Here is a 72,089-nt window from a genome sequence, read left to right as displayed (position 1 = left end):
GACAAAATTTATAAATCAACTTTTTAGCAGTTATGGAGCCTGCAGCGACTACGAACAAAATGGTAGGGGTAACTTAGCTGTTTTGTGGGATGCTGGCTGGCCAGGTGGTGAAGTCCCATCGTAGTTGTTGTATAATTCCGTACAGGCGGACTACGATGGACACTGCAGCTCAATCGAATGAAAAAAAAAAATACTGCTACTACTATTACTACTACTACTACTACTAGATTAAAGCAGGATGTATCTATTGCCAGACGCCCTAATCCCGTAAGGAGTGGCCACAAAAATCGCCTCCATGTCACCCTGTCCCGCACCATTTCGCTGCCTTCCCAGCTCACTATCCCCCCTCTCACATACCTCTCCACTCCATCCCACCATCTCATCCTAGGCCTCCCCCTCCCCGCCTTACTGATATACACTCGTCAGTCTCTCGCCCTCCATCCTATCCATATGGCCAAACCATCTCAAAAGTATTTCTAACGCTTTCTATCATCCACATCCACACAACACTCCTTCAATAATGATATCTAACAGCCCTGTGACCTTGCCCGTATTCGCGTCGGTTAACGGAGCTCCCTTACACATTTTGTTAAACGACTTGTGTTTATTACAGCTTAGCCACGTGCTAAATAAATTCATTATCGCCAAAACTCTGCATAAATAACGTACAAGAGTATCCTAACCATTCACATATACCGCAAAGGAAGGTGTGTTAGTAAACAAAAACATGCAACACAAAGATAAGCAAAAATAATACATATCCTAAAATCTGAAACAAATTCAACCAATTAAAAAAAAAAAATGGTTCAAGTCCTACTACCATTACTAATACCAATACGAATACAGTTACTAAAACCAATACTAGGTTACTAATACCAATACTAGGTTACTAATACCAATACCAATACTATTACAAGTACCAATACCAATACTATCACAACTACCAATACCAATACAGTTACCGTTATTAAACTGAGTAAAAAGAGAGATCAGGGTGTTAATATAGGGATAGGGATAATTTCTGCTACCGTCCTCTCTCAGCCGCTGCTCCTGACTGACTGACGTGGCATAGTTGGAATGTGAAACCTTACTGCACAATTCCCTGATGGTTCATATTTTCGAGACCTCAGGATGCTTCGAAGCACCTCTCCCGTGGCGATTTATCCTACGTATCACTTATTATTCCCTTGTATTTACTTATATCAGTAGGAACATGGTTTATAACAAACAGGGAAATATGAATGTACACTCAGTTCCCAGATTTTTACAGCTCAGGAGGGTTGAAGCTTATTCTACCTATCCCCCCTTCTTATACCCTTATATTTAATCATATCAATAGGGACATGGTTTGCACTATAACATACAAGGAAATATTAATGAACTAAATATAGAAATAAACCAGGAAGACATTGTGCTAGCGAGTCGCCAGATCCGAACAAAGTACCGATCAAACAATTTCGAACATGTAATTTATTTCATCACGAAGGACAAGGAGTGAGGAGACCATAAGTTTTCCATACATCTTACTTGCTAAAGGGAATTGATCATATTTTATTTTTTAACGAGGATAATGCCAGAGATTCGAAATTTGGATATTCCATTCGTGATTTTTCGACGAAACTTTTCCTGATCAAAGGTTCGAACTGCAAAACCTCCTCCCTCCCTACCTCTCTCTCTCTCTCTCTCTCTCTCTGATCAAAAGAAATCGTTGAATTCAAAGCTTCAAGCAAATCGGAAGCATAAAAAATCGGATTGGTAGATAGACAGATAGATAAATAGACAGTTGATTGCATATAGAAAAGTTCATTATTACTCATAATTATAGATACAGATAGATACTGACAGACAGATAGATAGATTGATAGACAGATAGATATACAGACATCTAGGTCGACTGACTGACTGATAGACTGAGAGATAGAGAGATAGACAGATAGACAGCATTTAGAAAAGTTCATTTTTAAAGTACTGATAATTATACAGATTGATGTACTGACAAACAGACAGACAGATAGATAAATAGATAGATAGATAAATATAGATAATTAGTTTATAGCATTTAGAAAAGTTCTTTTTTAAAGCACTGATAATTATACGGAAGATGTACTGACAGACAGACAGACAGACAGATAGATAGATAGATAGACAGACAGATAGATAATCAGATAGTTTACGGCATTTAGAAAAGTTCATTATTGAAGTACTGATAATTATACAGATATATGTACTGACAGAGAGAGAGAGAGAGAGAGAGAGAGAGAGAGAGAGAGAGAGTTTATAGCATTTAGAAAAGTTCATTTTTAAAGTACTGATAATTATACACAGATGTACTAACAGACAGGCAGACAGACAGACAGATAGATAGAAAGATAGACAGACACATGGATATAGCAAGAATAAACCTACGCCATCGTACTGAAAGGGTTAACTCCCGGAATCCTTTATGGTATTAGGCATTTTATTATTTTGCTCCCTAACACAACTTCCTAAGCGATTTATTTCACTTAGTACTCCTTATTTTTTTCTTCGCTGTCTCCACCTTATTTTGTCAGCATTGGCGATAATTTTCGAACTGGACAGGGTTCGAGTATGCACCCTAACACTTTCTCCTGAGCGATTTATTTTACTTAGTACACCTTATTTGTTTCCTTGCTGTCTCCACTTTTATTTACTTATTTATTTTTATTTATTTTTATTTTTTTTTAGCTTTGGAGATAATTTTCGAACTGCAGGGGGTTCGATTTTGCTGCCTAACACTTCTTCCTAAGCTATTAATTTTAATTAGTACACCTTGCCATCCACTTTTATGTCACTTAAATCCCTCCAATATCACCACACTTTGCATTAACAACGTACAAATTATATTACCAGCCGTATCCAGGAATAAATCGGTACTGAAGGGGTGTTAGGGTGTTTCCTTAACCGACGAAAAATATGCCTAAGCCTGAAATCCAAGACCCATTTCAGTTCAGCTGATGGCCAAGTGTTGTAAAACCAAGGAGACTCATTGCTACCTCATAATTAAGATTCTCTGACTGAAGGGTTGAGTTGAATAAAATAGTATGGAGACAGCAAACATAACATAATAATAATAATAATAATAATAATAATAATAATAATAATAATAATAACAACAAAAATAATTCATCCATCCATCCACCCCATCATCCAATCCTATGTTGCCCCATGAGAAGCGTAGGAGCCCGGGGCTAGGCAAGTTGATCCTGACATTGAAGATGAGAGTGATCAGCCTCATTCATCCCTTAGTGGCATTACGTGAGCAATAAACCCGGCCACCCCTTGGATATAAACTTACACAGGCTCAATCCGCGCCTTAATTACCCACTAAACCACCAGTCGCCATAATTTGGTTATATGGTTACCACCCAGCATAGGAAATGGTTTCCTGGCTGTACAGGATACCATTTGGCTTGACATTGTACTGAATATAATTAAAATCTGGCGGTGACATTCGGTGTACTGTAGAGTCACCCATGGGCAGAAGGAAGAAAGAATGAAGGAAAGAAAGACAGAAGACGGAGTGTAAAGTCACCCGTAGGCAGCGGGAAGTGGAAAGAATGAAGGAAAGACAGAAGAGGAAGGAAGGACGAGAGGAAAGGGCAGACACCCAAAGCAGCACTACATCGAGTGAGTGGATGGTGTGCGCCCCCACCTACCACCAAGTTAGGAATATAATAATAATAATAATAATAATAATAAATAATAATAATAATAATAATAATAATAATAATATAATCATCATGGGTCGTGTTAATAAATTCTCCTCTTCAGCTGTGTAAAAAAAAAACTTGTATAAACAGTTGTCTTCACTAATACAGGTAACAAAAACTTTACAGCCGTATGAGAGAGAGAGAGAGAGAGAGAGAGAGAGAGACTGGTTAACGAGAGTGGTATGTTTGGCATGCTGAGGAGGTATTGGCTGGAGTTGTACAGTGTTAAATGATTGGCCAGATGTAAGAAGCTATCTGATTGGCTGGGGGGATGGTTGTGTGGCGAGCTGTCATTGGCTGGTGAGGTCAGGCCGAGGTGAGGTAGGACAGAGAAATAGTCCAGCCTGTTAGAAATCAGCTAGACATCATGGTGAGTAGATCAAGTCTCCTCATTGGTGTTTTTTTTTTTTTTTTTTTTTTTTTTTTTTTTACGCATAAATTTTTTAGTGTTCTTAAAATTATTCGTGGTTTTTAATTAACTTCTTTATGGAACAGATGAAATGAGTTTGGCGAGAAGAAATTGACGCGATGAAGAGGATGGACTAGATCGTCAGATAAGAGGCCAAACTGTTCCGGGGCAGTACTGAGGATTTGGTGAAACTGTGATCCAGCACCTATCAACATATCTGACGGAAACTTCTTAGAAACCATGCACAGGAAGTTAAATGTTCAAAGTAATAATATAGTAGAGCACTTGATACTATAAACTGCTTAACGATATTTTATGTACGCTGAACTGTAGTTAATAAGGCATCTTTTAATGTGCTTGGCACTCAAAAACTGTAGAATTGAAAGTTATTATATACTAAAATGAGGAATGTAATGGTTTACATAGTCTTCAAATTAAATCTGACCTTGTTTAATTTTTTTAGTTTCATTAGATTACTACACATGGCATTATGTAACTCATTGACAGCTATTGTCCTAAAATCTCGAGATTTATAAAATACGCAAATGGTTTAAATTTGGCTGATTTCTGATGTAGTTCATATAAAAATTGTTTGGAACAAAATTAGTCCAATGGGAAAGTAGACTAACAAAGTGCAAAGCATGATAGTTGAATCTAAGAAGCTTGTTACTATGTGACGGTAAGTATTTGCTGCATTTTCTTTGTCGCTTAATAATTTAAAAAAATGCAAATACTTTAATTTAAAAACAAATCATTCTGTACAAGGCAGTGTGGGGGCGAATTTAACACTAGAATGAGAATGCTTTTAAGTAAACTTTAACCCACGCAACTACCAATAACCCTAATGGACGCCAAAGGTATTATAAAACTGATCCTTTACTACTGCAAATTAAGGATTAATTATGTTTGATAAGTGAACAAAGGGTAGGAAAGTATTTCTTCAGTGTAATGGTCAGCACAGTGTCAGACATCTCGTCCCAACAGGCTGAAGTCATACATGTCGTCTCACAGGCTGAAGTTATACATGTCATACACCTATTCGGTTAAAATCACCACTTGCTAACAAGACTGTCAATATGCAAAACGTGGTAAGAATATTGAATACAAAGCTCACTGGCGTTGTATGTTGTGGTGGTGGGGGGGTTGTCTGTCTGTGGGGGGGGTGTCTGTTTGTGGGGGGGGGGGTTGTCTGTGTGGAAGGTTACTAATTTAAGTTCACTAAATACTGTTCATACGGTTTTGTACTCCATAGAACAGCATTTTCAATTTCGGACACCAGCCGATTCCCCTTACCGCTCTCCCAACAACTCTACACTAATATTCTTCTAGTGTCTTCGATCATACGGATTGCAAAAATAGCGTTTAAGACATTCGTGGTGTCCTATGAAGAAACATATAAAGAAATGATGCTTTGTAACCAACTTAGCTGACAAGTATATGCGCCCATGGACCCTGGGGGCGTTATATATGGACTACCCTCACTTCCAAATCTAAGAGGAAACAAGGTCAAGAAACTGGCAGCTGGTCCCATTTTACCCCTTAAAGATGTGGGGGTCCGAGGGTAGGCTACCGTTCTCCAGTATATTCCAAGGTAATGGCCAGAATCCTTCCCCTGATGGCATTACATAAGAGAAGCTCCAGTCACATACTATGTACTTCACGAGCAAAGCCCTATATCACTCTTCACTTGAGCGTCCTGACGGTTTTTCACACTGGCTATAACCAGAGCGATGCCTAATGCGAAGCCTCATATCTTACTTCAATGAGTTCCCCTAACTGTTTTCCCACGCACAGTACACCACTATAGCAAAGCCCCATATGATGCTTCAATGTAGATCCCTATGACTTTACTCAAGTTGCTTCTAGAGTCTGTCCTGCTAAGCCTCACATGGTTCTGAATCTAGAGTCTGTGCTTTAGTTTATTCCTGATGCTACCAAACTATTTCACTGTTTAGGAAATGCATTGTGCTAAAAGGGATTTATTACGGCTGTGTGTAACCCAACCAGTTAAGTCGATGCTAAAGCTGTAGCAAAACCCCATATGATGTTTCGCTGTAGATCCCTATGATTTCACTCAAGTTGCTTCTAAAAGTCTCGGTCCTGCTAAGCCTCACATGGTGATGAATCTAGTATTTCTGTACTTTAGTTTATTCCTGATACTACCAAACTCTTTTACCTTCTCTAGGAAATGCATCGTGCTAAAAGGGATTTATTAAGGCTATATGTAACCCATCCAGTTAAGTCTATACTAAAGAATATCGGAGAGATAGCAAATAAACGAAACGACCCCAGACCTCATTTTTATCTTGTACTGTATACCATTATCGCTATCCACTCCCTTGATGATGTACTGCCTTCAGATAACACTGCACTGAATGCCAAACCGTGGTAGCTTGTAGGATAACTTGACCTATCGTACTTGAAGATTTGAAGTACTGTTAAATTTATCTAGTATTTATACGTTTGAATACTGCGGAGGGAGAACATAGTTCTTTATTAAATTTTTATATATACAGCACAGTGAATGGTATTACACGTCACCTAACAGATGGTACAATCTCAAACATTATGCGGACTACCCGTTTGTTGTTCAAGTCTTTCAATCTCATAAAGCATGTCAGTCAGTTCTGTTAGGCTGGTTGAACAGACATGTGACAGTGTCACTCGATATGTGGTCTGTCACTCAGTTATGAGATGTCAAAAAGGTATGCAACTATGTCTCAACAAATATGTGAAAAGGTGTATTACACTATATTCCTCACAGTCTTTTCTTTAATACTTCGTTCATTATCCTTGCATTTCAAATGCAGATTAAAACAGCATAAAATACACTAGTATAATTCTGCCTGAGATGTTCGTAAATACAAACTGTAAAAATGAATGAAGTAGAGTTTTTATTAAGAGACCCGCAGTCGAGAGAGAAAAATAAAAATGCTGAAGTAAAAAATATATTCAGATTATGTTGAACATGTGCAGAAACCGCCTTGTTGCTGAATTTCTTGTTATCTATCTATTTCTCTATCTATCTACAGCCAGATGCCTTAATCCCTTAATCCCGTAAGTGGTGGCCACAGACAAATCGCGTCCATGTCGCCCTGTCCCTTAGCATTTTAGCTACCCGCCCCCCAAATTATACCCCCTCTCTCATTACTCTCTCCATTCCATCTCTCCCTCCACTTTACTCAAATACACTCTCCTCGTTCGTTCCTCACTCTCCATCCTCTCCACATGCTAAAACCTTAAATTACAACTTCAACCAAATATTGCTCAATTAAACATTGGTGGTAGGTGGTGGCGACCATCATCCACTCACTTGATGCAGTGCTGCCTACTTCTTCCTTATCCTTTATCATTCTTTTTCTGTGCCTGCCCTCCTCTTTTCCTATATCTCCCATCTTTCCTGTCACTTCTTATTGCTCTTCTTTTCTTTACAGGTGGCTTTACATTGAGTGACAAGCCAAATGGTTTCTTGTAAGCCAAGAAACAATTTACAACGCTGGGTGGTAACCATATAACCAACCCATACGTGCTCCCTACGTGTCAACAAGTGGGTTTGTGGAGGGTTAGTGCCCCTCCCCATAAAACCAATAACTCAAAGTCAAATGGCCACCCTTAAGGAATTATGGCGTCTGGCAATAGATAGATAGAAACATCCATCCATCCATTGCCAGACGCCATGTATCCCAAACAGGGTGGTCAAGGGCTTAGAGTTAATTGTTTTACAGGGAGGGGCACTAATCCTCCACCAACCCCACTTGACACGTAGGGATGCCAACAGCATCTGGTGTTCCCAGGCGGTCACCCATCCAAGTACTAACCAGACCCAACGTTATGATATATCTGGTTATTCTGTAGCCCAGGAAACTTGCGAAGTTGGGTGGTAACCATAAAACTCATTGAAGCCTGGTGGTCTATTGGGTTAGGCAGTCCAACAGGATGGGCTCAGTAAGGGTTTACATCTGAAGGGTCAATGGGGTTTACTTCACTCATACTGCGTTCACGGCGAGGGAGGATGGTCACCCTCACCTTAGATGTCGGCACTGAGCTGATGTCGGCACTGAGTTGATGTCGGCACTGAGTTGTATAGCCCCGGAGTTCAGTGCTCCTGATGGGACAAAAAAAAAAAATAAATAAATAAATAAATAAAAATAAATAAATAAATAAATAAATCAGTGGATCAAAATTTATTCTTGCTAGCTCCACACAGCCTTGTTCACCTCAGCAAAGTCCCTGTCAGAAGAGACCGGTGAAGGATATATCTACATCCTCCATCTGAATAATACCTGTCTATATACATCGACCAAATTTTAAAGAAAAAATCCAAAGACGAGAGAGAGAGAGAGAGAGAGAGAGAGAGAGAGAGAGAGAGAGAGAGAAGAGACTTTGGTGGTTGTGATGGAGTGAAATGCTGGTTGGTGGTGACGAAGTGTGGTGGTGTGGCGGTGGTGATGGGGTGAGGGAGCATTTAGTGATGTGTGGTGTAGTGATGGTGGTGGTGATGAGGGAGTGTGGCGGTGATGGTGGAGTGTTTAGTGAAAGTGACGTGTGGTATAGAGGTGGTGGTGGTGAGGGGATGTGGCGGTGGTGATGGACAGTTTAATAATGCTGTTATTACTGTTGCTGTTGTGGTGGTAGTGGTGGTTCTCATGGGGGGAGTAGGAGGTTGTGCAACTCTGAAACACACTAGTTTATCAAGCATTAGCACTGATACTTCCATTTTCTGATATTGCCCTATGGAGAAGAAGAGGAAGAAAACGTAAATATTCAGGTGGTATGAAGCGAAGCTTGGACCTGGATGGAAGGACACAGGTCAAGAGTGAGAGCAGTGGAAATGAGTTATATGAGAGGAGCATGTAGAATTACATGGAAAGACACTGACAAATAAGAAAGTGAAGGAGCGTTGTGATGTGGATGATAGAAAGTGTTGCGGGAAATACACAGAGCTAATCTGGCCTGGCCATGTGATGAGGATGGAGGGTGAGAAATTAACAAGAAGAGTGTACGTGAGTGATGTAAAGGGGGAGGGAGGGAGAGGAAGACCAAGGATATGCTGGAGGGATGGAGTGGAGAGGTATACGAGAGCGGGTGTAAGTTGGGAGGAGAGCAGCGAACTGGCATGGGCCAGGCGACACGAAGGCGATTATCTGTAGCCGCCCCTTGCGAGATTAAGGCATCTGGCTATATGCAGATAGAAGAATTTAAGATCCAAGAAGTTCATAAACTAAGACAGGGACGTTTTTAGCCATATCTCCTTCCTCACCTAGTTGCTTAAATATTTCGGACAGATTAAGTATATTCCTATTTAATCATGCTATCTCTGGATGGGTCAGGAGGGATTTATCGAACTATACGAGTCAGACACAGCATTCGTTAACCACATGTAATATATCGGAAAATGAATAAATCGGTTGAAAATAGCACGACTAAACTAATGAAATACGACATGGTATTCTCAATATATTAATCCATCCGCAGCGAAGAGTTAGTTACACTGAATGTACTTGTTTGTAGTCAGCCAAAATGATGAGAAAATTCCATAACTACCAAGCCAATGGGTTAAACAGTCTTTTACACGCCTTGTGTGTAATTCACAGGGTCGGTCAGGATCACTTGATGGTCGTGATCGTCAGCTTTTACCCTCCCGGAAGGGAGCTGAGAGCTCATATAGTCCGATCTAAGGGCAAGGCTGTGACCTTCACACACGCACACACCCGTCCCCTTGCTCCAGGGGGACAGTAACCACCCACTTCGTCTGTGAAACTTTTCGTAACCTGAACGAGGCGCGAACTCCCGTCCACCAGTTGGCAAGCGGGAACGTTACCACTGCACCAGCGAGCGGTGTGGTGTGTGCGTGTGCGTGTGTGTGTGTGTGCTTGCGTATGAGTGCGTGCGCGCGCGTTTGCAAGCGCGCTGTAGAGTTTTGGGAAGCACCCTGAGATAGTTTGGCCATAAAGAGGTAACTGAGAATGAGAGACGGACAAGAAAAGTGTGAGTAATGAGGAAGGGGAAAGGAAAGGGGTAGACCGAGGATGAGAGAGAGGGCTGGGGTGTAGAGGTAAAAGAGTGAGGACGGTGTGTCTGTGTGTGTGTGTGAAACAGGGCTTCCTGATAGCAGAGGACAGGGTGACATGAAGGCGATTTGTTTGTGGCAACTCGCTTCGGGATTAAGGTGTCTGGCTATAGACAGACACCTAGGCAGAGAGAGAGAGAGAGAGAGAGAGAGAGAGAGAGCGTGGCACTTATGAACCTGACACTAGAACACTGCAGTGCCTCCATGAGAGACTCTGGAAGGGATGAAACTGAATGCTACGCCGGGATGACTATAATGCCGGAAAGAAGAATTTTTCCTTTTGATTTCTTCCTTGAGGTGTCGCCCGAACCAAATTCCAGGGCATGTCCAGTCCCTTTCCGCCACCTATATACATCAACAAATATATTCTTGGAAATCTGATTGAGGCCAAAAAGATAAGTTTGGATAGGCTGGATTTTTGTGAGACTAGCTGACCAGCAACGGGGAAGTATGGTAGGTAAATTCGCAGTGTGGGTGGCGGTTGATAAGAAATGAAACTTGAGCCATAGGGAGTGGGAAGAAAGGCGGAAGGAAGAGGGCTTCAATGCAGGCGAAGATTATCTGTCAAGACGTGATGCTGACGCCACCTTGATCATTTTACCCCCCTGAAAGCTTCTTGACAGTATTATGCGATTAGAAAATCTAAAAGGGATCCAGAGTAACTTACCCCAGAGATGAGGGAATGGTTGTGTGGGTGTGTGGGTGTACATGTAAACTCCCTCTCCAAAGTTGAACAAACTACAATAAAATCAAATGTACTGTATGTCTCTCTCTCTCTCTCTCTCTCTCTCTCTCACACACACACACACACACACACACACACACACACACACACGCCAACCTACCCACTCTCACTCAGCCACCCATCCACTCTCTCACCCATCCACTCACCCTCTCAAACACCCACCCATCCACCCACTCTCTCACTCTCCCACCCACCCACTCATTCACACACTCTGGGTAACATGAATCTGAATTTTACAGTTACCTCACTCACCTTGCACATTTCTGAGATGTCTGGGAGTGGCTGGTTGAAGTTGCCAATTTTCTGGGGTCCACTTTGTCCATATCCAATTGAACCTACGGCCATAATCACTGAAAATGTACTCTTCGCTATAGAGCTGTAATACTCATCATCAAAATTATCATCATCAGTACTGCCACCATCATCATCAAACTCATCATCATCATCATCATCATCATAACAACAATCACCATCACCCTCCTCCTCCTCCTCCTGATCATTATCATTATCATCACCACCACCATCATCATCATCATCGTCACAACAATTACCATCCTCCTCCTCCTCCTCCTCATGATCATCATCATCACTACCACCACTCAAGCCCCATATGTAGTAGGTATATATAAACAAAGATACTACAATCCATCACAGTAAATAAAAAATTATATACCAGCATATATTTTTATGCATCTTTATATCAGCGTAGAGTGCCAAGGCTAGGCTTACCTCAGGCCAGCACATTTAAGAATAGATGACCATGATCCTGCCCCTAGCGACATTAAAAAATATATATATATGCCTTATTTATTTTCACCTTGTATGTACCTGTGACCTGATCTGACTAGTAACCAAGGAGACTCGTGCCCCATTTACTCAAAGATCTCTCTCCTTTCAGCCAGGTGTAGTCACATTAGAAGGTCTCGAGTCAGACGCCCTACCACTGAGCCACTCTGATCCCAAATATACATTTATATACAGTATATAAATATTTATATTTATATAAATACATATACAGTTATCCCTTTAAGACCCGGACGCCCAAGACCCGGACACCCCAAGTCCCAGACATTTTGAGCTTAGGTCAAAAAAAAAAAGATGTGTTCATCCCCACTCTAACTTTGTCGCGCGGTGACGAACAGCTGTGTTTTGGCGTGTAGTTCAGGTGACGTCTGCCCCTACATCCTCCCCACTTCCCACCTACCTACCGTCGTGATTGCACACTCGTCGCCATGGCTGCCCACGTGCTCGCTTTTGTGGTGGACAGTGAATAAACTGCAATACCTCGCCACTAGACCACATGGGAATTTACAATGCTGTGTAGTGTTAAGAAATTAGAATTCAGAGTGCAAAGGATTAAGTGCAGAGTGCAACACTGGCGTGTTGCAACTGGTATGGCGCAAGTAAGAATAGAATGTGCAGTGTTAAACAATTATAATTCACAGTGCAAAGGATTAAGTGCAGTACAACACTGGATTGCTGTACGTGCCTGATGTGCTCCTTCACCACTGTCAGAGCCACAGACGAGGCGGATTAATCTTCGCGACGGTTACGGACGTGTCGTAAGTACCCTGTACACTGCTAAATATTTTCCATACTCACTTCTAATTTCTCGTTCTCTGGTTCCTTTTCATTTATTTTATGGATTCTGTCCCTTATTGTGTGAATAGGGTCTTAAATAGATGCTGTGCATGTCCGGTAGAGAGTTATTTAGGTGGTTTTCAAAGTTAGGTTGGGTTGGGATCTATAAGTACCTGTCCTGGGGCATTTTTTCCAAGTCCCGGACAAAACCAAGTCCCGGACATGCCTTTGGCTCTATTACATTGGATCTTGGAGGGATTACTGTATACCGGTGATTATTTATATAAATATATATTTTTATCAATACTGTACAGTATATAAATATTCTTTGTTCAGTTTTGAAGGCTCCAACATGTGTGCATGCGTCGGCCTTGGTCACCTAATACCAGCTCTCCATGTTGCTCGATCTCTGACAGCTTCCCGAGTCAGTCCCTTATCCCTGATATATATATATATATATATATATATATATATATATATATATATATATATATATATATATATATATATATACAGTACTCTCACATCCAAGACGGTAATATTGTCGCCCGAGGGTCCCGTCTTGGACCAACACAAGACCATATGGAAAAACTTAACATTGTCACAAAATCCTCAAAAAGTGTCCGCAGAAACATCAACCGAGACCTATTTTGGCACCAAAGCAAATTTCCTCACCTTGAAAGTGTGTGCTTCTGAGCTTGTTATCTCCAGTTTAGTAGCTCAGTTAACTCCAGCTTAGTAGCCTGAGGTAGATGGCGGCATTTCAAGGGGTTAACAGTTTCCTAGGCATGGTTACATAAGGAGAGACAATGACCTTGGAGGAAACGCTGAATGCAACACACGGTAAGTGTGTCCATGATGCTCTAATGAGGGAGACAATTTAGACAAAAGCATGCCCCGTATGCTCATCACGTGACGAGATGCCAATATTTTATTGGATAGCATCGCAATCACGTCACTCTCCCGGGCGTGGGAACCACGTTGGACCAGGTAAGACAATCATAGCTGTATTCTCCTCGGATTTGGGCCGTTATGAACCGTTTGTTCCGTTTTGGACGTGTGCAACCGTATAACAGCAATATATCGAATTATTATTTATGGTCTCAGTCTTGGACGCGAAACATCTTGGGCAAAAGCATCTTGGACGCAAGAGTACTATGTAAATATATCTATATATATATATATATATATATATATATATATATATATATATATATATATTTATACAGTACAGTATATCTATCTATCTATCTATCTATTGCCGGACGCCTCAATCCCGTTTGGGGTGGCCACAAACAAATCGCCTCCAAGTCGCCCTGTCCCCCGCCATTTCACTGAACTGCTCCCAACTCACACCCCCCTCTCTCATATACCTCTCCACCCCATCCCTCCATCTCATCCTCGGCCTCCCCCTCCCTCTTCCCCCCTCCACCTCACTCGCATACACTTTCTTCGTCAGTCTTTCACCCTCCATCCTCTCCACATGGCCAAACCACCTCAGTGTGTTCCTCATATATATATATATATATATATATATAAATAATTAAGGTGCTCTAATCAGATTAAGCTTGTGTAGGTTTATGTCTAAGGGGTGGTTGGGGTTTATTGCTCATGTAATGCCACTCAGAGATGAGTGAGGCTGGTCACCCTCATCTCAAATGTCAGGACCAACTTGCCTAGCCCCGGGTTCCTACGCTCCTCTATAGAGCGACATAGGATCGGATGATGGATGGACAAAAATAAAAATAAAAAAATAATTTGGTTTTACACCAGGTATCCCCGAAAGGCTAAGGTTGCCCCTGGGTAGAGGACTTTTGGACTGGAGTGTGTAGCATTTTATGACCAGATGCCCTTCCTGATGTCTACCAATGACCCTTGGGTGGATTCGATCCTCCAACCCTTCGGTCAGAGCGGAACGCTCTAACCCACTGAGCCACGGCTGCTACAGATGGATTATATATCTGTACTCTAAATATATATATATATATATATATATATATATATATATATATATATATATACAGAGAGAGAGAGAGAGAGGAAGTCCAAGACGGATCCACTCGCAGCTCCACACTGGATGGCCAGGTTTCAGTCAATAATGAGACTTTGGCAAAAGCTTTGCCATTGCACTTGACATCTGAAAGGCTTTTGATCGTCTGGCATAAATCATTCCATGTGAGTAGCAGCCGTGGCTCAGTGGGTTAGAGCACTCCGCTCTGGCCAAAGGGTCAGAGGTACGAGTCCACCCAAGAGTCATTGGCAGACGCCAGGATGGGCATCCGATCATAAAGTGCTACATGCTCCAAATCAAAGTCCTCTCGCCAGGGGCAACATCTTAGCCCTTACTGAAAAAGGGGACATGGTGTAAAACTCAAAAAATATACTGTATACTGTATAAATATATATATATATATATATATATATATATATATATATATATGTATATATATATATATAATCCCTCCACTATCCGACGTAATAGAGCCAAAGGCATGTCCAGTGTCATATGCACGGAGTGACTTTGTGCTGGAAGTTACCGTTCCCTTCTCTATTAAGCCAAAATTAACCTAACTTTATCCTAGATCAACCTAAACTAAACTAATCTTAATTCACGAAATGACTCATTTCACAATCTGCCTGTAACATACATATACAGTATATCATTATTTATATATATCCATATATTGACCTATAGTTACCAACAGGTTGATAAGACATCCAACTATCTTCCGGATACAGCACGTGTATTTCGTACAATGTTGTTGATAAATGGCACAAAATTTGAGATAACATGTGGATACTTTCAAAATAGAAGCTAAACGGCCACTCGGCGCATGTGCACTGCGAGGAACGGCAACTTTTGGTATGTCACTCCATGCATACGACACAGGAAAGTGGTCCCATCCGAATAGTGGACCCCTGCCTCCTGGACTTGTATTTATGGACTCTAACCTAGCCTAACTCAGAGAAACACCTACATAACTCCCTACTGGACATGGATAGCACCTATTTAAGACCCTATTCACAACAATAGGGAACATAAAAAGATTGAAATATATGCAAAGGAACCAGAGAATGAGGTTTTAGAGGTGAGTATACACAATATTAAACAATCTGGGTACCTACAACAAGTCCATGGCTCCTGGACTAGTACTTATGGACCCTAACCTAGCCTAACTCAGAAAAACACCTCCCTACTGGACATGCATAGCACCTAAGACCCTATTCACACCAATATGCGACATAAAAGAGTGAAATGAGATTTTAGAGGTAAGTATGGAAAATACAGTACAATATGAAACATTCTGGGTACTTACAACAAGTCCCTGGCCATCTCGATGCATAACCTGCCTCCTCTCAGACTGTGACAGTAAAAAGGTGTACCTGATGCACCTGCAGTACATGAAGTCTTGCACTGAACTTAAGTCATTTGCACTCAGAATTCTATTTTCTTAACACTGCGCACTCTAGTCTTGCTTGCGCTCCATTGTACCTTAATGAAATCACTGTTGCACTCGGCACTAAAGTCTTTGCACTCAGAATTCCATTTTCTTAACACTGTGCACTGTTCTTTTCACTGCACAACACTGTGAATTCCCGTGTGGTCTAGTGGCGAGTTCTTGCTGTTTATTCACTGTCAGAGTCTGAGAGTAAATGATGCAGGTGGCCTAGGGGCACATTGCTGGGACGTGGTGATGGACCACCCACTGCAGATGACTCTGAAGAGAGGCGTAAACTCATGTCCAGTGGCGACTCCATCGTGCCTGATGTGCTGGGCTGTGGCTCGGAGAATGAGGGTCTGTCTTGGGAAGGCAATGGTGTGGAGCCAGGGCTGGGCACAGCGGGGATCATGGGTCTGAAAAAGCTGTCAATGGTTGATTGATGCAAGGAACGACGATTTTGACGATTGACGATGCGCTGCCTGAAAGTGCGCACTTCCTCTGCAAGTCTCAAGGGCCCCATCTCCCTGTCGCAGTCCGGGTGTTCCAGGTAGTTGAGAACGAACTCTACATGTTCCCAAGAGTGCGCTCAGCTTAGGGATGGCTGGAGTAGTGGCACGCTGAGAGGAGTCTGCATCATCGTCGCTGTCCTCATCGGAATCAAGCTGGGTACCTATACCTGCAACTGAAGATACAATTTCGATATCAGACATGGTCTGACACCCAGGATCACCCTTGTTGTCATCCAACCACTCATGCACTTCGTCCACATCAACATCATCGCCATGCGCACGGAGACATGCATGGAAGTCATCCACGTCGAAACCTACAAAATCATGCACCACATCCGTTCCAAGAAGCAGACGAGACCAACCACTTTCTAGAGTCTCGACAGGGACTTCCTTCCATGCACCGGCCTAGTTACAGATTGCAGACTTGGTGTTGTAGAGGCAAAGATTTTCCAAAGTCCGCTGGCCTGGCGTGTCCCGTCCCTCCCTGTGCTCATCCTCGTCCTCGAGAACAACCATCACCTCGTCCAGAAATTTCCTTTGGTACAGCCTCTTCACTGTCACGATCACTCCTTGGTCCACTGGTTGGATGAGAGCAGTCATATTAGGTGGCAAAAACATGCACCTAATGCAGCCATTCACAACCACCAACTTTTTGTCGGACGGGTGCGCAGGTGTATTGTCCAAGAGAAGGAGGGCCTTTCCCTGGTCGTGCGAGAATCCCAATTTCTCTGTCTGGTAATGGACGACCTCCTTGATGAAATGGCGATGGAACCAGTCTTTGAAGATCTTGGCTGTGAACCAAGCCTTCACAAAATGGTACCAAACGACAGGAAGGACATCCATCACCCCACGAAGACACCGAGGCTGCTTTGCACAGCCAACAATAATGGACTTGGGCCGGTGCATGCCATTAGCATTGGCACAACACAAATCAGATATCCATTGCTTGGAGAGCTTGCGGCCAGGTGCACGCTTCTCCGTCTCCTCGGCAAGAGTGTTTGTTGGCAAGGAGCGTTAGAATAAACCAGTTTCGTCAGCGTTGTAGACTTGACCGAGAGTGAGGCCCTCCCTGTCGATCAAGCCCTTCACCTTCTGCCGAAACTCCTCTACTCCATCCTCGTTGGCGTCCAAAGCTTCGCCATGGGCCTTACGGTTGGAAAGGTCATTCCATAACTTGAACGCGGAGAGACAACCCTCTGATGCCTTGACGTCTGGGGCGTCGCAAAGCTTTGCGAACTTCTCAGCAGCAGCCTTCAGCTCCGTGCCATGAACCAGCACACCAGCAGCACGTTGTTGTCGATACCAAATCAACGTGGAGCGGTCAAACCGGGGAATAAACATCATCTTCCTCTCCACATTGCGTTTGTTCTTCGACGAGAAGTCACCTGTGTACTGCATAAGTCTGTCACGGAATCTCTTGATATCAAACAACGTAGAGCGGGACAGGTTAAACTCACAGAGGATACATGACATCGACCATCCTGCGTACACCTTGTCCAATATCTCCCTCTTCTCCAGAGTCAAAACCACTCTCTCCCTCTTCCCAGGCGGCGGGGACCTCATCAGCAGAGAAGAGGAGGCAGGAGAGAAACAGGAGAGCCTGCAGCAGGTAGGGCACCACCACAAAAGCGAGCAAGTGGGTGGCCATGGTGAGGAGCGTGCACTCACGACAAAAGATGGGTGGTAAGTGGGGAGGGTGCAGGGGCGCTCTAGCAGACGTCGGCGGAACTACGCACCGAAACACAGCTGGTCCGCGCTGGGCGTCAAGTTCAAATTATGGAGGAGAAAAAAATTCAGATTTTTTCGTATTTTTTGCGTTTCTTGGGCAATTTGGGGATTACTCAGACCCGGGACCAAAATGTCCGGTAAGTGGGAAGTCCGGATAGTGGGACCCCGGACAGTACAGGGATTACTGTATGTATGTATGTATACATATATATATATATATATATATATATATATATATATATATATATATATATATATATATATATATATATATATATATATATATATATATATATATATATATATATATATATATATATATATATATATATACATATATATATATATATATATATATATATATATATATATATATATATAGTATATATGTGTAAATATTGTGGATTTGGATACCACTGCCTACAAAACTAATACAGTGGAGCACTTGATTTATGGAATGGGCGGGATATATACTGCTGGAGGACTTTCTTCAGCTCAAGTGTTACATCAGGTAGGCCTCTTGCCAGGTACCGGGTAACCCTGCTGTATCTCACACAACTCTGCTCAGGAGATCTTTTAAATGGTGTTCCATGAAATTAAGTACTGTACTGTAATTATAAGGAAAGAAAAAGTCACTGCCATACGTAATGAGCATCCTTTATTTCTGTCCACAACTGATAGTAATTCCATCAGTCTACAGTAAACCCTCAATATAACGAACCCCAATATTGCGAATTTCAGATACAGCGAACAGCCAAATCGCGACTGAACTTCTTCCGGATTTTGCGAACAAAGGTCAGTAAATGCAGGGGAAGCTCGTGAATCAGCCCACGGTGACAACAGCAACCTTTCCTTACACAGTAAGTGTACTTCAACAGCATCCCTTCCTTGCACAGTAAGTGTACTCTAACAGTACTATATAATACTGTATTATTATAGTTATTGTATTTATACAGTAGTGCACCAACTTTCGCTACAGCAGGATTCGCGGAATCCACTTTCGCGGCATGCACCAAATATTCCCTAACTTCCACTTTCGCTTGAAAAAAATCGATTTTCGCGCACAAATTTTGGGTTTGGGACAATATTTTGAACTTTGAATTTCCTGCACCGCCCGCCCGCAACCCACCGCCATCTTGAATGACGTCATGTCAACACTCTGTCCACCCATTCCCGCCATTGTGTACGAGCGTGCTAGCTCCATTGTGTTGGATTCTCACGGTTCAATGGCCTCTACTATACATGGTAGTGTGGGGAAAGGGCCTGGTGGTGTGGGGGGAGAGCCTGGTGGTGTGGGGGGAGGGCCGGGAGGCAGTGGTGGTGATAAAAAGTGGCCGGGACATTCAAAGTCGGGAGGAAAGGCCAAGGCTAAAAGAGAGTATCGTGTTGGAGTGAAGAAACGGCAGTATAATAATGAAATGAAAAGGAAAATAGTTGCATCTGAGGAGGCAGAGAGAGAGAGTGGTAGCAAGGCAGCAAGAGGTGGCGCCAATACGTCTGGCGTGGCTAAATAAGCCCGCCACGCGCCTCGGATACTTACCCCCAACATCCATTAAACACCTCAACCTGGTCTCTGTGGTATGTTTCTCCTCATATAATGTGTACTGTACAGTTTTTATTGTTTGTATCTCACAATGCAATGTACAATAGTGATTTGATGTACTGTATTGCAAGTGAAAATGAAAATCTGATGTTACTTTAGGATAACCGGGAACCAATTAGCCTTTTTGCCATAAAGACAATGCCCCAACTTTCGTTAATTCCACTTTCGCGCATTATTTTTGGACCCAATTAGGCGCGAAAATTGGTGCCCCACTGTATGTCCCTTCCTGGCACAGTAAGTGTACTGTAACAGTACTACATAATACTGTATTCTTATTATAGGTGTTGTAACTTCATACAGTATTGTATTTATATGTACAGCTTCATAAATCACTGAATCCTCCATGTAAAACTTCAGAGTGTAAGTTTAGGTTGTGCTTGTGCACGTTGGACTGAACAACTCCCCGGATATAGCGACCAAGGTTCGGTTATCCCTTGGATAATACCGACCCTCGGATGTATTGAATTATCAGATATACCGACCCACCCCTCCCCCCAATTAGTTCATTATATAGAGGGTTTACTGTGTTTGGTATATGGTGTAACATTACAAAATACCATATACCTGAATACCAAGTATAGTACTGTACTAAATATCCAACACCACTACAGCTAATACTCAGAATTTTTTTTTAAAGATGAGGTAGTATAACTCTTTCTGTAGTACCTCAGTGCTGCTGTAGTTAAAAGGAGAAAGGATGCCCCAGGAACAATTTCCCAAGGCTTTCTGCAACAGAGGAGAAGGGTAACCACATCCCAATGCCGATACAAACGAAAGGGGTTTCCAGTACTTCACTTCCACCATTTTAAATTGTCTTTTTAGAAACACAGAGAATATGTGCATATTATTTTCTGCCCCTCCATTTAACAGTGATACAAATAATAAAATTTTTACAGAAGTAATACAAATAAAATTAACAATGTGAGACATAAAATTCATATAATAACAGACAATTCCATCAAAAGTTGAAAAATGCTATGAACGGTGAAAGATTACTTAAGAGTGTTAAAAATCGAGGTTAAGCCACTCTTTCATGTAGTGACACTTAACTGCTGTTATGCTGCCAACATCATCACATTCCTTAATCAGCTGTAAGGAAAAAAATATACAATAAGCAAATACTATATGTGAGAGACAGACAAACAGTACTGAGGATCTCCTAGAAGGTGGCTAAGAATGGAAGAAAGGTCAAGGTCAGTCAGTCAGGTTGCTTGGACTTTATGTTAAGGCCAACGTGGATAAACGACAGGACCATCCTAATCATCATCCTCTCCAATGTCTTACTTCCTTCTGCTATCCCCCGAACAGGGGATGGTCATTATAAATCTGTCTCAGGGCTACTATACTCTGCCTCCAAGTTACTCTTTCCCCCATATACCTCTTTCCTTTTTACTAACATTCCTCTTCACCTTCTTTCTTATCAGTGTACTACTCCACTCTCTTCTTCCACAACACATTAGTGTCTACCACTTAATTCTGTAAATCGGCAAGCAAAAGCCATTTAACATTGGTATCGGACAGGGGGAAAATTATCCAATTATCTGAATCATACCGCAACCGGCAGAGAAATTATTAAAAAAATATAATTTTTCGTTTCACTCAATGACCTTAGACTCTTATAAGGCTTCTAATACTTACTTCACCACCTTTTTAGGTGTGAATTAAGCTTGGGATGAGGACAATGATGGTGTTTCAAAAATACAGCCATACACCAAACTGTTCATTGTACAGTATTAAACAGTACAATCATTCAACTAAAACATATGTAATACTTCATCCATCCATCCATTATCCAATCCTACGTTGCCCCATGAGAAGCGCAGGAGCCCGGGGCTAGGCAGTTGGTCCTGACATTTAAGATGAGAGTGACCAACCTCACTCATTCCTGAATGGCATTACGTGAGCAATAAACCCCAATCACCCCTGGGATATAAACCTTCACCAGCTCAATCTGATTGGAGCACAATAATTACCCACTAAACCACCAGGCGCCAAAATTTGGTTATACGGTTACCACCCAGCGTAGTAAATGGTTTTCTGGTGTACAGGAAACCATTTGGCTTGTCACCCAGTGTAGAGTTACCCACAGGCAGAAGGAAGATGAAAGAATGATGGAATGTAAGACAGAAGAGGGAGTGTAAAGTCACCTGTAGGCAGAAGGACAAGGAAAGAATGAAGTAAAGAAAGACATAAGAAAATGGAAGGAAAGGAGGGAGGAGAGGACAGAGCAGACACCCGAGAGCAGCACTACATTGAGTGAGTGGATGGTGAGTGTCCCCACCTACCACTTATTACACCATAATATTATATCACAGTGGTATATAGTGTATTTATATATTTGGAGGAAAAAAAAAAAAAATGTCTAGCTCCTGTGGCTTACAGGTAGGAACATGTGAGTCAGGAGGTTAACTGCCTTGTGTCTACTTGGCACTGAGCATTCTGCCAGTAGACAGAACTGCAGCAACTACTATGATTTTCTGCTCACTGAGCAAAGACAGCACAAGCTGGAAGTGGATCGGTTACGGTGCTCCCATGTTTGTAAAAAGAGATGGTGACATCCCCTTCAACCACATACTTTGTGTGACAAATATGGCCTTCTTCTTGCCTATGTGAAGGCAAAACTTAACCAAAGTCACTGTGGTAAGTAACTGATCTCATAGAATACATAGATAATGTGATGTAAATATTTAAATTCACCACACACTGGAATGAATGCCTCCACCTAAATTTTGACCCTGGTCAGACTTTAGGTCATGGATGCCCCACTTCTCTCTCAAATGCTACATTTCTGTCTGCAAAAGCACCCATGATCCTGGCTCAATTATGGCATATCAGATGGAAATAGGATTCCATGGGCTTGAATGATGAGTGAGTGGAAGTGTGGCCCGTTGAACTGGGCAAACTTTGGCTGTCTGGACGGTGCTACTCCTCACCCTGCCCTAGGATGGGGGAGGAGGCCCGGATGATGATGATGATGATGATGATGATGATTTTACTCATTTAGTGCATGTCCAGTGGCCAATGGCATGGCCTTTGCTATTTTGAATGTTTTGGTTGGTCTCTCATCAGTTGACTAAGCACCTACTTGCCCAAGCAATTTTTCAATCACTCTGCAGTAGGCACTACTGCCCATGGAAAAGCAAGACTGACCCCTCTCTCTCTCCCCCCCCCCCCACACACACCAGCAGGGTTTGATGAATGGCATGATTTTGGTTTAAAGTTTACTTTATATGGTGTTATGCAATAAGGTAGTTATTTTGCTTTACAAGAAAGGCAACTCAGAAGATCTTGGTAACTATCAACCTACAGTATATCAGTTCAGTGACCTGTATCGGTTACAGCATTACTGTATCTCGTTCTACAAACATCCTTCAACTCCCTCTCTAGCCCCTAAAAGGAAAGTGGTGAACTACAGGGTAATTTCAGCTTACCATCCACGATGTTCATATTTAATAAAGACTGGAGTCAAAACAAAAACAACCTTGCTTGAAGGCAAGTTTTCCCCATTTCAGGAGTTATTTCCCCAACCATTCACAGGCTAAGCATAGGTGGCATTATGGCACACCAGCATTACTCTCTCATTACAACTTGTGTAGTTCTCAATTTATCATGCAACAGGATACATGGCTGCAGTCTAACATGGGATCAACCTTATTCACAGATGCCTTTCCATCTTGTGTCTGGTGTCCAGTGCCTGATTGCATACAGTACTGAAAACCACCACCAGGAACCATGGTACCATTTGTGCAAATGTCTGATCTTAGCTTCTGCCATTTAAGATGCTTTGTGAGCAGCCTCCCAACCACTAAAAAACATGCACAGGGCTCTTGCTAACTGTCGATGGTTGCAAGCCATTTGGCTCCTAAGGCTTCAGATTTACGAGCCAAATAAATATTTAGTAGCCAAAATGACTACAGTACGAGCCGAAATATTTTATGAACAATAAATATATTTAATTATTTACACACTGTGATGAATACAATCATATAATGATGTTTTAAACATTCACAATGGTGACAAGGGAAGACTTAATAACTGATCACAACGTGCTTTTTTTTTTTCATTTAAGCGAGATTTACTTATTTTGTTGTTTATTGGGTTTTGAAGTGGATGTATTTTCTCCTCGCCAAAAGGCAATTTGCATGTCAAATTTGTTTGCCGAAGGGAAAAAATACTCGAATTTGCAAGCTGTGACTTGCCAAACAAGAGCCCTGATGCACAACTCTACTTATTTGATGGCAAGCTTTCCACAATGAGAACATTACTTACAAGTCATGTCCCACATCACTCTTTACCTAAACTGGTATTATCACATGCAGCAAACCACACTCACGTATGGGAAATAGGACTGTTCTAAAGATGATAGTGACCACAACACTTGGGGATCCTAGGTACTAAGCATAATAAAATATGTTCAGATATCAATCAATAAATCAATCTCTCTCTCTCTTTCTCTCTAGCCACAGGTTCTAAGTGTACAGTACATACAGCCCTTGAATGGCGAGTCACGAGGTGTACTGTGTTGAAACCTTAGTCATTACAACCAGTTTTTTATTATCAGTACTGTAAATCAAGACCAGGTGAGATACTAAAGCCCAAGAAAAACAAAAGTAGGCAACACTTAATACTTCTGATGCCCAATATACTGGATGTTAAAAAGTATGGAATCACATGGACAAAATACTGAATATGGCTTGTATTTGCGGAATGCATTCCATGTATCCACCATTTAACTAAAACAGAAATGCTGATGGATATCCAGTCAGCAATCACACAACCAATGATATCTGCAGTGATGGTCTTATCTCTGGGGTTACTTGAAGGTATTGGTATACGCAGAGAAAAATCGGTATTTAACATCTGTGCATCATCAACATATGTAAAAGTAATACTGCTGATACCACAGGCTATGTGACTATTAACTGGATATCTCATATGCACACCATATGTCTATCAATTACAACAGGGGAAACGTTGGAAACCTTCTGTGATAAAAGTCATTTTTAGCATTTCGTTACACAATTCCAGACTTTTCAGACACCTCTTGTAAAGACAATACTAGACTGAATCTGTATAAAGAAGTTTATGGAGCTCACCGGACAAACCCCACAAGGTATGGTCATGAAGGTGGGTGTTGGGAGGAACGATGTGACAGCTCGATACAATCTCACACCTTGCCCTCCTTCGCCTGCTGTTGATCGCTCAACCTTCCCATCATATACCAATGTGTCTAAGATCGTTTCAATGTCTTCAATACTCAGCTGAACCTGGAATGTGTGCCAGATTAATAATGAAAACCATAAGAAGGAATGTAAATTGCATTATGAATGTTCAGAGTGAAAGGTTTACGTAAGAGAAGATTTTTAGAGGAAGTCTTATGCTGCTGAATCACAGTAAATATACTCCATCCATCCATCAAATATATTTACGAAATATTGTTGCCACGATTACTTAACAGAACTTATTCAGATAATAATCATCATTACAACCCACTTCCCACATACACACAAGGTAGGGAGATCCCTAGAACAACACTCTGCCCTCACTGGACACACAAATCCAAAGAGAAAGAGGCTGCAGGTACTGGCATAATTTCCCTCCTCTGGTGCTCTAGCAGGCTGCTTACAATGTAGATTCTACGCAAATGGGTTGCCACATTACAAGCAGGGAGTATGAAGGTACAGTAGTGCTGTACGGTATCATTTCTACAGTTCTCTTCCCTTTCCCAGGGATATACAGTACAGCGTGCCCTCATTCTATGATCAGGATGTGTTTAATAAAATCTATCATGTAACAATTTCTCATATACAGAGTCTGTTATGACATGGGTTCAAATGGGAATACACTTTTGGCAAAAAGTTACCCTCAAAACAAAGTGAAAAACAAGTTTCCAACTCACCTGAGCTGCTACAGTAAACTTTCAATTATGGAGTCTGGAGTATAAAGGCCAAGCGGGTGTCAGAAGGTGACATACTGACAGAAATTGATGTAATACCCTCCCTACAATGAGGTAAACTAAAAAAGTAAGGTTCTGCATTACTGTATTTTGAAAAGGACTGAATTAAATGCCATGTTCTTAGCACCTGGGATTAAGGACCATGTGGCAAAAATTCAAAGATAATGACCTGCAATAGAACAGAAACAGGAATGGTGCAATGAAATGGTTTTTGTGCAGAAGTGGTCTAGGCACAGAAGTGATCCTGGCATTGAAGCAGTCTCGGTGCTGATGTGGTCATGGAAGTGAAGCTGTCTTGGTGTTAAAGCAGTATTGGCATTAAAGTGGTCTTGACATTGAAGCAGTTTTGATGTCAAAGAGGATTTGGCATTGAAATGGCTTGGTGAAGATGTGGCTTTGCAACGAAGTGACTTGATCGGTCAGATGGTTGAAAGCCTTGGCCCAGGAAGGGAGGAAGGGTTGACATCATATAAGTTCTTAATCCTTAAAAGACAGGAGCCCGCACATGCTGTCCAAGAGTACTAGGGCCAAAAAGATGGGTGTCCGCATATGTGGTCATGCCCCTCCGCCCCCCCACACCCCCTAACCCCCCAACCACCCACCACCACACCCACCCCCATCTCTTACCCCCAATCCCCACCCCCTACCCCCATCTCCCCCCCTACCCCTACTCTACACTCCCCAACCACCTCATCCAAAACCCCCCACCCCTACTCCTCCCCCTCCCCCCTCCCACCACCACCCCCATCCCCCCCACCACCCCCAACCCCACCCCCTCGCTATATCGCACCTGCCGATTATACCTGTCCTGAACGTATGTCACGCCATTCCGATGCTCATCTTTTAAGGGTTAAAGAATAGGTGCCCTGAAGCCAAATGTCGAACTTGATGGAAGCAAAGGGGAAAATAAGGGCTGGAAGAAACACATCTATATCAAGAAGAGAGAGAGAACAGAAGAGAGAGAGAGAGAGAGAAAAAAAAACAGTATGGAGAGAAAGATTGGAGACAAAAAGACCCCATTTAGTTGCCTTTTATGACAAGCAGGTGGAGCTGTATTTTGAATGTAAACAAGTTGAAATAAAAGACATGAAACAGATATAATTTTTTCCACACATTTAGTCTGTTTTATAACACAGCTGCCTTGTCTAGAAAGGCACTTATCATAGCAGCAGATCAAGGAATCCAAGTTTTGGTGGTAGAAGACACATCCTGCAGATGTAGCCAATGTTTGACCTCTTCTTGGACATCTTATGTAGAGTGTATTGTAAGCATAGGATTCGACACTGCTCCTTCAAGTTGGCGAAAAAATGAAGTCTGATGGTGCCAAATCAGGATTATGGGCAGGAAGGGGCAGAATTACCCAATGACAAGTGCCATGAGATTCACTGCAGCATAAACAATGTGCAGCTGGGCATTATCGTGCAATAACAACACTTCCCTGACCAACAAAGAGTGCCCATTTGTGACAAACAGCATCCTTAAGTACTGCGAGGGTGGTATGATGAGCACATTGAGTGCTGTGCTGTGAGGATTGAAATCTATCAAAGACACTCCGAGCATGTCCCAAAACACATGCCATCACTTCCCCTGACTTCTTCTTGTTTTGAATTTTTCTAGGGCAGGGGTGCCATGTGCTTCTATGTCACAGATTGGGCTTTACTCTCAAGACAATAATGGAACATCCAAGTCTCACCTCCAGCAATGATTCTACCTAAAAAATCCTCACCCTCTCCTGCATAGCACTGGAGCGCAAGCACATCTGTCAGTGCACTTATTCTGGTCATTTGTCTGCTGCCTGGGAATCCACCTGCTGCTAACCCTTCAGTAGCCTAAACACTTGAGAACGTTGCCCCATACTGTGCCATGTGAAATATATATATATATATATATATATATATATATATATATATTTTTAATGCGAGGAAGAAGGAACCAAAGGCCATGAGCCCGCAGTAACAGTTCCCTCCAAGAGAAAAACAAAATACAATAGAGAGCCAAATTCAAGATCCGATCATTTTGAGATGCCTGGACACACTACGTTTGAAAGACTGGAGATCATAGGCAGCAGGAAATACAGACAGAGGGAGACAGTTCCAGAGCTGACCTGTTGCATAAATGAAAGACTGGGAGTAATGGTTAACTCTTGCATTAGAGAGTTGGACAGAAAAGGGATGAGAGTTTGCTTCCAGACGGGTGCTACGTGCCCGTCGTAGAGGTGGAGGAATGCAAGCAGACAGTTCAGAGGAGCAGTGACCATTAAAGTAGCGATAGAAAAGAGATAAAGATGCAACAGTGCGGCGAAGAGACAGAGGTTGAAGGGAGTCAGTAAGAGGAGGAGAGTTAATGAGACAAAAAGCCTTTGACTCCACCCTATTGAGAAGAGCTGTATGTGGGGAGCCTCCCCACACATGAGAGTTGTACTCCACACAGGGGTGGATAAAACCCCTGTATAGAGTCAACAATTGTGCAGGGGTAAAGAAAGAGCGGAGTCGGCTTAGCACACCCAATCTCTTGGAAGCAGATTTTACAAGAGATGTAATATGATCTTTCCAAGATAAGTCCCGAGTAAATGAAACCCCAAGCATGTTCAGGGATGATGCAGGATTAAGCTGAATATTATTAAACATTAGTGGGTATACTTGTGGAAGATTTTGACGGGTTGATAGGTGTAAGAACTGAGTCTTAGATGCATTAAAAACAACCATATTATTTTTACCCCGGTCAGAGATACGAGCCAAGTCAGACATTAGGTGTGCCATAGCCTCATCCCTTGTTTGCTGAAGTAATTGTTGAGATGGGCGTTGCGGGAACCGAATGGAAAGGTGAAGGGTGAAGTCATCAGCGTATGAGTGGATAGGGTTAGATGTACAGCTTAGAAGATCATTGATGAATAAAAGGAAGAGAGTTGGTGATAGGACAGAGCCCTGAGGAACACCACTGTTGATAGATCTCGGAGAAGAACGATGGCCATCTACAACAGCAGCTATAGAACGACCAGAAAGGAAGCTAGCGATGAAGGCACAGATAGAAGGATAGAAACCGTAGGAGGGCAGTTTGGAAATTACTGAATCTCTGTTCCAACTGCACAACAGACACAAATCAGTCACCCCTCACCAAAGCATCAATGTCAACATGACTGCCGGAAGTGGATGGCTGCTCACTTCTCTGTTCATTCACTACGCTAACCCACCCATTTCCAAATCAACGACACCCCTTTCATTTTCTAGCTGCTGCTGAAGACAGCCACTAATCTTCTCCTACACCTATCAACAGTAACATTCCTCTCTCCTGTCACCAACTCTCTTCATTCTATTCATCAGTGACCTTCTAAGCTCTAAATCTAACTCTATCCACCCATATATTGATGATTCTACCCAACTTTCCACTCACTTCTCACAGTGTCCATCAAAGCAATTACTTCATCAAACATAGGATGTGGCTATGGCTATGGGATGTGACCTAATTTCTGACCTGGCTCATACCTCTGATTGGGGTAGAAGTAACTTTGTTTTTAATGCACCTAAAACTGTCTACATCCTTCAACCTGCCATATCATTCACAGGAATATCATTTACTCTTTAACTCCTGCTGGGGAGATTCTTTGTAAGGTACTGTAGTTTACTTCCTCAGCATCACTGTTTTACAATCAATGTAAATTTCACCTTATATGAGGTTTGCAGATTGGCCCATGGAGACCATTGTGCCCCATAAGAGGTCTGCTGCTTGGCAAGAGTTAACAACATCCAACTCAATCTCACATCATCTCTTAATATACTTGAGGTTTCATTCTCTCAGGCTTTATCATGGAAAGATCCTATTACATGTACCTCACTTGCAAAGTTTGATTCCAAGAGATTAGGTGTGCTAAGCTGACTCCAAGCCTTCTTTACCACTGCACAGCTATTGACTTCACACAGGGGTTTTATTCACCTCTGTGTTTAGTACAATTTTCATATGTTGGAGAGGTGGGGGCTCTTCACATACAGCTCATCTCAAAAGGGTGGAGTAAAAGAGTTTTCACACCATTGGCTCTCCTCCTCTAACTGACTCCCTTCAGCTTGTCTTTTCGCTGTACTGTTGCATTTTTTTTTCTTAAGCTCTTCTCAACTCTCTGCTTACAAACCCCCACCATTATGGCAGGTGCACAGCACTCATGTAGCAGCAAACTCTCACCCCTTTTCTGTCCAGCTCTCTAATGCAAGAGTAAACTGATACTCCAAGTTCTTTTACATATGCGACAGGTGAACTATGGAACTGTCTTCCTCTGTCTTTCTTTCCCTCTGCCTATGACCTCCAGTCTTTTGAATCCAATATATCCCAGGCATCTCAGAATCAACAGATCTTGAATTTGGCTCTATACATCTTTTCTTCTTCATGGAGGGAACAATCTTGCAGGCTGCTTTCCTTTAATTCCTCCTTCTTTGCATTGGAAAAAAAAAAAAAAAAAAAAAAAAAAAAAATGCATCTTCATAACATGATGACAAACTGGTACAAACTCATGATGGATTTCCACAGGCTGGATGCTTTTTGCCCTCAGAAACAAAACACAGGTCACACTGCTTCCTTTGTCCATTGGTAAGTGGACATTACCTAGGTAAACCCTACATGCAATGGCTTACAGTCCTCCTGTCTAGTGCTGGGATACCACACTAACTTGTCACCAGAATTACAGGAGGCTGCAAGCCTCACTTTCACTGGAATAAAACAACAAACCTACCTTACTTTCTGTCATACAAAGGGGTTAGTAAATTAGGAACTGACAAGGTATACAGTAACTGCAGTAATGTACACACTATTTACCTTCGTAATGCCTAAGTCTGTAATGTGCTTCAGAACCTCCTTCGATGACCCATATGATGCATTGCACACAGCTACAGGCCCCCCAGCTACTTGTCTGGCACGTACTGTCTTTTGTTCTAGAAATCTGTTTATAAAATGTATACCACTCTTATAAAAGCAAACAATTAATTTTATGAAATGCACCAAATACAGTAATATTATCTTAGACTATTTAATAATTATTCTGCTTTAATACATGAAACTTCAGTTTTACTGCATTAAAATCTGACTTCATAACTATATCAAACATTCAGTACAACAAAAGGTATTGTATATATGAGCCGTTTAGTACTCAAGGGATGAAGTCACCAAGAACTGAGATAACAAGGTCGAAAACGTCTCAATTGTTGCACTGTTGTAACTTTGACAATAATGGCTCATTTACAACATATGGGGAATGAAAATATTTCTCTGAATGTTCTCCACACACTTAAAAAAGAAAAAAAATCTAAACAATCTTGCTGAAAGATATTATTTTCCAAACAGCCAACAGTTTTGCCTATGAGTAAATAATATTACACATATATATCTAAGGACTAGATACTTAAGAAAAAATATTTAATCATTATCAGAAAAAGGCAGTTTAATAACCGACACAAATTTAATTTCTTTTAAATTAATGCAAAATAATTTTTTTTTTTTTTTTTTTTCATTAACAATGTAAATGGGTGGTCACTTTTGCCTTAACCACTTTCACCAGTTTCTTGAGGAACTCTTCGCCTATTCAGCACTGACCATAACTCATTTCTGCAAAGTTGGTATCTTTCTCCTTTCAATACTAAACTCCTCATATATATGGTAATACAGTACAGCCATGATAACTGATACTATACCTGACACTGTGCAGTATATCATTACTGGGAGTTTCTGAACTTATTGCCAAAACTGTATACAGTAGTACAGTATTTATATACTACAATGTCTAACATCTGCCCTGATTCACACTGAGTGTTTTAATAATTATGCAAAATTTGATCTATAACTGCAGATAGGTGAGAAAACAGGTCTGGCTGATGATGGCGGCAGCGGCAACAATGAGGACAATGATGATGATGTACTACAATAATGGCTCATTTACAACATACAGGGAATGAAAATATTTCTCTGCAAGTTCTCTACACACTTAAAAAAGAAAAAAAAATCTTGAGAATCTTGCTGAATCATATTATTTTTCAAATAGCCAACAGTCCGTTTCCTCCTTTAATTAGCAACTTATGCCAAGAAATGAGAGGGATAAGCAAATGCATGCCTGATGAAACTAAATCATCCAAGGGGTTCAGAGTTGCATCATGGAATGTGGGTAATTTTAAGGGCGGAGCGGGGGAAGCAGCAAAGGCAATGACTAGGAGGTGGGTGGAGGCTGGTTGTGTACAGGAAGTTAAGTATAGGGGATGATCAGCCGGCTTGACTGCTGGGTGGGACTGAAAGTACAAGCTATTTTGGCAAGGAAGTATGGATGCATATGGTGGTGGCATGGGTGTGCTGGTTGATAAAAAATGGGTGCAATGTGTCATGAATGTAATGAGTGAATTAAAGGATTATAACATACTTTCATTTACATCAGTGTATGCTCCACAGGCTGGCTTGGATTATGTGGAAAAAGATATTCTGGAATGACTTTATACATGATGTAAGTCATGTAAGGGATGATGAGATTGCTGTTTTGGGAGGGGACTTGAATGATCACATAGGTCAAGCAACTCAAGGATATGAAAGGGTACATGGGGGATGAGCTAATGGTACAAGGAATGTGGAAGGGGAAAGCATACTTGAACTTGGTGAGGCAACGAACATGATTGTTTGAAAAACACATTTTAGGAAAAGAGAGAGTAGGTTGCTTACACATGAGTCTGGGGGAAACAGTGGCCTGACTGACTATTTCCTGGTCAAGAGGACTGATAGGAGGTTGGTGAGAGATGTTAAAGTTATAGGTAGCAAAGAGTGTGTGCAGCAACACAAATTACCGATATGTAACAAGGTCCTTAAGGAGCAGGTAGTGAAGAATAGGACGTATGCACCCAGGAGGAAAATACGGAAGCTGAGAAAGCAAGCGGTGAGGGATGCCTTCTATTCCGTGATAAGCAGAGTTATGGAAAAACAGGGAGCTGCTGCCAAGTGTTAATGAACAGAATAGAGCTCTCAAGAACAATCTCCTGAGAGTTACTGATTCAGTGTGTGAATAGACAAAGGTCCCTCCAAGAAATAAGGTAACATGGAGGTGGGATGAGCGTGTAGAAGCCGCAGTTAAAGAGAAAAGAATGCTTTTCTGGGAATGGAAAAGGGGTGGTAACTGGAAGGAATATTTGGCTGCCAAGCATAGGGCAAGAAAGGAGGTATACAGGGAAAAATTTATGTTCCAGAGACTTTTACTAAGTAACCTAAATAGTGCTGAAAGGAAGACTGTAGTATTTAAGGTGGCAAATCAGACAAGGAGAGAAAACAGGGATATCCTAAGTGAGCAGTATGTGAATAATGATGAGGGAAAGGTAATGGTGGACAGTAAGGATATTAAAGATGCCTGGAGAAAGCATTATAAATGGATGCTGAATGAGGAGTTTGGAACAGGGAAGGTTTGTCACTGGATCAAGTGTTTGACCCTTGGCCTTTGATGGTGGTGCTACCACTGTGTGCTGGGCAACAAACACAATGCAGTTAAAGAAAGTGGCAGGTGTGTCTGAGTTGACTGCTGAAATGCTTAAGGTTTCAGGAGAAACAGGTGTAGGTTTAGTTCCTGATTGGATAAATGCAATTATATATGAGTGTGCTGTCCCAAACAACTGGTTGAAGAGAACGACTGTAAATGTGTAAAAGGAGAAATGTGATGCCCTGGAAAAACAGGAAATTATAGAGGCATAAAACTTTTGGAGCAGATAATGAAGGTAATGGAGACAGTCCCAGAAAGTATGATTAGGGAAAGGGTGAAAAACGACGAGATGCACTGTGGGTTTATGATGCCATATTCATTGTCCACCAGCCATGTGAAAAATACATAAGAAAGAAAATGGAACAGTACACCATTTTTGTTAATTTGGAGAAGGCCTTTGACAGAGTCCCTGGGGAGGAGGTGAAGTAGGCAATGATAAACTTTGAGACTGACGAGTGGCTGGTAAGAGTGGTTATAACTATGTATGTGGGTGGTCGAACCCTGGTGAGAGTGAATGGGGATTCAATTGATATGTTTTCCTTGAATGTAGGCAAGCATCAAGGGTCAGTCTTGAGTCCCTTATTGTTTGACATGGTGCTTGAAACTCTCTCACATGACCTAAGAAATGGAATCCCATGGGAGTCATTGTATGCTGATGACCTGGTGCTGACTGCAGAGAATGAGAGGCAGAGAGAAGATTTACGAAGTGGAAAGATGAAATGGGGCACAAGGGTTTGAGAGTAAATGTTGAATAAACAAAAGTGATGATATCTAGGGATGGTGGTGGTACTGTCAATGCAGAGGGAGAGTGGCCATTGCAGTTTGCCACATGGGTGTGGGAAGGGGGAGAATGGCCATGTGCAGTTTGCCACAAGGGTGTGCGAAGTAACTCCATCTTGAGCAGTATTTGTGATATGTAAGTGCGTGAGAGACTTATCTATCTATCTATGGCCAAATGCCATAATCCCGTAAGAGGTGGCCGTTTGTCTTTGAGTTAGTGGTTTTACGGGCAGGGGCACTAACCCTCCACCAATCCACTAGCTGAGATGTAGGGAACATGTATGGGTTGGCTATATGGATGCCACCCAGCGTCGTTAATGGTTTCCAGGCTTACAGGAAACCATTAGGCTTGTCACTCAATGTAAAGCCAAATGAAAAGGAAAGAAGAGTAATAAAAAGTGACAGGAAAGATGATGGAAATAGGAAGACAAGAGCAGACACACAAAAAGAATGAGAAAGGGGAAGGAAGAAGTAGGCAGCACTAAATCAAGACAGTGGATGACGGTTGTGTGTGCGGCGTGTTAGGGAGAGCACATAGAGACTGTCAGGTGTGAAAGGACTGTGTGTAGTGAGTTTTAAGCCAGGTACCCCTTTTTTGGGAAGGGCTAAGGCGTTGCCCCTGGGTAGAGGACTTTGGTTTGGAGCGTGTAGCATTTTATGACCGGATGCCCTTCCTGATGTCTACCAATGACCCTTGGGTGGATTCGATCCTCCGACCCTACGGTCAGAGCAGAGCACTCTAACCCACTGAGCCACGGCTGCTATGTGTGTGGAAGAGTTTTTTATATTTGGGTGATATGTTATGTGCTGGAAGTGGGGCTGGTAAGAAGTGGTAGGAGGAAGTTTATGGGGCCTGTTGCCTCTCCTGACAATAAGATAGCTCTCCCTCTGTGCTAAGGGATCTTTGTATGTGGCATGTGTTAGGAGTGTAATGCTGTATGGTTGTGAGGTCTGAGCAGTAAAGGAAGAGGATATCTGTAAGCTCAAACGTACAGAAATGAAAATGATTAGACAGATGTGTAGTGTGTCCTTGAATATGAGGTCTGTGGGGGCTAGGTTTACAACTGAAGAGTTGAGAGGAAAGATAAGACTGGAGTGTATTTGTGATGTGATGAAAAGGGGCAGACTCAGATGATCTGGGCATGTGGAGAGGATGGAGGACGACAACTGGGTGTGGAAAATGAGAAGTGTGAATGTCAGGTTAGGGTTGCGAAAGCCAGACTGAAAAAGACCTGTGATGAGGTTATAGAGGGTGATGTCAAGGATGAGAGACTGAATAGGAAGGCTGCCAAGGATCAAGCAATGTGGGGAGCCATTATCAGGGGACCAGGGCCAATGCTTGCAAGCAAGCTGAAGCATTCATAAACAATATGACCGATACAATACAAACTTCTTGGACAAACGAAAAGAAGTATAATATATAATAACCACAATAAAATAGCAGAAATTAATGTGCTTAGACCATAACCTTCTTAGAATAGCAAACAGATGGACAATCAGGGTAAGTAAATGGCAACCCACAGATGGAAGTGCATGGAAGAGGTAGAAAGAGAATAAAATGGAGATGAAATTCAGAGATTTCTTGGGACTGAATAAAACAGATTAACAGCCAAAGCATCAGAGAGAAAATGACAGGAAAGGCCTTCCTGCACTGGACTGTCTAAGGATGATGATGACGACGAGGACTTCCATAAGCCTACTTCACTTTATTTACAAAGCCTCCAAAATATTTGCATGCATTGGCCTTGGTCTCCTAATGGCGGCTCTCCACACTTCTCAATCTCAAGCAGCCTCTCTATCCCTGAGGCTATAGTCAATGACTTCATCCCAAGTATTTTTCGGTCTGTCTCACACTATAGTACTCTACCCTCAATGTTCATACCTCTCATCCTTTGCATCCAGTTGTCATCCTCTCTATCTTCACATGCCCACATCACCTCAATCTACCCTTTCTCATGACATCACTAATACATTCAGGTGCCATCCTTCCCCTCAACTCTTCATTTGCAATGCTACTTAAACTACAGTATCCCTCCATTCAATGGGGATACACTTATCAACCATTACTTTTATTTTTCACTGATAATATTAAAAATCATTCAGAACTGTAAATGTGAAAAGCAAAAGCACTGTTCCTCATGTCCCTATGTCCCATGGGAGGAAATATGGGACTCTATGTTGCCGTTCTTTTTCCCTCCCCTAAGAACATCTGTTAAAAGAATACTTGTCTTGCACATCCTCTCATGTTCAACAACGTTTCATATACATATTTCTAACTATATTCCTCCGGCTGGCATCAAAGTGAAGTCAATCCCCAATACTTTCTTATGTCTGTTACACAGCTTGCAGACCAGGACTGTGGAGTTGGTGATAATATTTCCCGACTCGGACTCTGGAAACTTTACAAGTACGACTCAGACTCCAGAAATTTTGCTAGTATGACTCCGACTCCAGTAATTTAACAAGTACAGCTCGAACTTCACAAATTTTACCAGTACGACTCCGACTCCACAAATTTTACAAATACAACTCTGACTCCAGAAATTTTACAAGTACGAAACTCCAACTATTATATTGTACTAATAATACTGCACATGGACATGATGCAGGTAACTGAATAATATTCATGAATTCTGATAGATGCAATTCTGAAATCTTTATTTTAAATTTTTTACTTACAGTGCTTGCATAATAGTGGTAGGTGGTGGCGACCATCATCCACTCACTTGATGTAGTGCTGCCTACTTCTTCCTTAGCCTTTATCTTTTTTTTCTTTTTTTTTTTTCTTTTTTTTTTTTCAGGTGGCTTTACATTCAGTGACAAGCTAAATGGTTTCCTGTCAACCAAAAACCATTTACAATGCTGGGTGGTAACCATATAACCAAACCATACATGCTCCCTACGTGCCAACAAGTGGGTTGGTGGAGGGTCTGTGCCCCTCCCCGTAAAACAAATAACTCAAAAATCAATGGCCACCCCTTACAGGATTATGGCGTCTGGCAATAGATAGATAGATAGCTTGCATAATAACAAATACACATGGTTGTAAAATAAACTGTATTAAGTATTAAAAAGATATGAATAATACCATTTCAGAACCAAAGACCTCGGAGTTGCAGTGGTGGGAATTTTACCAACTCCAACTTCAACCAAAAACAGACGACCCCACAACTCCACAACCCTGTTGCAGACATCATTAAAACAGGATGCTCAGATCACATACAAGCCTTAAGGCCTAGCATCAACGTTTTACCAACACCTAAAAAATCTGTTTGTTGGCATATACAGTATTTTCTCATAACTCAGAGTGTAAGGTTGTCAAGTGTTCAAGTGTAAGTTGTAAGTTTCTCAAGTTCTTTGCATGTTATAGCAAAGACAAAGGGGGGAAAGTAAACTATTTCACAAAAAAATAAGTGCAACAGTACTTCACAACCTCACCTCCAACACTGTTGATTAAGGATATCCACAAACTCTGAGTCGAAGTGTTGGTCTGAGTACCAGGCTCCTCCCGTTAGTGAGCGATCTGGTTCCAGTTCATACAGTAGGTATGTCTTCTTCTTGGGGGCCTGCATAGGAACCAACAGCATATGTAAGTCTCTTAATACCACTTCAATGATGTCCTGCCATCTTGACCATCAAAATCAATACAACTGTTCTCCAAGTTACTACAGTGTTCAACCAATGGGCAGCCAATTATACAGCCTGGGAGATCTCACCTACATTGCAGTGGATACAATTGGCTGGTATTAGTCAGAATAAAACAATCAGATGTACTAGGCAGAAGTTATTGAGATCATTATTATTCTCTAGAGCCTGGGGACATCTCATTCATCTTTTTTCATTCATCATCCAACCCTGTGCTGCCCTATGAGGTGCATAACAGCCCGAGCCTAAGCAAGTTGGTCCTGACATTTATGATGAGTGACCAGTCTTACTCATCCCTGAGTGGCACTATGTGAACAGTAAGCCCCAACCACCCTTGGATATAAACCTGCACTAGGTCAATCCGACTGGCGCACCTTAATTGCCCACTAAACCACCAGGCGTCATAATTTGGTTTTATGGTGACCACCCAGCATAGTAAATGGTTTCCTGGCGTAAGAAACTCTTTGGCTTGTCACTCAGTGTTACCCATAGGCAGAAGGAAGAGGATACAATGAAGGAAAGAAAGACAGAAGAGGGAGTGTTGAATCACTCGAAGCAGAAAGTGAGAGGAAAGAATGAAGGAAAGAAACACAGAAGATGAAGGAAGGAAGAGAGGAAAGGGCAGTCACCCAGGAGAAGCACTGCATCAACTGAGTGGGTGGTGAGCCTGTCATAATACAATAAATATCACATAGCTACTACCATGAAGGAGTTATTGAAACTGTTCCTAACCCTTACAGCCTAGGCACATCTAAAAAAAAAAAAAAAAAAAAAAAAAAAAAAAAGGCATTAGCCAGATGAAAACAAAAGACATCCTGTGTTGAAGTGGTTGTATAAAGCACTAGCCATTTCTTTCATATTGAATACTAATATGCATTCACTTTATTAGTTAAGACCGGTTCACACGAGCAAAATCGCGGTCGTTTTTTGCCGGAATTTGCTTCCCGGTAGAAATTCCGGCAGCTTTTTTCGCTGGTATGGAGAGACCGACACGTCGGTCTTTTTTTGCCGGAATCGGGAAAAGAAGCCGGGCCGATTTAAATGGAAGCACCGAACAAGGCAAAGCTCTGGGAACGAAGACGAAGACGACATCTTGTTTACACTACTACCACAACTAATCTCACTTTAGCGTTCATTCCAGTGTGGGTGTATCTGATATAAGCTTGAGTATAAAAGTATGATTATTTAAATATGAGTTAAAGGTAAAGGAATCTTGTACATGATTTATTCTTAAGAAAATTTATGCATTCGGCCCCTGAAGCCCCCGGAAAGCTGAGTGGCAGTAAAGGCCTATTCACAGGAGCTAAATCGCGGCCGTGAGGGCTCATCTTGAAGTTGGAAAAGTGCAAGAGCTGCACACCTACTATGAGTACGGTGGTCCATCTTTGTATACACTGTTGTCGCGTTCCTGCCTCTGCAGTCCCAGTACGTGTGAACACCTTTCCGGGAGAAATGCCGAAAATCGGCATTTTTTTCCCCGCAAATCAGCGAAAAAAAACGGCCACGATTCAGCTCGTGTGAACCGGCCTTTATACTTCAGCAGTTCTTCCTCCACTCAGGAGACTACTTCAGCAAATTTTCTTATTTCACTGACTGAAAAGTGCAACAAGTTACAGAATCAAGAATTTACAGTACAGTACCATGATTCAAAATCTGTAATGAGAAGAATATTCTGACACAGGCAGCTTTAAATTAATATAATTCAATTTACAGAGGTAAATGCTAATGTAAGGTACTGACAACCTATCATTTCACAGCACATTCTACCCAGTATGTAATAAGAAAGTGGAGTGTTAGATGAAAACTGTTCCTAAGTTGATATATAGCATTACTGTGAAAAGTACAGTGTACTCTCAATTATCTGTTGTAATTCAGCCATGCCCTACGCTGAATAGTGAAATGCCGAATATCGCACACTATCCCCCCATCGGCTCAACATCCAGTGTCGAGCTGGATATTGTGTTACTATTCATCTCAATCCTCTATCCTAAAAACTATCCCATGAGTAAGAGATGAAAACTATGCATAAAACTCAACAGAGTAATAATACAGTACAGTATTACAGTGCACAGTGTACTACAGTATGCACTCACCAAGAGTTGGCATCAACAGAGGGTAGAGCTGTACACTGTGCAGTACAGTACAGTGCACTTAATGGTCTAGTGGTGAATGGCTCCCTCAAAGACTATTCTACTTCCACCATCTCAGGCTCAATCTCCACCAAGGGTGTTGGAGTAGGTAGCAGAGATGGAGTGGCAGAGGGTATCAGGTGCAGCTCCAATAAGGCCTTCAACTGAGGCAAGACCTCAGGTGGAGACACCAAAGTTGGGGCTGAAAGTGGTGCCAGAGCTGAGATGAATAAATGGCCATGGTGGTGCCTGGCTGGGGTAAACGATGCCAATGTGAGGCAGTACAGGGCTGGGGTGACAATGATGAGTATGAGGAGGTTGAAGGCTGGGTCGACAGAGGACGATGTGAGGAGGTCGAGGGCTGTGGCAACGAAGTGTTGGCTGCCATCACAGGACGGAAAAAGGACGTTATGGAGGACAGCTTGGGAATCCTTCTCGACTGCAACTTTATCACATTCTCATGGCCCTGTCACAGGTACAAGGCCATGGCATCGTTAAACATGGGGTGTCGATTAGGATGCTCACAGTAGTTAAGAAGGATGTCCACTGCATCATGAACCTCCTGGGGCCTTTGGATTTCTGCCACTTCATCATCATTGTCCTCCTCTTCCTCCTCCCCTTCATCCTTGGTGCCTCCTGCAGTCACAGACTCCACAATCGGTTTGACAGAGTCCGGTACCAGGGGTCTCCCTCGTCCACTTCCAACCAATCGTGGATGGTGTCCTCAGTCATCTCTTCTCCTGGTGCTTCCATACACCAGACTACTGTAAGTCCTGAACTTCAGAGCAGGCCAAATCAGCAATGGTCTCTTCACTCATAAGGAGCTTGTTCCAACCAAGCTCAAACGTGAGTAGAGGAGTTCCCTCCAAGCCTGTGCCCAGTTGTAGACTGCAGACTTGAGGGAATACCGCTTGAGGTTGACCAAGGTCCTCTTCCCCCTATTGTCCACACCTTGGGCTGCCTCCTCCTCGTCCTCAAGTGCAACCATCATGTCCTCCATGAACCTCTTCTGGTACAGCCGCTTCGTTGCTATAATAATACCATGGTCCATGGGTTACAAGATTAAAGTCAAATTAAGGAGCAAGAACATGACCCCAATATGCCCTCCATCTCAAATCAACTCCTTCTCAGAAGGATGGGCATGAGTACTGTCAAGGAGCAACAGAGACTTCACTTAGTCACGGGCAAAGCCAAGAATCTCCGTTTCATAACAGATAATCTGCTTCACAGCAGGATAGTAAAACCAATCTGCAAACTGGCATGGCACAAGTAAGGACAGAATGTGCAGTGTTAAACAATTACAGGCATACCCCTGTTTAACGATCTAATTGGTTAGGTAAAACCCCATCATTAGGCGGGGTATCGTATATCGGGGCACTTTTAACATGTATTTCAATGTGGACCATTTACTACCCTTGGGTTTCCCCCTAAACCAAGTCCATAATGCCCCCAGATGAGCCAAAAAACAGGTTTAACCCTTAAAGTACGCAATTTGCTCAGCAGGTCTGTCCCTCCAGCCGCAAAACAGGCTCGATTTTTTTACTTGCTCCAAGAAAAAAATTTTTCTTCCACATTTCAAGAGACTGAATTTACACACCTGAAAATGTAGGTTTCAGCCAGACTGACCGAACAGTTATCGCACAATCACCTGTCAAAGATGCAAAAAAGTTACCAATCCCCCATGAGCGAAAAGATATATATATTTTTTTTAATGCGTGGAAGAAGGAACTAAAGGATGCGAGCCCGTAAATATTTTTCCTTCCAAAAGAAAAACAAAGTACAAGAGAGACCCAAATTCAAGATCCAATCATTTCGAGATGCCTGGACACACTGCGTTTGAAAGACTGGAGATCATAGGAAGCAGGAAATACAGACAGAGGGAGACAGTTCCAGAGCTGACCTGTTGCATAAATGAAGGACTGGGAATAACAGTTAACACTTGCATTAGACAGTTGGACAGAAAAGGGATGAGAGTTTGCTGCTAGATGGGTGCTATGCGCCCATCGTTGAGGTGGGGGAATGCATGCAGACAGTTCAGAGGAGCAGTGACCATTGAAGTAGATATAGAAAATGCATTATTTACGGTAAATAATTATAAATACATAACTAATGTCAATGTGAAGTGTTCCCTAGGCATGAAATGTCAGTCTGGTATACGCTCACAGCAACAAAACAAGCCAGGCAAAAAGTGGAGGTAGAGTGTGTGTGGCTGGAGGGGGGAGGAGGATGGAGGGACAGGGGAGGAGGGAGAGGGGAAAAGGGTTGCTATGCACACACTGCTGTAGGGGGTATGTTGGGGTATGGCTGGTTGGGAGGGGACAATGTGGAGATGATGCAATGGGGCTGAGGGAGGTAAAGTGACGGTGGTGGTGGGGGTTCCTTCTCTCCAACCTTAGGGGGCCAATCATGCCATACCACCCCAGACACTCTAGCTCTCATTGGTCTGATCCCATATACATCACCAAAGGGGCGGAATTACCCTCCCCCAGTTTTTTGTGTGACTTTATCGATTGTGCAGGATAGGCTGGTGTGTCAAATTACACAAAAGCACGCTCATGCGGCATAGGTCTTTAGGGGTTAAAGGCAATCTAAATTGCCTAACAGCTGTCAAGGAAGCTAACCTAAGCCTAACACCTGTAAATAACTCACTAAAACCAACAAATCAAATCTAAATATCATCAAATATAAATCTGGAAAAAATCAAGCTTGGTAAACTGTACCCCAAAATGACAATGTTAACCTTACCTATGGCTGAAACATATTAATCAATGCCTAAAAACAGTTGATAAATCAACCTAAACACACAGTTTTAGTCTAAAATATCATCAAAATCGGTAAGAAAAATCAAAACCCATCGTTAAACTGGGGTTAGGCCATCATTAGGCAGGGTGTGGTGCAATTTCTACCCCCATCGTTAAGCCAGGGTATCGCATCTAGGGGTATCGTATATCGAGGTATTACTGTATAATTCACAGTGCAAAGGATTAAGTGCAGCACAATACAGGATTACCGTACGTGCTTCAAGGGCACTTTCACCACTGTCAGAGCCTTAGAGGAGGTGGGTTAATCTTCGTGACGGCCATGGACATGTTGTAAGTACCCTCTACACTGCTAAATATTTTCCATACTCACTTCTAATTCCTCATTTTCTGGTTCCTTTTCATCTATTTCATGCTTTCTGTCCCTTATTTGTGTGAACTGGGTCTTAAACAGGTGCTGTGCATGTCCAGTGGGGAGTTATTTAGGTGGCTTTCAAAGTTAGGTTGGGTTAGGGTCAATAAGTACCTGTCCAGGGGGCATTTTCCCAAGTCTCGGACATGCCTTTGGCTATATTACGTCAGATCTTGGAGGGATTACTGTATTAGGTAACATGATCCTCTTTTCACATTTCTCTCTTCTCTCTTTTCTTGTATGGATATTTTTGTGGTAGGTGGGGGTGCCCATCATCCAACCACTTAATGTAGCACTACTCTATTTCAGGGCACTGGTAGCTCTACACTGAGTGGCAAGCCAAAAGATTTCCTGAAAACAGGGAAATAATTTACAACACTGGGTGGTAACCTTATAACCAACTAACATGTGTTCCCTACGTGACAAGTGGATTGGCGGATGGTTAGTGCCCCTCCCCAGAAAACAACTAAAATTACAAACAAGAAGCCAAGGACCAGGATTGGCCAACAGGTGATGACTACAGACTGAACAAAGGACATGGTACAGATTGCGACATGGAATGTAAGGGGTGCAAATGATGATGTGAAAGAGAGAGGGATTGTCCAGGTGCTTGAGGGCGCAAATGTGGACATACGTGGAATAACTAGGAAATGGAGAGGTGACAGAGAAGTATGGATGGGATATACAGTATGCATGGAGTAGATAAGCAAAAGAAGGAGTATGTATTGTTGTGTGCAAGATATGGAAGGAGAATATATGAGAGTATGGATCAGTTGGCTCAGGGATTGTGTGGGTAAGACTGAAAGTAGGACTACAAATGTGTGTATGCACCAACAAAAGATCATGCAAGTAGAGTGAAAGAAGAGTTCTGGGCGAATGTGGAAGCATGCATGGGAAAGTTTGAAAGGAAAGAGAGAGTGCTTTTGACTGGAGATACTCGTATGAATGGAGAAGTAGGCAATGCGAAGGTGAATGGAGTAGTTGGTGAGTGGAGTGTGCATGCAGAAGTGGATAAGAATGGCAGTGCTTTAGTGGACATTTGTGTGGGGAGAGGGTTGGTGATAGCTAATACCCTCATTAGGCACAAAATGATCCACAGGTATATGTGGCGAGTGATGAGAAGGGTGGGTGGTGAACTGAATGAACAAGAGGCAATGATTGATAATGTGTGTATAGATGACAGAATGAAAAGGTGTGAAATGGATGGAAGAGCATACAGAGGTTGGGAGAGTGGACTTTCTGACCACCACTCAGTGGTGATGAAAGTCAAGGTTCATATGAAATGGCGGAACAGAAGGAAGGAAGGACAAAAGGAAATAGTCCATACAATGAGGGTAAAAAGGTTGCATGAGGATGGAAAAAATGCAGAATATAAGAGAGAAGTGGAGGACTGACTGGATAAATATGATTTGGAGCAGACAAAGGAGGTGGAAGGTGTATGCAAGATAATTCATAGAAGACATCTGTGCAGCATGTGAGGTGGTGTGTGGGCCGAAGAGAAGAAGAAAAGGGGGTGCAAGGAACAGCATGGTGGAATGAAGAGGCGAGCCATGCCATGGCACAAAAGAAGAATGCATATAGAGAGTGGATGGGAAGCAGGGGTGTGGAGGATGCTGAGATGGAGGAGAGAGTTATATATACAAAGGAGGAGAGAGGTGAAAAGGTTAGTAAGTGAGAGTAAGAAGAGTGGATGAGGAATTTGGAAGGAATTTGAGTGTAAAGAGGAGGGAATGTAAGAAAATGTTTTGGATAGAGGCAAAAAGAGTTTGACTAGGTGATAAAGAAGTTAATCGGGAAGTGAATGATAAAAATGGTAGATTGCTAATGGAGAAGGAAGAAAAATTGAGCAGATGGAGAGATCACTTTATGGAACTGTCAAACATAGAGAATGAAAGTGATACAAGTATAAGTGGATGGAGAATGGCTGGGAGAAGGACGGAGGTGAGAAATGCGGAAGAAATCACTACGATGGAAGTAGTGGAAGCAATGAAGAAAGTTAAAATGGGATAAGCCTCAGGAATTGATGGAGCATGTGGTGAAATGCTGAAGCATGGGGGAGAGATAAGTAAGATGTTCAGATTGGTCTGGGAGGAAGGTTGAGTTCCTGGTAGAGTCCCAAAGGATTGGAAGTCTGGTATAATTATTCCCCTGTACAAAAAAAGAGAGGAAAAAGAAGTGTGTGGTAATCATAGGGGCATTTTTCTTCAGAGTGTAATAGGAAAAGTATATGGTAGGATACTTATTGACAAAGCTGGGGAAATAACAAAGGAATCAGCTGGAGAACAACAGGCAGGTTTTAGGACAGGAAGAGGTTGTGTAGATTAGATATTCATTCTCGGGTCTTTAGTGGAAAAGTTTCTGAAGATGGGGAAGAAATTATGCGGCCTTCATGGATTTCGAGAAATCATGTGAAAAGGTGGACACACAAGGAATGTGGAAAATATTACGAATATATGGAGTAAATACTGCTCGAAGTTTCTGAATGTCGTGAAGAGTACATACGAGGGTGTTATGACTGCAGTGTGTGTTGATAGTGAACTGAGTGAATTTTTCTATTTGAATGTCCAACTGAAACAAGGATGTGTCATGCCTCCAGGGCTGTTCAATCTGTATATGGATGGGGATATAAAAGAGAAACAAGGTAGGGCAGTGGATGCTGGAGTGGCCCTAGTGAGAGACGGCAGCATTTGGAAACTCCCAGTACTGTTGTTAGCTCATCATACTGTATTGTTAAGTGAAAACAAAGAGGAGCTGCAAGGCTTGGTGAATGAGTCTGGGAGAGTGTGTAAGAAACGGAATCTAAAGGTGAATGCAGGGAGAAGTAAAGTTATGGTGCTCAAGAAAAATGAAGTCACTGAATGTACAGTGAGGTTCAATGATGATGAAATGGAAAATGTGAGTGATGAGTAGGGATGGATGTTTGGAGGGTGAAGCGCTTGAAAGGGTACAACAAGAAAGAAAGGTTACTGGTTCTTGGAGGGCAGTGATAAGAAACAGGGAAGTGGGCATGGAAGTAAAAAAAAGTCACTGCATGACAGTATTGTGATACCAACTTACCGTATGGAAGTGAAGCTTGGACCTTGCTGGAAGAGCACAAGTCAAGAGTGAGAGCAATGAAAATGCGTTATTTGAGAAAAGCACGTGGAGTTACATGGAGAGATAGACTGACAAATGAGGATGTGAAGTAGCGTTGTCGTGTGGATATGACTGAAAGCATTAGGAGAAACACACTGAGGTGGCTTGGTCATATGGAGAGGATGGAGAGCGAGAGACTAAAATGAGGAGGGTGTATGTGAGTGAGGTGGAGGGGAGGAGAGGAAGGAGGAGGCCAAGGATGAGATGGAGGGAAAGTTTGGAGAGGTATATGAGAGAGGGAAGTGTAAGCTGGGAGCATGGCAGTGAAATGGTGGGGGACAGGGCGACATGGAGATGATCTGATTGTGGCCACCCCTTATAGGAGAAAGGCGTTTGGCAATAAATAGATAGATATTTTCAGCCTTCTTCCTAGCCTTCCTGATAAAGAAGGGAGGGAATTTCAGTCCACTGAAAACATTAAAAGAATTCTTATATTCCTCCTCTAGATAGTCTGTAGAACATATCCTCAAGGCAATATTCTCTTGAACATATCCTCAAGGCTCGAAGATAAAATTCAACGACAATGCCTAGTTTAGTGCCGGTCTCTGTGGCAGGATAGAAATGTAGAAGTATTTTTCCTAAAAACTTTAAATTTAACCCTGTTTTCATCTCTTAATAGAAGTACATCTAGGTGAAGCAACCAATTGTCATTCTCATATTCTACCATAAATTTTATACTACTGGATTTTCTACTCTATTTACCTGATCTAAAAGCCTGCTCAAATCTAACCCAAGATAAGCTATCACAAGTACATTGTCTACGTACCTAAGTCAAACTTCCTCTCAAGGAACTATGTCGTTAAGCTATTAGTTTCTAGGTCTTCTAAAATAAATTAGCTAAAACTGAGCTGATGGGGAACCCCATTGCCAACCCTGCCCTTTGTCTATATTATTTATCATTAAAAGTGGAGCAACAGTTAGAAACACAGAGGTCAAGTAAACTAATAAAATATTTCACAGGCACAAGTAGAACATCATCTTCAGATAGTGCATTACTCAATACATTAATGGCCTTATCAACAGGTACACTAGAAAATAACGAAATAGCATTGAAGCCGTCCAGTTGCTTATTTCTCATGCTTAAGTTTTGTAACCTGCTGATTAGATTACCAGAATGCTTAAGGCTATTGTCAATGATGCTACCAACTTTAGCATTAGCTAACCTGCCTCCTAGTTTCTATCGTAAATTACCGATTACAGAAACAATAGGACAAAGTGACATGTTAGGTTTGAGTAGTTTGGAAAGTACATATATATAAAGTATGCAGGAGAATGAATCTTTGTCAGAAACTTCAACAAACTTTTCCCACTAGGAGTTTTTGAAAGAATGTCCCTAGCACATTTACTTGCTTTTTCTACAGTGCTTTTGTATGTACTATCACCTTGAAACAAAGCGTCCATTTTACCATTTTAGTACCAAATGCAGATTTGTCTACCACAACTACACCTCCACCCTTATCTGCAGAGGAAATGTATATAATGTCATCCATTGCTAGCTTTTTCAGAACTTCTAAATATCTCCTGCACACTTACAGTAAGCAACTTTTAGATTTTAGTCATCTATTCCCAATGGCCGTGAAGAAATACCTTGAAGACAATCGAGAAATATTGAAGGTTGAAACTGTGGAGGCATTTGAGCAGCCCAGATCAACTGGTGTGGGTGCTCGGGACACCCTAGACCATAGGAAGGGACATTTCATCTGTGATGAGGCTTTGAGGTTCAATGAGTGTCAGAAAATGAGACTGGTGGGGAAGTTACACTGATTAATCACCCACAGCAAATGGAAAGGTGCTGGTCAGAGCAGCTTAATCAACAATCTCTCAAGCAAGCAACTATATGAATGTGAAATCAAAACTTTAAGTCTCAGTTTAAAATTTGCAACTAGGATTCAAAAAGATTATAGAAATATTGACTTATGAAAAACTACAGATACAAGGATAGTGGCTTTGCTCGTGTTTTGTACAAGGCCTTTTGTTTGCATCACTAACTGAAAACAAAGAATCAATCATTCCCAGGAGATACAGTAAAAGTCCATTAATCCGAACACTGATAATCCAAAAATACAAATAATCCGAATTTCTGAAGAAGGCTGACAAAAACTCCAAAAGTAAAAAAAAAAATCAAAATCAAAACATTCAAACTGGGCGCCAAATGTGCCGAAGTGCTGACCGATGAGGTCGTGGAAGTTTCATGGAAGGTAGCTTCTGTATACTTTGACATTCTTTCGAAAACTCCTAGTGGAAAAGTTTGTTGAAGCTTCTGCCAAAGATTTATTCTCCTGCATATATTTATGGACTTCCCTAACTACACAAACCTAATGTGCCATTTCGTTGAATTGTTTCTGGAATCGGTAGCTTAATACATAAACTAGCAGGCAGGTTAGCTAAAGCAATTTCGGATAAAGTTAGTACCGTCAATGGCAATAGCCTTAAGCATTCTGGTAATCTAATCAACACGATACAAAACTCAACCATGAGAAATAAGCAACTGGACAGCTTTGATGTTGTTTCATTATTTACTAATGTACCAGCTAATCATTAATGCACTGAGTAATGTACTATCTGGAGATGATGGTCTACGTGTGATTGTGAAATATTTTTATCTGCTTGGTTGAACTCTGTGTTTCTAATATTTGCTTTACTTTTAATGATAAATATTACAGACAAAGGGCAGGGATGGCGATGGGGTCCCCTTCAACCCAGTTTTAGCTCATTTATCTTTAGAAGACCTAGAAACTAATAGCTTTAATGACATAGTTCCTAGACAGGAAGTTTGGCTTGGATATGTAGATGATGTACTTGTGACAGATCCTCAGATTAGATATGAGCAGGATTTTAGATCAAGTAAACTGAGTAGAAAATATGGTAGCATAAAATTTATGGCAGAATATGAGACTGACACCAGGTTGTCTTACCTAGATGTACTTTTATTAAGAGACGAGAACAAGCTGAAATTTAAAGTTTTCAGGAAAAACAATTCTAAGAACAATTATGTACATTTCTATTCTGCTTCGAATAACAGGACTAAACCAGACAATGTCAATGGATTTTATCTTCGAGTCTTGAGCATATGTTAGACAGAATATCTTGAGTAGGAATATAAGAATATTTTTAATGCTTTCATTGGACTGAAACTCCAACCCTGCTTTACCATGAAGGCTAGGAAGAAGGCTAAAAATATCCATACAGAAAAGAAAGAAGACACAAGTGTGAAAAGAGGATCATATTACCTAATACCTCAGGAGCTAGTAATGTTTCCCCACTGCTAAATACGATCAGTATCAGTGTTGTGAGAACAGGTTCTGTGACAGTGGACAATTTACAGAAAAAGAAAAAAAACAGACAGGATGTATGCCAGGCAACAGTTTATAGTGAACCTGGTTCAGGATACAATAACGTATATGTTGGAGAAACATTTTGAGGTTTAGAGAAACGAGAGATGAAGCACAAATATGACATGAAGTGTTTCACTATGAATAATGCGACTGTGAAACATAGGTTTGACACAGGGCATAATGCCAACCAGAAAAAGTCTAAAATGATTAAGCATGTAGACAGCACCATGAAATGTAGATGTTATGAGTCTGCCTTCATTGCAAATGTATGTAATATTAACCAAAATAATGGATTCTCTATGTTAGAAAAGCCATTGGTATACCTACTAACGAGCAGACAGCCAGTTTAGCCAGGTTGTGTAAGATTGTTTACTTGTTGTTTTTTGGTCACCAGCCAGGCTAGCGACTATTTAAGGAGTGGAGTGTTGTCCACTGATGTTATTCCTGACAAAGCTCTAGTGGGCGAAACATTGAAATAAACTGGATCCGGTACTCTGCATTTGGCCTTTCTCCGTGTATAACCTCCAGATGCCTTGAAATCAGCAATTCCCAGTTGCTCGGCAAACTTGATTGCTGCAGCCTTCAGCTCGACAGGACACACAATCATGCCACTAGCATGCTGCATCGGAGCCACTTTGGGCGGCCTGGTCAAGTTTGCCAAAGTGTGACTAGGCCATCAATTTGCATTTGTGCTGTCACACAGTCACAATACGTACACCCTGGAGGAACATCTTCATGGAGTGCTTGTTCTTCTGTGGATTCTGCAATGTGGTCAGGGGCAAGCCATAGTGCTCCATTAGTCTTGCAATGGTCCAGCCACGTTCCATCATCTCCATGGAGAAAACGATACGACGTCTCTTAGCAGGTGAGGCGTCATGGAGACAACAACCAGGATTGAACACATGGCCAGCAGGACCTGCAGCAACCAGGGCACCCCCACAAAAGCCATAAACTCAGCCATCATCACAACTAGGATCAAGTACAATAGTAAGCATTAGGACATGGTGCACTTTGGGACCTTAAGTGACACACATGGGAAAGAGACACAGCACTGGGTTTCACACCACATGCATTTATACCATACAGTATCTTCTTGATCACACCAGAATGCTAGGACACGAGCACCAACAGGAAACAGGTTTTGCAACAACAACGAACACAGGACGCCAGAGTTAGTCACAGCAATAGGGTTTCGGAACTGTGTGGACGGAAGAAGGGAGCGCACAGACACGTCTTACCAAACGACATCCACAGACAAAAATAAGAGTGTGGCGGTATTCTCAGCGAGCTAGGTGAGCCACTCCCACAACAGATTCTGACTGGCTGGTGCGTATGGTACGTAGCAGGCATTTTCATTGGCTGGTGCATTTCGGGCTTTTCCCGGGCACCAGTTGGCTACTGCTTATGAGCCGGCTGATTCGCCTCAATGCCAGGTATTACACAGAACCGCTGTTTACACCCCATTTCAGCGCCAGATGTTGCATAATTTTGCTGGATATACTTTAATAGAGCCGAGACAGCTGATCTGGATATTGCGTTGGCCTGGATACTGCGACAACAGATAACTGAGAGTTTACTACAGTAGAGTCGCGATTTATATCAAAACGAAACAACGATCTAACAATAACACGGGCATTTAATTTCTCCCATAATTACTTAACCCCTTAACCATGGGGTTGTTTTTGCCTGACTTGCGTGTCTCGCGGGCATATTCGCGTTCCGAACGACTCTCTAAAAATAAATGCCAAAAATCAGTTATTAGTCCTAGAATATTATAATTACATATGCACATGGCACATACCTTCAGCTTTCTCCAAGGATGTTTGTTGAGCCTTCGTCGAGTACCGTAGGACTTGTGGAGACCTCTGAAACTGGGTAACGAAGTCTCCACTTTACACTCCCCGACAACCCGTAATATGATTACCACAGCCTGATGTTATCACTAGAAACACTATTCTATGATTCTCAAATAGTCTGGAATCCATACTCCAAAAAGAAAAAAACACTGTGAAAGCAATGAAAATTACGAGCGCGTATGACCTTCCCACTTGACATCATTCGCCGCTGGTGTTCTGTCATTTATTATTCATAAAAACACTCACAGTTTATATTTCTATTACTATATAACACTTATATATATCTACAGTCTTTATCCATAAGTTTCCTTCAGTAATAGTAGTTTATTGCCACTGTAGGCATTCAATTTCTCTTTCAGTAAAATACGTAGCATTCACTTTCTCGTCCTGAATACTAGCGTTGAGAGTGAATCTGTCACTTTCATTTTAACTGTCATAACTCATAGTATTCATACATGCTAGAGTGAAACTTTCACTTTCATTACTCCTAGTATATATACTCGTATTCTTATATTACTACTCATTTACATTTCTATTTACATTCTCTATTTTATTTACACTGTGTTATGCAGTCACTTGCAGTAACTTATAAAACTATTTTCCACTGCTCACTTATATTTACATTCATTGCTTTCACTTGCTGTTTACACATTATTTACATTTCCACTTGCACCGTTTTACTCACCAGATAGGTCATAGTCACTGTCTATCATTTTCATTGACAAATTAGCCAGTTCACGTTCCACAGTCACTTACCCCTTTACCTCTTTCCACATGAGGTTTAGTAGGGGGTAGAGGTCACAGGGCCCTTTGCATGGGGCTAAAAAGCAGCATAACTGGGCAGGCGCGAATCCGACGTGCTTTCACCTTGAAAGACGACAGTAAACTGAATATAGTGTGGTGGCCTGCCTACCTAGGGGAAGTGCAATGCTGCCAATGTCAGTGGGGTGAAAGCGGCTAATATATACGCTATGAAATGATTGGCAGGAAATCTAGACAATACATAATAAATCAGGTAGTTCCAGGTGAATGTAAATATCACTTAGGCTTCTCCCTTCCTCTCTTGTATAAATTTTTATTACGAGAACAGATTATATGGCATATTTCAAGGGGAAATAAACAGCGAAAATTAGCGAACGTGTGCACGTGAGGTGTTGTCAAGTGATAATTAGCCAAATCCAGGTGTATGGCACTATCACTTACCTTATTTCTTTCTTGTATATATTATTTGGTATAAGAATAGGGCATAGGGCTTATTTCAATGGATGAAATCAGTGGAAAATTCCAGGGAAGATTTACTTAGCGTAGCACGGCCAGGCAGGCGAGAGGAGAGGGTAATGGAGGGGAGGTAGGGAGGGGAGTCAAGAACAGGGAGAAATGGCTAAATTGTCAACAATGGATGGGAGTACAGATGAGATTAGGAGTGCTGACTAGTGTTGGACACTGGCAGTACTGATAGATGATACAAGCCACCACTTGAAAGGCCGGGCGAATTCAAAATAACACAGAATCACTAAAGCGACGCCCCACGGTATGATCCCTTACTCCCAAGCGTCACGAAAGTGACACCACGGGGTTAAGGGGTTAATAGCATGGTAATACCACTCAACTGCATGAAAGAAACTGAGAAATGGGTGCATTTAGGTATTGAATTTCCAGATACAACTTGTGTGTTATGCTTTTGTCGGTCACTAATTGACTTCCTTGACCTTACCCGACCCATGTGACCCATGTCCCATACCATGCCACCTGCCACAACCCGCCTCATTGTTGTGTAGACGGTCACTGTGATGAGAAGTTTATTTGTTTATTTCCTTGCTCCTCATTTCCTCTCAGAACTCCGAGCATGTGATTCCAAAGTTATGCCTAAACACCCTGAAAGCACTATGAACACAAGAAAAGCTTTTATTCTAAATGAAAATGTAAAATTGTCCGACAAAGTGGCGTGTGGTATGGGAGCTTAAATGCAAACAATCAGACAGATATGAATCGGGTGGGTTTACGACGCGGATAGTTTTCTTTGTTGGTAAAAAAAAAAAAAAAAAAAAAAAAAAAAAAGTAAAGATGAAGAAGCAGTAAAATTCATGTTTTCGTCCTTAGTGCAACGAGTGTGTGGAGAAAAAAAAAAGGCTTTGTGCCCGATGTCTGTTATGAGCTGACAGTCTTTGGTCGAGAAAATTTGGATCTTACGATATGTGAAGACACTACATGTTGACATACAAAGTTAGGTAAGATAATTATGTGAGTTCAGTTCTTGTGAATTATAGTCATACAAGTTATACTGCTTGACTGGCTTGCTTATTATTCACAATTACTGCATTTGTGTGTATCTAAGAAGTGAGAAATATGCAATCACTCCATGCTGACGACTTCTTTATAGCATTTTTTTTCTCTTCACTGTTGATGACTAATGACTTTCAAAAATAGTTTCACACTGCATTTTTTTTTTTTTTTTAATAAGAGCCGAAAGTGATTCTTGACGAAATATGCCTGATGCTGGGTGGCCATTATTCATGTGTTGTTTAGGTCAAAAGTTTTTTGTTTGATTGGCAATGAGGATTATCTTGAGGCTTAGTGACAAACCTTGGTGATTAAAATTTTTATGAAGTATTAGGGAGCAAAACTAACTGGTTAGGTTAGGTTAGAATACAGTATGCACTGATATGTCCAGTCGGTGAGACTGTATCTAAACACACTGTCTTGGCTGTCTTAAGGCAGACATAATTGTAATAATCTATCTATAATATATTTTTAACAAAAAATATAAGGATCCTAAACTTAACCCCCTATTTTACATGAAAATATATGTAACGTTTTAGCGCGAATCTGATTTTGCACGAGGTTCTGCATAACCTATCTCGTGCTGTATGAAGACTCTAATGTATTAAGTAAATGTGCATTAGAAGAAAAGCTCATTGTAATCAAGCCATGTTGTAAATCTGTATCTTATCAACACAAGACATATTTAATATGAATCACTGCTTGGTACTTTACCGCAACTGAGTTGAAACTCTTAATCAGCTTCTTGCTCTCTAGTTTACGAAGAACCTTCTCCACAGTGTTGAGATGCAGATTACTCTTGGCACGAATTTCTCGAGCCCAGATTCCTTGTGTTCCAGATTCCTCTATTATCTTGTACACAACCTGAAAAACATAAATTTTCTCAACTGACTGACTATACATAATGCCACAAGGATTATTATAACTGAGCATGATACAGTACTATACCCAATATTATATTAATATGCTGTGCATGACATTATTACTGTTCATCTCTCTCTCCTTCTCCAACAAAAAGGCAACACAATCCAAATTTTAAGTTGGATCACACTAGATTCCCAAGTCAAAATGCCATTACTGATACTCTAGATGCCCAGGGGAGAAATATGGAGGAGTATACAGTATCTAATAACCCTGAAGCAATGATTTACCAACTCTGCTTAACAACTGAGATGCACTGTTCAAAAAGTTATTTGGTAAACAATTTTAAAGTAAATACTTTCCAGTATGAGAGCTGTGGGCAAACAATCTAGATGATGATCAAAGTGCAATTATGGAACATTTACTTCTACCCATACAATTGCAACTTTGACCATTACAATGAAGTACTAGTATTTTTGATCTGTAGAATAAATTTTGCAACACAGAATATACAGACATCAAAATTATTTGAGGACTTCATCCTCTTATCAGCAATATCATTATTATTTCATCAATTACCAAACCATCATCATCCTGACCCTGTTTTCCCATATATGGATGTGAAGTAAAATTAAGAAAACAAGTGAAGAAACAGCATGACACAGGGAGAAGTATCAACAGAATGCCCAGTGAAATGAGCCAAGCACTCAGCCACAAATCATTCAATCCCCTGGAATCCTGGCTCTACTTCACGGGCCAAACCATCTGCACATTTTTTTTCTTTGTATATTCATGTCATAACTGTCATTCATCTAAACATGCCAGACTGGGGAATTATGAAGTCTGTAAAGTTACAGAAAAAAAAAAAAAGGCACCACATCCTGCTTAGTAGTCAGTTCAACTATAATGCAGTCAGTCTAACTAGTTGAAATCAGGAACACAGCTATGGAAATCTGTGGTACAGGATATACAGAGTCCATGGGAAAAAAAAGAATATGGTCAACACCCTTCCCAGAGTCAGACCTAATGATCTCCCAAAACAAACGTATACTGCTCAATCATTAACTGGAGTTACCTATACATAGGGAAAGAAAGTCATTGTCCAGGTTGTTGTGGCTGTAGTTCTTGTTCAACACCTGGGCAATGTGCAGGTGATTTATGATGCTGGTCAAGTGGGAAGTCAGCAGCTCTGTCATGGATGGGCAGGAAACCACTGCCACCAAAGCTGTGCATGCAGTTACTGTGCACTGATCATCTCCAAAGTTATCAGAGCTCAACATACCGTACATCAAGGTAATCACATACTATTACACTAATTTTATGTAATTACATCAGTTACAAACACACCAAGTTCAAAACACTGGCAGGAGGCAGGGTCAGTTCCAGAATAAAGCCTGATGTGCACTACAAAAACAATACAGAACTGAGCCCATAGCAGAGGAGTTAGTATATTTTCTTGTCTGTAGTCCACATTAAATTATGGAAACATTCCTTACTAAAGTTTCACTGTTACGCATAAAGCTGATTTGCTAGTTTGCCCAAATTCACACGACGTTATACTGAAAATGATGTGATACTGTATTCTGGAACACCCCTGAATTACATTATGAATAGCTTATCTGTGGAAAATTCTATAACTTCAGTTTCTCCATATGAACACACACAACTACCAGAAGGAAGTAAGGAGAGAGACAGAGCTGCCATGTCAGACAGGCCATGTGATCTCACCTGCTCCTCTGGCTCAGCTCCCTTAATGCGGTGGAGGCTCCCTGGGTCTCGTAGTTTGAACACCAGCATATCATCATCCTTCTTCAGCATGTCTATACGGCTCTGGTGGAGGGTTAGGAGTAAGTCACCACAGCACTTACAAGTTAGAAAAGCATATTTCTAAGTTTCAAGACAATAAGTGCACAGCAGCTCTGACATGCTTTATAAAGTCCAACAGAATCTTAATCCCTCAAAAATCACCACAACAGTCCTGAATGGGATAGCCTTACCATGTACTGTATTTTAAATAAATTGTGAGCTCTGCCATCTAAGTGGTGACTTATGAAGGAAAAAGTGGTGCCAGCTTTGCACATACTTTAGAAGGACCACTAAGACCTGTAAGGGGGATGGGAGGGGCCGTCCACGTGATACCAAAAAATTCCTAACACCCTTAAAAATTTTGTTCACCCAAAATTAGGATTCACAAGGTTATGTCTTATTCTAAATCTAAATAGCCACCTACCATCAGCCTTGAAACCCTTATATTTCATACATTTTGCCATACATTCAGCAACTGCTTGAATTTCAATGCCTTTAACACACACAGAACAATGTTGCAGGTACCATTTATAGACAGCCTCACCTAAATTTCCATAATTTTGCTGTCTACAATGCTTCACTGTTGAGTGATCATTACTAATACCAAACCTGGCAGCACTACTCAAAAGTTTGTCTTTAGCTTTCCTTATACAGTATTAGAAACTGCTTTGAAATCCCATAATCAGTAACAATTGGGTCGGAGATGCCACTCTGTCTAGCTTTTCAGAGATTTTCAGTTTTTCTTGGATTGACAATCACTTCTGTTTATGTGTGACTGCAGGCTTAGGCCTAGGGTCAAAAGTCATTTTGGATGACATCTTTCCCGTATATCTTCATCTCACATATAAAGAAACACATACAGTAATCAGTAGATATTTTTTCCCAAGTAATATGGGCTCTGAGTTTGAGGGGTTCTGCTTCATGTATATGTATATGTGTGTGTGTGTGTGTGTGTGTGTGTAATATACTGTATATATATATATATATATATATATATATATATAATATCCACTCACTCGATGTAGTGATGCTTTGGAAGTCCGCCCTTTCCCCTCTTCCATCCTTCCTCTTCTGTCTTTCCTTCACTCTTTTCTCTTTCGTCTGGCTACAAGTGACTTAACCCTCCATCTTCTGTCTTTCTTTCCTTCAATCTTTCCTCTTCCTTCTGCCCATGGGCAACTATACACTGAGTGACAAGCCAAATGGTTTCCTGTACACCAGGAAACCATTTACTATGCTGGATGGTAACCATATAACCAAATTATGACGCCTGGTGGTTTAGTGCGTATTTAAGGTGCTCCAATCGGATTAAGCCTGTATAGGTTTATATCCATGGGGTGTTTTTTTTTTTATGCGAAGAAGAAGGAACCAAAGGCCGCGAGCCTGCAATTACTGTTCCTTCTGAGAGAAAAACAAAATACAGTACAAGAGAGAGCCAAATTCAAGATCCGATCATTTCAAGATGCCTGGACACACTGCGTTTGAAAGACTGGAGATCATAGGAAGCAGGAAACACAGACAGAGGGAGACAGTTCCAGAGTTGACCTGTTGCATAAATGAAGGACTGGGAGTATCAGTTAACTCTTGCATTAGAAAGCTGGACAGAAAAGGGATGAGAGCTTGCTGCTAGACGGGTGCTATGCGCCCATCGTAGAGGTGGAGGAATGCATGCAGACAGTTCAGAGGGGCAGTGACCATTGAAGTAGCAATAGAAAAGAGATAAAGATGCAACAGTGCGACGAAGAGACAGAGGTTGAAGGAAGTCAGTATGAGAAGGAGAGTTATTGAGATGAAAAGCCTTTGACACCACCCTATTGAGAAGAGCTGTATGTGGAGAGCCTCCCCACACATGAAAGTTGTACTCTACACAGGGGCGGATAAAACCCCTGTATACAGTAGAGTCAACAATTGTGCAGGGGTAAAGAAGGGATGGAGTCAGCTTAGCACACCTAATCTCTTGGAAGCAGATTTTACAAGAGATGTAATACGATCTTTCCAAGATAAGTCCCGAGTAAATGAAACCCCTAGCATGTTCAAGGATGATGCAGGATTAAGCTGAATATTATTAAACATTAGTGGGTATAACTGTGGAAGATTTTGTCGGGTTGATAGGTGTAAAAACTGAGTCTTTGATGCATTAAAAACAACCAGATTATTTTTACCCCAGTCAGAGATACTAGCCAAGTAAGACATTAGGTGTGCCATAGCCTCATCCCTTGTTTTTTGACGTAACTGCTGAGATGGAAGTTGTGGGAACCAAATGGAAAGATGAAGGGTAGAGTCATCAGCGTATGAGTGGATAGGGTTAGATGTACAGCTTACAAGGTCACTGATGAATAAAAGGGAGAGAGTTGGTGATAGGACAGAGCCCTGAGGAACACCACTGTTCATAGATCTAGGAGATGAACAATGACCGTCTATAACAGTGGCTATTGAACGACCAGAAAGGAAGCTAGAGATGAAGGTTGGGGTTTATTGTTCACATAATGCCACTCAGGGATGAGTGAGGCTGGTCACCCTCATCTTAAATGTCTGGACCAACTTACCACACACACACACACACACACACACACACACACACACACACACTGTCTGTCTGTCTCTCTCTCTCTTCTCAATTCACTGCCACCACTCACTTTGTACTTTTTCTTCTTTCAACTATTTTTTTAGTTACTTTACACTATCAAAATATTATTTCAATTACAGTACCTCTTAAGTCTAGGTAGAAATGTCCTCATCTGAAAATACCACCCTTCCCTGACACCCAAACATCGTTCCATCCCCGGTCATGGTTGCATGTGTACTACAATGAACGTATGATAAGGAACAGGTAATTTTTCAAGAGAGACAAAGGAGGGGGTGAGAAAATTTTGAGATCTCATCATACCAATTAGCCATGTAACAAGAGTTTTGAAAACGCAATCTGCATGGTAAAATTCCAGGATACATCAGCCGCACAAACAGAAAGTCTATTGTATGTTGCATGTTAGCAAGTTTCAAAATACCCCCTCTATCACAGTCAAGAACAATGTAAATATAAAACTAAATAGTCACATCTTTCCCTTCTCCTGGAGGCTTCAGTTTTACATGATTACATTACAACAGACAAAATTGGTAAGTATGCTTTATACCCATTTACTGATATTTCATGATACATTTTTGTGTGCAATTTTTTTCCATCCATCCATCATCCAATCCTACATTGCCCCATGAGAAGTGTAGGAGCCCGGGGCTAGGCATGTTGGTCCTAACATTTAAGATGATAGTGACCAGCCTCATTCATCCCTAAGTGGTATTACGTGAGCAATAAACCCCAACCAGCCCTTGGATATAAACCTTCACCAACTCAATCGTATTGGAGCGGCTTAATCACCCACTAAACCATCAGGCGCCAAAATTTGGTTATATGGTTACCACCCACCATAGTAATTGGATTCCTGGTGTACGGGAAACCATTTGGCTTGTCAGTCAGTGTAGAGTCAACCATAGGCAGAAGAAAGAGGAAAGAAAGTCAGAAAAAGGAGTGTAAAGTCACCCATAGGCAGAAGGATGAGGAAAGAATGAAGGAATGAAAAACAATATTTTCCCCAGCTCATAAATGTGTATATGCAAGATATCAAACTGCAAGAAACAACTGGATCTATTAAACTCCAAGGAGACTTTGAAGTCACCTTGCCACTGCAGGTCTAAATGATGTATAACTATCATACACCTGTGATGTTTCCTTTAGGATTCTCACATCCCAACCTACTGAGATGGGTGCAGTAGTGGGTGAAAGTCAACACAACCACAACGGTTGTGAAATACAAGTATGCAGAATAACCAATTGCAATATGCGTTCAGCTGGTTATCCTTAGAATCTGAATGACGTCTTTTTAAGTTTATTCCTGTTAATACCACATAATTTTATTCAACTTGGGAAAGGCAGCTTGTATTGAGTGCTGTATCTAACCCATCCATTTAAAAAAATCCATCCTAAGCTAAGTAAAACTGTCAGAAGGTGGGCATGATTAGCTAATGTGAGAAAATCATTCCAGGCTCTATGGGTTACACACTTCTAAGATGAAGTCTTCAAAGTCACCTTGCAATGGATGTAAGGGGTCTGACTAGAAACCAAGTGACAATGATAAAACTGACTGGACTATAATCTATCTATTTACTGTATATACCTAGGCTGCTTCCCCCAAAGAAAGGGAGGTAACCGAGACAGGATGACATACTCCTAATTTACTCATACACACACACACACACACACACACACACACACACACACACAAACACACACACACACATTTATTTGTATCTTAGCCCCATGGGGAGAAGGGACAGATCCTCACCGCAACACACCGCACGAGGGTCAACTGTGAAGTGCAATCAGCACCATCTGCAGCAGAACCTGACAGCAGAGCTGGTTTATCCCTGCCACATCTTAATGAACCCATCCCCTTACCTGCACCTGATCTGATCAGCTTATCAGACCTAATGTGGGAGAATATCCCCTCGAGGCTGCATCACCATTTATTCATTCACAATTTCCCTCCAATCATTCCTGTCATGCGCAGTTCCCTGCTCAACAGTCATCCCTCTCACATCTAATGCTCTCTTCACACCATCCATCCATTCTATTCGTAGGCTTCCTCTCAGCCTTACATGTATCACATCTGACCCAGTTATCTTTTTCATCAATTGCTCTTCATCCATTCTCTCCATAAGCCCAAACCATCGCAAACTCTCTGCTCAACTCGATCAGCCATCTCCCACATAACTCCAGTTCTCCTTCGCACTTCGTCATTTCTCACTCGATCCATACGCATCACTCCACACATACTCCTCAGACACCTCACTTCCAGTACATTCAAACTTTTCCTCTCTGCTACACCCATATTCCATGTCTCAGCCCCATATAATGCAGTTGGTACCACTACACTCTCATACAGCCTTCTCTTTACATCCACTCTAAGCAAATGACATCCAAACACTTGTTTCATTCCTCCCAGCACCTTTCCTACTTCATGCATTCTAAACTTCATTTCTACATCTAATCTTCCATCCACAGCAACATGTGACCCTAAATACTTAAAACACTCTACCTCCTCAAGCAACTCACCATTCAAAACTATATTCATCCTCCTACCATCTACCAACCTTGTACACTTCATCACTTTACTCTTATTCTCATTTATTCTCATTTTCCTCCTTTCACACACCCTCCCAAACTCCTCTACCAACCGTCTCGATCTCTCCTCCAAATCAGCCACCAGTGCAATATCATCTGCAAACAGCAGCTGATTCAGATTCCACTCTCTACCATCAGCATTCAACAAATTCAAACCTCCACGTAACACTCTTGCACTCACCTCCCTTACAACAACATCCATTTAAATATTAAACAACAAAAGCAACACCACACCTCCCTGCTGCAGCCCCATTCTCATGGGAAACCAATCACTCACAGTATTTCCCACACTTACGCACACTCTACTGTTTACAAAGAAACTTTTCACTCTTTTTAACAACCTACCATCAAGTCCATACAATCTCAAAACAGTCCACAAAGACTCCCTGTTAATTCTATCATATGCTTTCTCTAAATCCACGAACACACAAAACATATCCTTACCTTTTGCTAAATACTTTTCACACATCTGTCTCACAGCAAACAACTGATCCATGCATCCCCTCGCTCTCCTAAAGCCACACTGTTCATTACCAATCACTCCCTCTGTACCCTCTCTAACTCTCTTGATTAACACTTTACCATACACCTTATCTACAACACTCAACAGACTTATACCCCTAAAGCCAGTACTTATCACCCTTACCTTTATACAAAGGAACCACACAAACATCTGGCCAGTCAATCAGCACCATACCACTCACATAACACACATTCAGCAATCTTATTAACCACTCAACAACAGTCACTCTTTCAGGCATTCCACAGCACACCCATCAATACCTGCAGCTTTCCCTGCTTTCAGCTCCTTTGTTGCCTCCTCACTTCCTCCATCATGATCAAAGAATCACTCAACTCTCCCACCACATTTATTCCTTGCACCCTTCCATCTGCCACAATCTCAGCCTCCCTTTCCTCCTCTACATTAAACAATCTTTCAAAATACTCCACCCATCTCTTCCTTACTGCATCCATCTCAATTAACATCCTTCCATCCTCTGCTTTTACTTGTTCTTCCTTCCCAGACTCTCCTTTTTGCACTCTTTTCGCCTCCTTCTGAAACATTTTCTTATTCTGTCGAAAATTCTCAGTCAACCGCCTACCCCACCTCTCATCTGCTGCCACTTTAGCATTACGGACAGCCCTCCTCACCCTATTCCTCTTTTCCTTATACCTCTCATATGACACCTCATCCCTCCTCTGCAGCCACACTTCACATGCATGTCTCTTCCCAGCCACAGCCATACTGTACTTACTTCCTCACACCACCATCCACTCGTCTCACACCACACACCTCTTCCACATGCCCCACAACAACTGCCATTCCTCCACCACACTGCCATATTCCTGATCTTTCACTGCATTCTATTCATCTTTCAACTTCTCCTGACTCTCACCTTTCCCTTTCATCTTTGTTTCACCCAAAGCTAACACATCCAACACTCTTCTCACAAACATTCTCCCAATCTCCTCCCTTTTAGCCTCAATCATACTACATCCACAAACATACTGTACATATACTCAATCATCAGGGTACGGGGATAACTCAAAGCCCCATCCCTTTCTATGCCCTGTCTCATTGTAAGAACTAAAAAACAGAGGAGGGGGTCCCTAGTTCCTTCACCCCACCACTTTCAGTCGCCTTTAACGACACGCAGGGAATATGGTGGCAGAATTCTTCCTAACACAACCTGGCTGCAGAGTGGTAGTACCACCCCACAGTGTGACAAGACAGTGCCCCCCCCCCTGCCACATGGGGAACTTTAATACTGTACACATAACTGACCATGAATGATGAAATTATCAGACTTGGCTGGAGCAGTCTAACATGATTAAAAGTGACCTCAGTGGACTTAACTGGTTCTACTGTAAATGCAAGACCTGATATGAATGGACCTGAATTTCCGGTAACCGAACCGACAGACTTGATGCGAAGAGCCTGAGTGGACATAGCCTAAGAGGCCTAAATCGACTACAACTCTGGATTATTTTATTCCCATTTATGTGATACAAGGAAATAATAAGCATTTCTGGCTACTGTTCTGATGTTGCTGGCATGACATAGGGTGTGTAGTCAAAGATCAAGAGTGTTTTATTACCACATTAATCACCAACATAAACAATGTGAAAATTAATACTGTGTTAAGACACTACAAACAGCAAATGCTGAAGGTACCTGGTGATTCCTAGTACAGTCCATGTTCAGTTGCATGATTCAGTTTCTTATTTACCATGCAGAGGTGCAAGGATATGTCAGAGTTTATAGTTAAATTGTAATGACTTACGGTTGCCAGGAGCCTGTTGATCACCTCCACTATCTGAGGCAGTTTCAATTCAGGCATGTCATTCTGGATTATTTGATATGTAATACCCTGCTTGAACTCTCCACATAGCTGGATCACCCTGAAACAAACCAATGGGGTAATAATACTATACACACACTACCATCATCATAATCATTATCATCATCATCCTACAGTATCCCCCCAAATCATAAAGGAATGAGTAGGATCCTAAGAAAATGGGACATCAAGAAAGTTGAAATATCAATACACTGCCCGAAGAAATTGGTCTACACATAACTCTGTGATGTAAGTACCAGTAAATTACAAATCATGGATCAATGGTAGTAGTTACATTACTTTTTTAAGTTGCATGTGTCCTGAGTATGGGTTCAATATCAAGCTGCAGGTGACATTTCAAGCACGTTCTAGTAGCTAGTGTATAACTCTTTTCATGCGTGACGCATAACTACAGACCCCGACACAAACAATTACAGCTACAAACAATTCTTTATCCTTGATGTACACTTCTCTCACTATACATGTCCCTACATTCATACTTGATCTGCCTAGGGAAGAGTTAATTCTGCTTGTAACCCAACAAGGTTTGGTCCAACAGAAAACCTTACACGGACAAACAATGAAATGGACAGTTATACGACTTAAACGATACTACAGTACCTTGTGCCGAATATAATGTAAGCATACTTCAGTATGCTTATTGTTTCAGTTCATTTTATTCACACAATGAGGCTGCTACAAAACAGATGCTCAAAGACAAGCAGCACAATATATAATCCTAATACTGAATGCCAACAAGATACAAAACTTAGCTACATTAAACAACTACTGTATATATAGCTATCAATTTCTCAATTTAAAGTGAGGTACTTAGCTTTTATCATTCTTTTTCTGTGCCTGCCCTCCTCTCTTCCTATTTCTCCTATCTTTCCTGTCACTTCTTATTCCTTTTCTTTTCTTTACAGGTGGCTTTAAATTGAGTGACAAGCCAAATGGTTTCCTGTAAGCCAAGAAACCATTTACAACGCTGGGTGGTAACCATATAACCAAACCATACGTGCTCCCTACGTGTCAACAAGTGGGTTGGTGGAGGGTTGATGCCCCTCCCTGTAAAACAACTAACTCAGTGTCAAATGGCCACCCTTTACGGGATTATGGTGTCTGGCAATAGATAGATAGTTAGATAGACAACTACTGTAAATACTGTGTCTCTTGATTATGTACTACAGAAATGTACTGTACCGGTACTGTATTTTAATAGCTGGCTTGCAAACACTTGACTTTTGGGCAAGCAGTTGACTTGCAAACACTTAACATGGGCATGCAGCTTCACAAATGTATACGAGTTCAAGCTGTGTTCTGCAGGTCCCAGAGGGCAACTAAACTACAGGGCCAAGGAACACCGCTTTCTGTCACTGAAGAAGTTACTCCTAGAAATGCTTCAGGCATAGAGACTAAAGTGGAGGGTTTCTGGGCAAAGGATGAGAAGTGCATGTGGATACTTGTGTTGGAATAACTGTGACAGTGAGATTCTGTGTTTGTCATTAAAAGAATTCTGACAGGATGAAAAAATGTTTAAACATGTGTACGAACATACTGCTGCAAGCAGCACCTTCTTAATGGTTCACCCCCAGGTGGGACTGACATGCTACAGCACAATAATTGAGGCTCCTTCATTAATATTAAAAACTGTATGTGCACAATATATATATATATATATATATATATATATATATATATATATATATATATATATATATATATATATATACAGTAAGCCCATGACAAGTAGTGAATGAGGAAGTCAGAATTCAAGGTGGAACAAATGCACTAAAAGAGATCTTCGGGTATCCAGGTGAGTTTGTGGGATTTCTGTAGTCCATCTCGTTCATGTCGAAATAAAATAAGTCTGGAGTTGCATCAGCAACAACAAAGACAGCTCTAAACCATCACTCTGATTCTATGACTACTTAATGATGGTATTTAGGTCCAGATACTGTTTAAGATTTGACTGACAGACTGTCTCAGCAGTCTGTTCCATTTGGTATATCATTTTGGAAGTCAACAAATGTTTATATTCAGCTGAAGCAAACTAGCTGTCAAAGAGTTATTTGGTCTGAATAAAGAACTAATTCTAAAAAGTGGACATTACCTTTGTTCAATTTCTTGGGAGAGTTCTGATGTGGCCATCTCTCTTACTGAAAAACAAAAAGAACAATCACTGAATCTTTACAACCACTGTACTCTATCACAGAAAACCTACAACTCAAAAGCATAAAGCTCATTCAACCCCTATGGAAGGTCATTACCCCTAGGGTCAGTGATTATTTGTGAGTTTTGACAGGCATCACAACAGAAATGTACAGTAATTAAAACATGAGGACAGTAATGCAGTAGCTATTTCCACATTTCCTATTGGAATGAACTGCTGACACGACTTTGTTGGTTTTTTATACATTAGCATACACACTGGACTTTTTGGTACGGTAATTCTTCACCGAATGGGTGCAGCGATTCCACCTATAATATAAGAAACTCATGATCTCAAGGTAAGTAATTTTGGTACATGTGCAACAAAGAGAGTTAACCGTTCCATTGTGTGTGCAAGAAGTGACTGGAAAAGACAAAATAGGCAATACCTATTTTGGGGTATTTAAGGATGCAGCCAGGTCACCCACAGGAATGTTTACTGATGATCTCTCTGACTGGCCGCATTGTTTACCATCACTCTGACTGGCCATGTTGTGTGCTCTGACTGGACGCGTCAGTGTATCCCATGTCAAAGCAATGGTAAACTTAATGATTTAACCAAACCTAACCTAACCTAACCAAACCAAACCTAATCCAACCCAAATTCAATTGTGACTGACGGCCAGCTTTCAAATGTAAAAATGCACGTTAGGAACGTTAAATATGGCCGACTACTGGCAGATGTCAGTGGAATATTTATGCATTCTAAATCCCCATTTAAGTATAGCTTTCAGAGGTAAGTTTATAAAAATACCCAGCAGCTGTGGCAATCCAGAAATAATAACAGGTAACCTGTGAGACTCATTTCAACAGAATGTATGGGAGGGCCATGCCTGTTTGGTAAAGATCTAATGATTTTTTTTGGTACAGTGTTATTATAGTTCAGCCAAGAACACAAATATGAGATTTTGATCCATTTTCAGTATTTTAGACAATTCTAAAACACTTTCTTCTATGGCATTTTCATCGCAAATTATTTTTACTCTTGAAGGTTAGGTCAGATTTGGTTAGATTATATTCAAGAGTAAACTGAAAATACTTTGCAATGAAAATGCCACTGAACAAGTGACTCAGAAATGTCTTAGAAAAAAAAAAAAAATGGAATTGTGTTTTTCGGTGAAACTATAATACAGTATTACCTTTTTTTTTTTTTTTTTTTTTTTTTTTTAAATAAAATGTGTGTGGTGAAATGCTGAAGCATAGGGGAGAGACAGCAGTAGAATGGCTGTGGAAGATGTGCAGATTGGCCTGGGAGGAAGGTAGAGTCCCGGAGGATTGGAAGTCAGGTAAAATGACTCCCTTGTACAAAGGGAAAGGGGAAAAAGAAGTGTGTGGTAATCATAGGAGCATTTGTCTTCTTAGTGTAATAGGAAAAGTATACGGTAGGACTTACTGACAGAGTTGGGGAAATAACAGAGGAATTAGTTGGAGAAGAACAGGGAGACTTTAGGAAGGGAAGAGGTTGTGTAGATCAGATATTCATTCTTAGATCCTTAGTGGAAAAGTTTCTAGAGAAAGGAGAGAAGTTGTATGCGGCCTTCATGGATTTGGAGAAAGCATATAACAGGGTGGATAGACAAGGACTGTGGAATGTATTAAGAATATATGGAGAAGATGGGACGTTGTTGAATGCTGTGAAGAGTATGTATGAGGGTGCTAAGGCTGCAGTTCATGTGGATAGTGAACTGAGTGAGTTTTTCTATTTGAGGGTTCGCTTGAAACAGGGATGTGTCATGTCTCCATGGTTGTTCAATCTGTGCATGGATGGGGTTATAAATGAGATACAAGGTAGGGCAGTGGATGTTGGAGTGGTCCTAATGAGAGATGGCAGTGTTTGGAAACTCCCTGTACTGTTATTTGCAGATGATACTGTGTTGTTAAGTGAAGATGAAGGGGGGCTGCAAGGCTTGGTGGATGAGTTTGGGAGAGAGTGTAAGAAACGGAATCTAATGGTGAATGTAGGGAAGAGTAAAGTTATGGTCTTCGAGACAGGTGAAGTCAGAGAATGTAAAGTGAGGTTGGATGATGAGGAAATGTAAAATGTGAGTACGTTTAAGTACTTGGGTAGTGTGATGAGTAAGGATGGAAGTTTGGAGGGTGAAGTACTTGAAAGGGTACAACAAGGAAGAAAGGTTGCTGGTTTCTTGAAGGCAGTGATGAGAAACAGGGAAGTGAGCATGGAAGTGAAAAAGTTATTACATGACAGTATTGTGATACCAACTCTAACGTATGGAAGTGAAGCTTGGACCTTGTTGGAGGGACAAAAGTCAAGAGTAAGAGCTGTGGAAATGAGTTATTTGAGAGGAGCATGTGGAGTTACTTCAAGAGAGAGACTGACAAATGAGGATTTGAAGGAGCATTGTGGTGTGGATGTGGATGTGATAGGAAACATTAGGAGAAACACACTGAGGTGGTTTAGCCACTTGGAGAGGATGGAAAATGAGAGACTAACGAGGAGGGTGTATGTGAGTGAGGTGGAGGGGGAGAGAGGGAGGGGAAGGCCAAGGATGAGATGGAGGAACAGAGTGGAGAGGTATATGAGAGAGGGAAGTGTGAATTGGGAGCAGGGCAGTGAAATGGCGGGGATCATGGTGATGTGGAGGCGATTTGTTTGTGGCCACCCCATATGGGATTGAGGCATCTGGCAATAGATAAATGTTCGCAAACAGAAGGCTAGATTACTGCGCTTCAGTATTTCAATTTAGATTTCACGGAATATGAAATATTTCTTTTACTAAACTGAATCATATTTTATGGACGTCTCCTGTTTGATGTACACAAATAAAGATTTGTTAATTATCACTCATACCTTTGCCACTGCATGGCTGTATGATGATTTCAGAATGTAGCATGATTACCCATTTCTCTTAATGCATGATACTGTTTTGGTACAATTTCTACCAAAGAACATTTAAGTTTGGATACAGTGAGGTAGGTTATATTTACTGGGGAGGGGATCTGGGGAAGCAAAGATCCCCAGTTAGGCTTCAATGTCCCTCCAATTAGGATTCCATTGCTCTTAACCTTTTTTTAATGCATTACATTTGAGTCTATTTAATGCACTGATGTTGTGTAGTCAATGGGACTGGCAGTAAATACTGCCACAGGCATTCAGGCTTCTCTTCAAAACATCAGAATTAGGCACTTTCCCCCCCTCCCCCCTAAAATCAGATGCCTGTGATGTACTTACTAAAATTATTGGAATTTTAGCTGACAAAAACAAACACTTCAAAATACAGTGCCTGCTTTTATTTGCCGCTTTTGTTAAATATTATCCTACTGTCCTACAACTATCTGTGTCATGTTTCAAAAGAGGTGAAGATAATTTTTTAAGGTCACTTCTGGGAGCTTGCAACTCAGCAGCTGCCTATTTCATCACCTTCCTCTATAAACAGCTAACAACATGAGAAAACAATTACAGTTTGAAAATTAATTGCAAAAATACAGGGTCCAGTAGTCCTAATACGGTACTCGTGGTAAAATGCTGAGGTCAATCTTCCAACGAAACACTCGATTCAGTAGCGCACCACCCGTGGCAACCTACAGCATGTGACAGAAGTTATTGGTTAATATCACGACTGCGAATCACCAACATGATCAGAAAATGCTGTATAATACAAAATGATACATATATGTCAATTATATGCCTTATTATCATTATCTAGTTCGTTGCCTAGAAAGTCCCAAAGTTGAGGTGGCCTAACTTTGTTTACATATGCCAAGAACATCCCAAACTTGAGGTGGCCTAACTCTGTTTACATGCGCTTTTATAACACACACACACACACCAATAGAAACAAGAAAATAAATATAATGAAACAACAGAAGAGACGTTAAGTTCATTTTGGCAACGTCTCTCTCTCTCTCTCTCTCTCTCTCTCTCTACATGATGCTCTTTTAAAGTGCCGAATGCCGATTCACAATGGCTCAGGCCGGTGACTCACACACCAAGACAATGGAAAAAATAACGATGATTAAGTAAATTAACTGGAGATTTACCGGAAAACTGAAAAAATTCAAACACAGCTAGAATGGCACTGCAATATTCACTGGAAATTTTAAGAAAATGTCGAAAAACGCCCTATCTCGCAATGTTAAGGAAAGTGAGAAAAAAAAAAAAAAATCCTGGATCCGCACCTTTATCCGGATCCGCACCAAAATTTAATGGCGTCTATTCTGGGTCAAGGCCCATTCTTCTACCAAGTTTCGTGGAAATCCGTCCAGTAGTTTTTGTGTAATCTTGCTCACAAACCAACCAACAAACAAACAAACGGACAGGGGTGAAAACATAACCTCCTTGGCGGAGGTAATTATGATACCAAAGGTACCTTAACCAACTGCAAAAGATCTACGACCGATAGCCCTTACAAACATAGAATATAAAGTTTTTTATGATTTTCATAAAGGTGAACGTGTGAAAGTAACTGAAAACAAATTGACTAGACAGTGAAATGCAAGCATGTTTCAAAGCAGGTAGAAGAGTTAAGAACAATCTGCTAATCTTAAAATATTGTAGAGACGCCAGTTATGCAAATAAAACACCATCAATCATAACAGCAGAGGACTTCACAAAAACTTATGACTCCAAGAGAGAAATGTACAGAGGCACTAAAAGAAGTACAGCTTTATGAGAATAGCCTATATCAGTCAGCATTTGCAAAATATACCAAGGCGATAAAACACTGATAAACTTAAGCAAAATCATTAAAAAAAAAAAAAAATCACTAGTGGAATCAGACAAGGATGCACAGGATCAACGACACTTTTCAACTTGATAACTTTCATCATACTAAACCAACTTGAAAGTGAAGGCCTTGGCTATAGAGACAAGATAATTTGAAATCAACATCTTGCTCTTTGCAGATGATGGCCTACATTTTTCACAGTCAGAAACAGAGGCCAAAGCGAACATTAGAAGGCTAATAAATATGAGTAAAACTTGTGGACTAGGAATAAATAAAGCAAAAAGTAAATTCATTATATTCAATATGAGGAAAAAACCAACTGAAATAGAGGGCACTGATGTAGTAAATTCAATAAAGTATTTGGAAGTAACAATAGTGGATCCTAAAGTCTGCTTCATGGGACATAAAGAATGAAAGCACAGGGATTATTAACCCGTAATGGCTAAGAGCTGCAATATACTTTTAATTGGGAAGACTTACTGGAAGAGCCTGGCATTCCCCGGAGTTCTATATGCTGCAGGAATAGCTGATTTTAACGAGGAAGAAACAGCTAAACTACAGAAAACAGAAAATGGGGTGTATTTTATTGATAGATAGATAGATAGATAGATAATATATAGAACAATGCTGGGAGGGGTACTTCGAGCACTGCAGTAAGCTGCTTGAAGGAAGAGTGGGAGCCTCACCAATGGAAACAAAAATAAGGAGGGCAAAACTACATCTCCAAGGAATTTTTAAAGAAATTAATAATGCCATATTAATCGAGATCGTAGAAGCACTGAGGGAAAGAAAGACGTGGGAGTAGAAAAGTAGGAGAGGATGGTGGGGGTGGAGGGTGAGGTTATGTGCAGGGGTTTGGTGATGTGGAGACCCTAACCAGGTAGAGAGAGGAGGATATCGTGAGCAAGGATGTAAGGTTGTAGGGGAAGAATGAGGTTGAGGTGAAGTTGACGAGGAAGGAATGAGGATGAGGTGAGGTTTATGAAGGGGGCATGAGGTTAAGGTGTGCTTCGTGAGAGATGTGTCAGGTCCATAAGGAAAGAATGAAGTAGAGGTGAGGTTAATGAGGGAGGGGTGTAAGAGGAGTGAGTGGGAGGTAAGGGAGGGATGGAGATGGAGAGCGGTGTTTGTATGGAGAGAGGTGTGGATATAACGATGGACGTGTCGGGAGGTGAGTGGTTGAGGAAGGGTGTGGCAAACAGTGACCAGGTGCAGACTGCCTGGCTGCGTGAAAGAATGTTGACCAACCACTTCTTGCGGCAGGACCAGATGCGTTGAAATCGCACGACCTAAATCCAGAACATTAACTTTAGGCTAAGTAAAAAAGCATGCCTCTCTCTCTCTCTTGGGGAGCGCGGTAGCTCGGTGGTAGGGTGTCGGGCTCGTAATCGTTGGGTTGCGAGTTCGCGCCCCGCCCGG

At 41.4% G+C, this 72,089-nt stretch overlaps 1 protein-coding gene across 1 annotated transcript; it reads right to left on the bottom strand.

The window, feature by feature from the left end:
* Positions 1-19,964: 19,964 nt before the first annotated feature.
* Polr3F (RNA polymerase III subunit F) lies at positions 19,965-65,985 on the bottom strand. Its single transcript, XM_080281745.1, has 8 exons — positions 65,888-65,985; positions 63,718-63,835; positions 56,179-56,280; positions 54,304-54,453; positions 37,477-37,604; positions 30,576-30,699; positions 24,916-25,086; positions 19,965-20,908 (listed from the first exon to the last, which is right to left on the bottom strand). The coding sequence occupies exons 1-8, from the start codon at positions 65,923-65,925 to the stop codon at positions 20,825-20,827; spliced, it is 915 nt and encodes a 304-aa protein (XP_080137871.1). The 5' UTR covers positions 65,926-65,985; the 3' UTR covers positions 19,965-20,824.
* Positions 65,986-72,089: the final 6,104 nt, after the last annotated feature.

This window comes from Coenobita brevimanus, chromosome 91, assembly GCF_032717465.1.
Source record: "Coenobita brevimanus isolate Jiangsu-jjx chromosome 91, ASM3271746v2, whole genome shotgun sequence".
NCBI lineage: Eukaryota > Metazoa > Arthropoda > Malacostraca > Decapoda > Coenobitidae > Coenobita > Coenobita brevimanus.
Note: the sequence above shows the minus strand (reverse complement) of the source record. Positions and strands in the feature narration are given on the sequence as shown.

Excerpts from the sequence above, each read along its gene's own strand:
- Polr3F (XM_080281745.1), bottom strand. The coding sequence starts at position 65,925 with ATGGCCACATCAGAACTCTCCCAAGAAATTGAACAAAG. Across the intron at positions 63,836-65,887 it reads TCCCAAGAAATTGAACAAAG|GGTGATCCAGCTATGTGGAG; the intron begins GTAATGTCCACT and ends GGTTTGTTTCAG. Across the intron at positions 56,281-63,717 it reads TCAACAGGCTCCTGGCAACC|AGCCGTATAGACATGCTGAA; the intron begins GTAAGTCATTAC and ends ACCCTCCACCAG.